Source organism: Carlito syrichta, unplaced genomic scaffold (assembly GCF_000164805.1).
Source record: "Carlito syrichta isolate Samal-C Ts95f unplaced genomic scaffold, Tarsius_syrichta-2.0.1 Scaffold309639, whole genome shotgun sequence".
Taxonomy (NCBI): domain Eukaryota; kingdom Metazoa; phylum Chordata; class Mammalia; order Primates; family Tarsiidae; genus Carlito; species Carlito syrichta.
The window spans coordinates 179,147-251,235 of record NW_007253735.1 but is presented as its reverse complement, the minus strand read 5'-3'; the positions used below and the strand labels follow the sequence as shown (position 1 = coordinate 251,235).

Genomic DNA, 72,089 nt, shown 5'->3' with positions numbered 1-72,089 from the left:
TTATTTCTTAGTGTCTCTCCCTCTTTTTATTCTTTATCATAAAAAATAGAGTTTTTTTTACCTTCTTTCAGCCCCCAAATTATCTCTTGACTGTGTATTTAAAATTATGCAGTTTTAGCTGGGCTTGGTGGCTCAGCCTGTATAATCACGTGCTTTGGGAGGCTGAGGTGAGTGGATTGCCTGAGCCCACAGGTTGCAGACCCGCCTGGGCAACTTGGCAAGACCTCATCTCTACAATAAATCAAAAACTAGCCGGGTGTGGTAGCACGCCCCTGTAGTTCCAGCTACTTGGAAGGCTGAGGCCGAAGGATCGCCGGAGCCCAGCAGGTCGCGTCTGCGGTGGCCGGGAGGGGCCACTGCACTCCAGTCTGAGCAACAGAGTGAGACTCCGACTCAAAAAAATAAAATAAAATAAAATAAAATAATGCATTTTTGATCAGATCATTAAAACAAATTTTCATTGTAATAGTGTTTTTGTTTAACATTTTCAGTTTACTCCATGGTTTGGAAATCAAAGGAGTCCTAAAGCATATTAGCTTGACAAACTTTGAGCAGTAATTGGGCCTGGTAATATGCTGGACTAGGCAATAGAAAGAAAAATGAGACTTTGCCCTCGTCTTTAATGACCTTGCAGTTTAAGGGGAAGATGCATTGATTAGTGGAGCTCTGTCAAACATGTGCATGGTGTACAGATTTTCTGTGATAAAACACACTTAAAACTACTGCTTTTTCCTACTTGATTTAATCCTGTAAGAAATTCAGAGAGACTTAAGTATCAGTTTGCTGAACCCTGGTCTAGTGTCTTCTGACTTTGATTCATCTCTATTTCCGGATAACATTATATCACCTTTTAAAAGGAAGTAAGAAATTCAATCTCTATATTTATTACTTGTTTCACTCGGGTCCCTTTTTCATATACCAGCTTTCTCCCTAGAAAATCTTGGTATTCAGCTGTTTAACCTAAATTTGGTTCTCTTGATTAAAGGGACAGAAAAGGCTAATGGTAAGAAAAAATAAGTCAAATTTGAAGAAAGTTTATATAACCATAGTGTATAAGAATTAGGCTAACCATTTGTTGTATTTTTAGTCAATAAATTACACATTTGAGATTATATTTCACATGCACGTGTTCATATACTCTCTAATTTATTTGAATAAATATATTATGCGAGGAACCTGGTAACATTGGATATAATTTTTCTGATTTGCAAGTTAGGACATTTATGGTGTCTGCTGATAAGGATACAATGAAATTGTCAGACTAGGTTAAAATGGAACAAGACTTGTTTTCTGTGTAGTATGTCCTCCTTTTATCCTTTGAATTTCAGAACTTAAATTTCAGTAACAGATACTTTTTAAAACTTGGGATTTAGCTGTTGATGAATCAGATTAGCCAATACTTGAGTAGTTTTAGAGGTTCAGATGATTTATAGAAGAAAAGTTTTACTCTTTTCTGGTCTATGGAATTCAATTTTTGGTATGTTTTGCTAAAATTAAAATGGTAATAAACTTTAGATAACTCCTTGCTATTTCCTTTTTGAGCGTCATGGATAGTGAGGGTGAAGATGTAGTAATTAAAATTCTGAGTTGAAACAGTTATAGCCTTTTGGAGAAGGCTTCAGTTGTACAAGAATGAAATCGTGAGTGATCAGGATCCTAGAGTAATTAATATGGTAATGAAAACATTGAATCGTTTTAAAAGGTTTAGGAAACTTGTGTAGTCTCTCAAAAATTAAGCAATAATTTTTTGTGATTTCAAAGTTATAATGATTAACAGTTGCCTTGTATTGCTTATTTTGGGACATTGGTAATATAATTTCTATTAAAATTATGAGCTTTTAAAAATATATGAAACAAAAAGGGATAGCTGTTCTTTGTAACAGGAGCAGATTTTGTTTTATACTGTAGCTTCTATCTGCCTAGGTATCTTTTGTAACATAAAAGAGTCTTCATTGTATTAAGTTTACTTGTGATGGGGGAAGACAACAGCAAATAACTTTGTACTATTCAGAGCTATTGTGTGGTATCTTTATGATAAAGACTCAAGGCATATTGACTTGAATGTGGGTAATAGGTATAGGAGCATTCTTTATACTATTCTCACTATTATGTAAGATAGAATTTTTTCCAAATTAAAAACATGGGAATACTTAAAAATATATATATATATGTTGACTGTAGCACTAAGCTCTTCACTGTTTCTAATTTATAAAGTGCAAGTTATTTATTTGTGAAGACCATTTTTTGCCTTTTTAGAAATAGATTTTGAATTAGTTTTAACAAATTAGGGTCTTTTTTAAGGCTCATTAAATTTTCGTTATGAACATTGTAAAATATACAAAGTAGAAAAAATAGTACAATGAAACCCCAGTATTTATTACTTAGATTCAATAGTTATTGAAATTTTACCATACTTGGTTCATTTGTCCTTCTCCCTTTTTTGATAGAAGTATTTTAAACACATCCCAAATGTACATTTGTGTAAAACAAGGACATTTTCTTTATATAAAACCATTTAATATAACAGCAGTATTTTCTTTGTATTAATATATTTTTACAGTTAAAAACAACTTTTTAAAATGATATTCTAGGTCTGTGTTGTCAGTTATGGTAGCCACTTGTGGCTGTTTAAATTTGACTTTCAAGCAATATTAAAAATTTAGTTCCTTAGTTACACTAGCTATTTCAAGTGCTTAGTAGCCACTTGTGATTACCATATTGGACTGTGCAGATGGGGAATAGTTTCCCTCACTGTTGAAAGTTCTGTTGGACAGTACTGCTATAGATGCTTTCTATATCACTCTGGAGGTGAACCTGAAAAACATAGATTTTTGTATTTTCAGAAATATATACAGGATTATTCATTTAAGTGTGATTCTTATTTCTTTCAGATGTGGAGAAAAAGTAACGACTGATAAAGGTAAGACTTGGTCATTCTTACCTCATGTGTGCTTTTCCTGAATATCATATAACTTTATAGAAACCCTCAGCATTCAAATTAATTCCCATTTGAGTGACTTTTATTCAGTAAAAAAATGGCTGGAATTTGTGGAATCACTGTAGATGACAGCAGGTTTGGACAATAGACTATATTGGCATCATTTGGAAATCTAATAATGGAGAATCGGATTGTTTGATGGCAGTTTGTGGTAATTTTTAAACTTTTGAAAAAAATGAAGTAATGAAGAGAGGAATGACATATGACACACAGAGTGACGTGTCGGCAGACTCTTGGTGCTGCTTAAGACCTTGTAATTGCAGTTGGAAGAAGACTGAAAGTATTCTAAGACTCCAACCGGATGAGTAGTGGGATGAGGTCATCAAGTCACTTCTCTTTAGAATTTTGGAAAACCGAATATATGTATTGAGTGTCGTTTTCTGCTTTTCTGGATTATGAAGGGAAGCAAATTCTTTTTTCAACACTTTAAAAATGACTTTATTCTGGCTTTGCAGATTGGGTCATTAAAATTAATCTCATCCTGTTGAACCAATTGCTCATTCGTTTTTTTCCTAGTTGTCAGCTCTGTTCCTTGATGCTAAATTCAATGCATAGCATCATCCTTAAAACTGGAACACAGATACACCATTAGACCTTTTTTAATTGTGTATGATCTTGACCCAATCCTGACACAGTCAGTTTCCAGCTCCTGGAATCACATAATAGCTGAGAGTTCACCAGTTAGTTTTTAAGGTTTACTTTTAACCTTGCTGCTGTTTCTAAAAAAGAATATATATGTGTGTTTATGTGTATAATACTTATACGCGTGTGTGTATATATGCATTTTATACATCTTTATGTGTATAGCATATACATTAAATCTTTTTATTTTCCTGGTCAAGTTAATCTAATTGATAAATAAAATTTTAAGGAGATTTTTCTGTTTCATAAAGAATGCTTTGAGAATATGTAAGGCAAGTTCAAACCTGGATTTTATGTCGCTTGGAAGAATAACAGTATAATTAGGAATCAATAACTTGAACTTGAATTGGTGGTGACTGATCTATAAATAATTAGGTATCAATGTTTAGCTTTTTTGCTTCTCTGAATTTTGGAATCTGAAGCTAATATTTTATAGTAAACCAGGCAGAAGTATTTTATGTCTGGCAAGTCTTTTTTATAGAAAACGTTGCTTTCATGATTATTTTATCTAGCAATTTTTTTTTGTTGCTATAGTTGTTACTTAGAAAATAGATTGTATGCCAAGAATGGAACGTCTTATATTTCTTATTGAGGGATCATTTTGGAGATTTTATGATGTGGCAAAAGTGTAGAGATAGGTGACAGGTCTAGAGCAGTTCTGATGAAAACAAAACACAAATTTCCTTTATCAGAGCTAAAATTACCTTATGTGTCTAAAGAGATTACTCTGGGTTGCGTTAAGGAGAACTTGGAGAATGTGGTAGAAATTTTGAGCCAACCCTGTTGGAAACAAATGAAATGCTTTTTATATAGATAGCTTAAAACAAGTTGTCCTGTTATGTGGTTTTGCAGTTGTAGAGAGATTAAAACTGCATTCTGGTTAATTTAGTCTCAAAATCATTCTCACGTAATCCACTAGTTAAATGTTCTGAATCTAGATATTCTCAAACTCCTGTCTCCGTCTTTTCATTAGTTTACCTGTTAGAGTAGCTGTTCAACTCTATGAAGAATATGTAGGTACATAAAAACTATAACAGATAGTTTTAGTTCTTATACAACAAGATCAGTGCATTAAAAAGGAGGCTAAAGTAGTCACTTTTTCCTGTACCCTTTGATTGTTAAAATTCACCTTAGTTCTTTCTTATTTTCTTATCATTTAATTTCTCAAAAAGTTATTCTGTTACTCTGGAATAGTCCTCATGTTCAGTCTGCTGAATTTTAACTGAAGTAACTCTTGGTCATATCAGAAGTTAAGACTTTCCCAAAACTTTAAATAATTTTTATTTTCTGAAAGTGTAACTATCTCTCTATTGAAAAGATGTCTTCAGGATTATTTTTATTCTTATTTATTGCAAACAACTAGAAATTGTATGCTTTTCCTGAATTGAAGATAAGATTTTCTTTGAAATGTTTCAACAAATAAACATAAAAAAAGATTTTCCATAATTTTAAAATTATTATTATCATTTTTTGAGTGGGGAGGGTCTCACTCTGTCACCCAGGCTTAGATCCTTGAATCCATCTTGCTAGTTCTCACATCCAGACCTCCTATGGTTCTTCCTCTCTGTTATAATTTCTTGGAAGTAAAGATGCATGTAGTTTATTATATATGTGGATTATGATACAGGCTTTAAACAAAGCCTTTATTATCTGCTCATTTCAGTTATGAGATGTCTTATCAATCGGGTAAATGAGTTTTTATAACAATTTGCCCATCAGAATTCAACTTATAAAAGAACCATCTCTGATACAGTTAGAGGTTCTTTCTGTTATATATAGTTACTCTTTTATATTGAGATTTCTCTTCCTGCCACTTGAGTATTATAGCAGAAGATATAAAATCCTAAGTGGGAAAACCCATATAAAGCAAGTAACAATCCAAAATCTTTTTTCTTTTTTGATTCAAAATCTCACTCTTGTTGCCCAGGCTGGAGTGCAGTGACACAATCACAGCTACAGCAGTCTAGACCTGCTGGGCTCAGGCGATCCTTCCACCTCAGCCTTTTTTTTTTTTTTTTTGAGAAAGCAGGATTTATTGAGAAGACAGAAAAGGGGGGACCTGAGGGGGTTGAAATAGCACCTCAGCCTTCTAAATAGCAGCGACTACAGACCCCTGCCTCCATGCCCAACTAATATTTTTCTTATTGTAGAGACGAAGTCTTGCCAGGTTGCCCAGGCTGATCTCGAACCCCTGGACTCAGGCAGTCCTCTTGCCTTGCCTTGGCCTCCCAAACTGCTGGGATTTCAGGTGTGAGCCACTGTGCCCGACAGAATTCAAAACCTTTAAGAGAGACTTATTTCTGCATGAGGGTATAACTTATCCTTTTATTGAGATGATCCTCAGTGGACAAGAATCTCTGACAAAAAGGAATTTGCTCTGATTTAATGCTCGCTAACCCTTTATGTCCAAGAAGGGACAAGCTCCTCCAAATTAAAACTAGCTAGATTAACTACATGGGGCACAGGCCCCTTTAGCTTTATTACAAAATCATCTTTAAACGTTGTGGCTTAAAACAACAATTTATTATTTATTGGTTGGGCTGTTCCCCATCCTCGTTGGTCTTTCAAGTCAGACTTTTTCATGTTATGGTAGTTTTAGGGCGGTTTTTCTTTTTTTTTTTTAATTTGAGTTGGAGTCTCACTCTGTTGCCCAGGCTGGAGTGCATTGGCATGCTTCCAGCCACTGCAGCCTCGACCTACTGGGCTCTGGCGATCCTTCCGCCTCAGCCTTCCAAGTAGCTGGAACTACAGGTGCCCGCTACCATGCCTGGCTAATTTTTGATTTATTGTAGAGATGAAGTCTCACCAAGTTGCCCAGGCGGGTCTCGAACACACGAGCTCAGGCAGTTCACTCACCTCAGCCTCCCAAAGTGCTGAGATTACAGGCTGAGCCACTGAGCCCGGCCTAGGGCAGTTTTTCAAAGTGCTGAAGACAGTAACTGCAAGGGATCTTGAAGCTACCCTACAGTAGTATACAAGATCAACATAAAAAATTATTTGTACGAGGGGGACCCCCCCTACAAATGGAGTTTGTTTATTAAAATTGTGTATGTATTCTTACATGCTTAAACTTCAGACACCTTCAAAGTACTGTCCATTTGATGAAATACACCTGTTGAGTTGCTTTTTCCATTGCTCATAACAGTTTTCGAACTCATCAATTTGGATGCCTGAGTGCTTCTGCCGTTTTTTGTTTCACCTTTTCCACATTGACAAAATATTTCCCTTAGGGGATTTTTTTCATCAAAAAAAGTCTCTCAGGGAGAGATCCAGTGAATAGGGAGAGTGGGGCATGGAGGTCATGTGTGTTTGAACAAAAACTGCTGAACACTCAGCACTGTGTGGGCTGTGCTCTGGTAAACCACCCATCATGAAATGAGCAAACACGTTGAAAGAATCTCTCCCCCCAAAATTCTCTGAAGCTGAATGCAGCCTCTCACAACAACACTAACTGGTACACTGATGCCAGTGGGTTCCTAGAAAACTTAACCTAGTGGCAGAATCCTGTACTACCAGGGGCCTGCCCTTCAAAAGATAATTCCATTTTTGTGGGGGGGTTCTCCGTCGTATATATATGGAATCTAAATAGTCAGTCTCAGAAATATAGTAGAAATCTTCCCAGAAGCTGCAGGGAAGGGGGAAGGATGAGGAAAGGGAGATGTTGATGAAAGAATACAAAGATTCAGTTAGTCTGGAGGAGTAAATTGTATGTATTGCACTGCAGGGTGATCACAGTTAGTGTAAATTTCAAAATTGCTTTAAAAAATTTTTAACGTTCTCACCACACACACTAAAATATACACTGGTGAGGTGATATACCCTATTCTGAATGAAACTTTGAGTTCCTTCATCAAAGCTGAGAGCATCTGTCCCCAGCAACCACCTGAGGAGCCTCAGACAAAAGAGAACCAACAGGTGATCCATCTGTATGAGTGTCTTCAGGAGACCTGGCCCTCAAGGGTCAGATTGCAGGCACAACTTCAGTGATAAAACCATAGTGTGAAAGTTTGAGAGATTTTAGTACTTACAGACCTTGGGGTGAGAGGGTACTCAGTACACTTGGAGGCCATACACACACAGTTCAGGGGAGAGAGAAGGGAGCATATATGACAATGGGACAGTGGTCCCATAAGGATATAATACCATATTTTTGTCTGTATATTTTAAAAATATGTTTCATTTCACACATACTTACTATTATGTTACTGTTGCCTGCAGTATTCAGTATGGTAATATGCTGTATGGGTTTGTAGCCTAGGAGCAATAGGCTGTACCATATCCTCTAGGTATGTAGTAGACTATATTATCTAGGTTTGTCTAAGTACACTCTGATCACACAACAACAAAAAAATTGCCTAGTGACACGTTTCTTAGAGTGTATCCCTGTTGTTAAGCAGCAAATGACTGATCTTGACTGATGCAGCATAAAAGATAAAAAATGATACACTTGTATAGGACAGTTACCATGAGTGGAGCTTGCAGGGCTGGAAGATTCTCGGGGTGAATTAGTGAGTGGTGAGTGAGTGCGAAGGTGTAGGGCATTACTCTATACTGCTGTAGACCTTATCAACACTGTACACTTAGGCTGTACTAAATTAATGCAAAACTATTTTTCTTCAGTAACTTTAAGCTTACTGTAACTTTTTTACTTTAAGAGCTTAATTTTTTAACTTTTTGACTTTTTATTACACACTTAGCGTAAAACACGTATTGTGCAGCTGTGCAAAATATTATTCTATAAGTTTTTTCTATTTAAATTTTTTTTCTTTTTAAACTTTTTTGTTAAAAACTGAGACACACATCAACCTAGGCCTACACCGGGTCAGGATCATCAATATTACTATTTGCTGCCTTCATGTCTTATCCTACTGGAAGGTCTTCAGAGGCAGTTATGTGCACGTAGCTGTCATCTCCTATAATAACAATACCTTCTTCTGGAATACCTCCTAAAGGACTTGCCTGAGGCTATTTTACAGTTAGCTTTTTAAAAAAAGGTAGTAGTAGTACACTTTAAAATAACAAGCATAGTGTGGGGACATGTACCTCTTGAATCTAAACAAAAAATGTTCAAAGTATAAAAGTATTAACACATAGAATTTTGTGCAGTACATGACAGTTGATAATAAGCAACTTGCTGATTTATATTATATACTGTACACAGTTTTATGTGCTGTACTTTTATATAACTGGTAGTCCAGTAGGTTTGTTTGTAACAGCATCACTGCAAACATGTAAGTAATGCATTGTGCTGATATCACTAGGTGCTAAAAGATTTTTAGCTCCATTATAATCTTACAGAATGACCATCATATAGGCAATCTTTCCTTGACCAAAGCATCATGCTTGTACATGGAAGACATTGGGAACCTTAACAACAGCTATTTTAGTGGAATAATAGAGGCAGAAGACAAGCAATCCACGAGACCTCTTTCTTCCTTATCTCTGTGTCTTACCATAGTCAAGGTGCCCATTTTATCCTTACCTCAACCTGTCAACCTTATTTTCATTAAAATTTTTCGGTAAAAACCCTTATTAGCCGGGCTCAGCTCAGCCTGTAATCCCGTGCCTTTGGGAGGCTGAGGTGAGTGGATTGCCTGAGCCCGCGGGTTCGAGACCCACCTGGGCAGCGAGACCTCATCTCTACAATAAATAAAAAAATCAACCGGGCGTGGTAGCGCATGCCTGTAATTCTGGCTACTTGGAAGGCTGAGGCAGAAGGATAGCTGGAGCCCAGCAGGTCGAGGCTGCGGTGGCCAGGAGCAGCCACTGCACCCCAGTCTGGGTGACAGAGTGAGACTCCAACTCACAAACAAACAAACAAACAAACAAACAAACAAAAAACCCTTATTAACCTTAGATCTGTACTATTACAGTTACATTCCAACTGGTCTCCTTAATTTGCATTTCTTCTACCACCTCCTCTTTCTTATCAGAGATTCTGTGCTACCTAACTTCAGATTTCTTAGGTTTTCATCTAAGGCCTCTACAATGTAGATGAATTATACTTTTCTAACGTTATTGCTCACAAATCTTAGATGAATCCCCAAATTACTTGCTGTAATATTTCCTAACCCCCAAATCTCTGAATTTGTTTTTGCAGTCCTATTGTGCTCATTCCTTTTCTTCAATATTGTTATTATTGAGTATATATATTTTTGCCCTGTGTAGTGACCTGAGCAGAGCAAGATTGTGCTATAGTTGTTTTTAATATATTTTGCAATACAAAAATAGTGTTGGAAGAGAGAAATTCGTGAATAAGACAGATGTTGAGCCTAGCCAAAAATGACGCATTTTATAAGTAATGAAAATGATCCATTTTATGTAGACCAAGCTAAATCTAGACCATAATAGTTTCTTTTTATGTGCTGGCAATTCCCAATTTTATGTATGTAGCCTAGATCTCCTCTTCTGAACCTCAGACCCATTTATATTTTACTCAGCAGACATCTCAAACTTACCAAAGTGGAATACATGTTTTCTCAAACAAACAACAAGAAAAACCCGAACTTTTGCTGTATTTCTATCATCTGTCCATTTGTCAAGTCAGAAATCTAGAAACCAAAATCCCTGGCATCTCTCTCTGTCTCATTTGTTAAATAATTTGCCAGTCCTGTTTGGTCTGTCTCCTACATATTTCTCATATCACTGATTCTTTCCATCTCCAGTGTTTATCCTTTTCAAAGCTATTATTATTTGTTTACTGCTAAGGCTTTTTGCTGGCCACCTGGCGTCTAGTCTGTCTGACACTTTCCTCCCTAGGTCATTGTCTCTAGCCTGCAACCAGAGGGAACTTAAAAAATACAAGTCTGATTATGCTACCTTATTACTTAAATTCTTTCTGTGACTGTTAGAATCAAAAATCCTGGAAAGACCTTCTTAATTAGACTTTTCCTGCCTTAGTAACATTTTAAATAATGACACCTTCTGTCATGTTTTCTCTGCTCCAGTCATACTGGTCTTCATTCTTTCATTTCTTACTTCAGGACATTTACGTGCACTCTTCTTTCTCTTTCCCCTTCTCTATCATCTAGCTGTCACTTGTTTATCCTTCAGAATTCAGTCATACTTATTTAAACATAAATGAACCAGTTGTTAGCTATTGAGACCATTACATTAGGGAACACTCGTTTTAAGAGCTATGGTTTCAAAGAGAAAGCATCCTTTTACCTTCTCAAACCTATATCTAAGCAAAGTCTTCTAATGTTTTTAAGAAGCAGAACTAAGGCTGGGAGTGGTGGCTCATGCCTATACTCCCAGCTCTTTGAGAGGCCGAGGCCAGAGGATTGCCTGAGTCCAAGAGTTCAAGACCAGCCCGGGCAACACGGCGAGACCTCGTCTCTTCAGTAAATTTAAAAAAAAATTAGCTTGGCATGGTGGCTTATGCCTATAGTCCCAGCTACTTGGAAGGCTGAGGCAGAATGATCGCCTGAGCCCAGCAAGTCAAGGCTGTGGTAGGAGCAGTCATGCCACTGCACTCTAGCCTGGGGAACAGAGTGATACTCTTGACTCAAAAAAGAAAAAAAAAAAAACAAAAAAAGCAGATATAATTCACTTAATGCCTATATTTTTAAAGTTAATTGCACTACTTTTTTTTTTTGCTCTAAACTTTTAATATTCTCAGAAATTTTGTGAAAGTTTAATTTTCTTTGTCTTCTACTTCCTTTCTGTCAGTGCTCTGTGGCCCTGAAATAGGTAAGAAAGAAAGTAAAAATGTACATAGATAAATACTGAGAGATGACTAGAACAAGAAATAACAATCTAATTTATATATTAATACATACACAATATTATTAATATTGTTTATTAATACATACACAATATTATTGATTTGAAAATTAATAAACTGGGTCGGCATGTAAAAATTATTTAATTTCTTAAGTGAAGTTTGAAAACATTTCAGCTTTGTTTTAATCACACGCAAAATTTCTCCAGTTCTCGGTTTTGAAACATAAGAACATACCACATTTGGCTTTAGATTAAAAATTCACTATCATAGAATAATTCTTATGTTTCTTTCAGGTCACTGTATGATATAAATGGGCTATCTTTTGACACTTGTACCCAAGGCTGGGTGGAAATGAGCGGAATCTGAATTGGGCCCTTGACTGGTGTGCTTCCTTTTCTCTTTTGTGTGGTTAGGTATGGTGTAGTAGAAAGAATATAGACTTTGGACTTAGACATACCCGGTTCAGTTTCCAGCTCCATTAATATATGAGTTTGGGAATGTCAATTACTTGGTTTTCTCATCTGTAAAGATGAGAATAATAATTGTTTGACAGGGTTATAAAAACTAAATTTAGAGAGATTTTCTTCCATAGTATTGACAATCCTTTCCATGGAGTATCGTGTGTAATGAATGAGCCTTCAGTATCCTTATGACCCCCTAATCTAGAGGCTGAATTAGAGACGTTGCATTTAGTGGTCAAGTAGGCCACTTTGACACCTTTTGGTGTTAAACTCGTAGGGTTCTAGGTGGTCAGAGGCATTGTCCAATATCAAAAGAACTTTATTAATTTATTTATTTTTTTGAGTTGGAGGCTCACTCTGTCACCCAGACTGGGGTGCAATGGCCACTCCCGGCCACCACAGCCTCGACCTGCTGGACTCCGGCGATCCTTCCGCCTCAGCCTTCCAAGTAGCCGGAATTACAGGCATGCGCTACCACGCCCGGCTGATTTTTTGATTTATTGTAGAGATGAGGTCTCGCTGCCCAGGCGGGTCTTGAACCCGCGGGCTCAGGCAATCCACTCACCTCAGCCTCCCAAAGGCGCGGGATTACAGGCTGAGCCACCGAGCCCAGCTTCAAAAGAACTCTAAAAATCAATCCTTTACTAGCAGAGTCCATTCTGACTTCAGAGATAAAGCATTGATGAAACCAATCTGGAGAATGGGTTCTTGTTATTCAAGCTTTCTTGTACAACCTGAAGAGTAGCGACTAGTGTTTATCTTTTCTCTTCAAGGCTCTGGAGTTAGTAGCTTTATAAATAAGGGCAGATCATATACCCAACTGTATTTGCGCAAAACAGTAGAGATAGCCTGTCTCTTTTTGCCTTAAATCCTGGTGATCACTTTTTCTCTTTATAATAAATGTACTTTGTGGCATTTCCCCCCCAGAATAGGGTACTTTGCATTAAAAACCTGTTCAGATAGATATCCCCTCCTCAGTGGTTTTCTTACTGGCATCTGCTTTCTCTTGGTCAGCAGAAGCTGCTTCTGCTGCTGTCTTGGCATTTTTAAGCCAAAGCTCTTTGTGAAATTCTCAAACCATTCTTTTCTGACTTTATATTCTCCAGCTTTAGATTCTTCACTTTTTTTTGGTTTAAGTTGTCATATAATGACCACTTTTTCTCGAATATGTTAGAGTCTGTAGGTATGCTTTTCTTAAAGCAATCCTGTACCCACATAAAAACTGCCTTTTTAATATGAGATGAAAAGGTTTCGGTTTCATTGACTTTGTTGGTTTTCCATTCTTTTATCTCTACTCTATTTCCTTCTTAGCTTTTTGAATTTACTTTTTTTTTTTTTCCTTCATCCTTCGGGGCGTGATGTTAAGTTATTAAGTACGTGATTTTTTTTTTCTGTTTTAATACAGATTTCTCTCTAAGCACTGCTTTAGCTGCAGGCTCTAAGTTTTGGTATATTTTGTTTTTGTTTTTATTTATCTGTTCAGTATTTTGTAATTTCTCTTGTAATTTCTTTTGATTCATTGGTTGTTTTCAGTGTGTTGTTTAATTTTTACATATCTGAATTTTTTAGTATTCTGATAATTTCTCATTTCATTTTACAGTATTATGATTGAAGTTCATACTTTACATGATTGCAGTCTTAAGTGTATTGAGACTTGTTTTGTGGCTTTAATATATGCTCTGTTCTGGAGAATCTAGATGTACACTTGAGAAGATTGTGTATTCTGTTGTGTGGAGCATTCTGTATATGTTAGGTCTAATTTTTTTATTGTGTTGCTTGATTCCTGTATTCCTGTTGAACTTTTCTAACTGGTTATTCTATCTATTACTGAAGGTGGAGTCTTAATGTCTCCAGCTGCTATTTCATTGTGAACTATTTCTCCCTTCAGTTCTATTGATCTTTGCTTCATCTATATTGGGGTTCTTTTAACTATGTACAGGTTATATTAATTATAACTACTGAATTGATTGACCTTCTTATCAGTATAGGAAGAGGGACCCCCCAAAATCTGGAATTTATTAATAAAAAGTATGCATTTATTCTTTTTTTTTTTTCTTTCATTGCTACTTTCTTTTTTTTGCATTTATTCTTATGTGTTTAAACTTCGGTCATCTTCAAAGTTCTCTTCATTTGATTCAATACACCTATTGAGATGCTTTTTCCACTGCTCAAAACAGTTTTTGAACTTGTCAGTTTTGATGCCTTTTTAGTGCTTCTGCTGTTTTTTGTTTCACTTCATACACATGGGCAAAACGTTTCCTCTGAGGACTCTTCATTTGGGGAAACAAAATTTGTTTGGGGTGAGGTCAGATGAATAGGGTGGGGCAGGGGGTCATGCTGTTTTTCGTCAAAAACAGTCAGCACCGTGTCAGCAGGTACACTTGTAAATCATCCATCACGAAAGGGACAAATGCCTTGAGAGAGCACCAAAAAAAAAAAAAAAATTCACTGAAGCTCAATGCAGTCTTTTACAACAATGCTAGCTGGTACACTGATGCTCATGGGTTCCTAGAACATTTACCTAGCAGGGAATCCTGTACTATAAGGGGCCCACCCTCCAAAAAATAATACCAGGTTTTTTTGGGTCCCTTCCTGTACAGTGCCTTTTGTGTCTTGTACTAGTTTTTGAACTGAAGTTTATTTTGCCTAACGTTAGTAGGGCCATCTTTATTGAGTTGAATTGCTTCCCCTAAAAGATGTTGATCTCCTCACTCAGGTACCTGTAAATGTAACATTTGGAAATAGAATCTTTACAGATAAATAGGCCTTTGTGACAGTTTGTTTTGATAGCCCTATAAAGCTAACAGGTTTTGGTATTGGAAATGGTGTGTAACAAAATACCTAAAAATATGGATGTCGTTTTGGGATTGGGTAATGGATATTGGCTGGGAGTGTTCTGAAGTATTTGATCAAAAAAACAACCTAGATTACCCTGAAGATGGACAGAAATAGAGAGTTAAAGGCAATCTGGGGAGGCCTTAGAAAGAAATGATGAACATAAATATTGGACGGTGGTAAAAAAGTGATTTTTTTTTTTTAGAAAGTTGCAGAGCACTTATGAATTGTGTTCTTTCATTGGGTAAGCATTGAAGTTGGATCCTTAGCTGAGAAGATTTCCAAGCAAAGTGTTTAAGGTGCAGATTTATTTCATCTCCTACATATATTAAAATGTAAGAGGAAAGAGATAAGTCGAGAAATGAATTGTTTAGCAAAAAGGAACCAGCACTTGATGATTTGGAAATTTCCCAGTCTATCCAGATAGTTTATTCTGGTAAAGGAACCAAGGGTATGACTGGACAACTGCTTTTCTAAAGAGACTAGATATGTAACTTGTGGACCCAGTCAACTATCAGTACTTCTCAGAATAGAAATGAGCAATTATATCCAGGAAAGCTACCTCATTTGGTGGCTTGAACCATGTGAATCACATAAGAGACTGACAAGGTTTTTTGAGACTTTTCTGACAACAGAAACACTGCCAGATGGAACTGAAAGGGATAGAGACAGGATGAAATGAAAGAAGAATGGCACTGAGCATAGAGCCACAAATACATAGGCCTGGCCACAAATATTAACGCAAGACCTCCTGGGATCAGAGGACAGGGCTGTTTCCCCATTGAGCCCAGAGTGCACATCATTGATCCACGGAGGATTGTTCTTAGATCTCAAAATCTAATAGAATTTGCTTTGCTGGGTTTTAGACCTGCCAGGGTCACATGACCCTTCTTTTTTCTTCTAGTTGCTCCTTTTTGATAGGGAAATAGCCATTCTATACCTATCCCACTATTGTATTTTGGAATCAGATAACTTGTTTTTTGATTTCAGAGATCCGCAGATGGAGAGGAATTTTGCTCCAGAATGGACCATACTCCAAGTCTTACTCATAATTGATTTAAATGACTTTAGATAACAAGATTTGGTTTTGAGTTAGTGGTATTTAGATGAGATTTTGGATTTAAGAGTTGATGCTGGACTGAGTTAAGACTCTGGGATGTTAGGATTAGGTGAATATATTTTGTATATTGGAAGGACATTAATTTTAGGGGGCCATAAGGTACAGACTATTATGGGTTCAATTTCGTCCCAGCAAAAGATGTGTTGAGGTCCTAGCCCTTAGTTCCTATGAACATGAACTTATTAGTGTCTTTGCAGATGTAATCAAGTTAAGATAGAGATGGATGTGCTATTCAATAAGGGCATTTTCTTTTCATTAGGATGAACAATTTATATCAGATTGGCATCATTTATCCAGTGGATAAAATCCACAATATGGGAAGTTATGGATGTATCAGTAAGCCCTTCATCATGAAGAAGAAAAGGGCTTTATTGAGTACAGGAGGTTATGGAGTGGGTTCAGAGTCCATCTTGGTACAGTTGGGTTGAGAAAAAGATTATTTTCCCTATTATTAAATGCTATAATACTTAATAGAAGGTGTTGGATTATTCTCTTTGAATAAATTATTTTAAAATAGTCATGACCTAGATGTAAAGATCCTTGACTATTAACCTCAAAATATAGTTTCTAGATCTAGGTGTACTTATCTAACTTTGTGATCCTGAACAAGTTGTTTTCTTTGGCTTCCCAGTTACTTTATGGTTAAAACTTACTGGATTGTACTTAAACTAGATGATCTTTAAGGCATTTTACCGTTAACGTTTTATTTATTTATTTATTTTATTGAAATAGCCTAGATACAAGAAGGGTGAGGCAATAATGAGTGGAAAAGATGATGGAAAGGAAATGCACAAACTGATTGAATAATTATGCTGGGTGTTTAGATTCCCATTGCTGTTCACCTCTGCATTTTAAACTAATTTTATTCTATTATTTCATAGAACTTTCAAACAGAATAGTTAAAGCGAAAATAGCCCACAGTCATCACATTGCTTCATAGTGGAGGAGGAAACTATTTTTTCAGACCTTAAATGTTAAGCAAAAATGTTACTATACTGTATATAGTTTGTGTCTTTTTTTATACATTTAACAATATTTTTGCCAGTAATTCCATGTCATTGTTTACAGATACCTCTGTATAGTATTCCATTGTAGTGTGTCACCATTTTTGTAAACACTTTCTCATTGATGGAGGGTTAGGTTGTTTCGATTTTTTGCTATTAAGCATGCTATAGTGAACCTCAGTGTACCAGTTTATTTTCCTAGGGTGGAGCTACTTAGAGGTGAAATTGCTGGATATGTTTTTGGAACTTTCTTGGAGGTCCTAGTATTTATCAATTTCTTGTGTATCCTTCCATATGGGTTGTTATCATATGTTAGATATAGATGATCTTACCTGTATTTATATATATGCACACACATAATTTATAAAACAAATCCTCTTATAGCATTAGTGCTGTAATGACTAACATACATAGTCATTTTGTAAGTGTTATAATTTTGTATGATAAATTTCTAGTCGTTGAACTTCATGTGGAAAGGTTTATATATGTATTTATAATTTTGGTGTATATTGCCAGATTGGCTTCCATTGAAGTTTTGCTAATAGCTACACTACTGTCTCTGTATCAGAGTGTCTGTTTCCTACAGCCTTGACAATTCTGTATGTTATTTGTTATGAGTGAGTTGAACTTTTTTTATCGTTTGTCCATATGTTTGAAACCCATGTCTTTACCTAGGTGCCATTTTTCTAATTGGGTTGTTAGACTTTGCTTATGGTTATTTTGTCATGCAGAAAATTGTTTTTATGTTTATGCAGTCAGATGTATTCGTCTTATGACCTGAAATTTTGTTTTATTGTAAAGGCATTTCCCATTTTGAGATTATTAAAAGAATCTCTCATTGTCAAAATGGGATTATTTCTAATATATTGCTTTTATATAGACTACCTTAGTATACTACATCTGACTAAGTAATAAGCTATCCCAGGTGTGAAAGTCAATTTCTGATATTAACTTTTACTTATTACTCAGGAGAGGAGGACCTACTGCACCTTATTCACACTTAAAACATGAGGAAGTTTAGGGTAGCAATAACAGATTTTGTGTGTGTACTTATTCACATTATCTCATAAGACAGCTGAAAACAGAACAACACTGGAGGGGGCTTTGCCATGGAATTGCTCTATTGTTCTAAGCAAAACTATTGATTAGAGTCAAGGGAAGTTATTTCTGTTGATGGAGTTTCTTTTCAGTAATTTCTTATAGGACTGTGGTTGTTAAACCATCTAGATCTGCAGTCTTTTTTTGGTGCCTGTGTAGTTCTGGTCGTCTTTCTGGGACCACTTAATATCATTTCTTTTAACTTAAATCTAAAGGTTAGAATTTCATGAATTGGATTACTTAAGTATATTTAGCATTGTATTTTATAGTAGTTAAGGCAGTATAAAATTACTTTGCAACATGAAGTAATTTTTTTAGCATGATGACTTTAAGGATACTTTTTATGTAATTTTCTTCGCTAATCTTGTTTTTTCTGTTTCAGTAAAAATCTACTTTTTTATTTGGAAAACAATTTATTCTCTTCAATGACTGAATTTTCAATTAGTAGATACGCAGCAATGACTTTTAGTTAACTGAAAACGTAAAAAGAATGGCATATGTTTTTATCTAGATCCTAAGGAAGAGAAAGAAGACGATTCTGTCCTCCCTCAGGACGTTTCCATCGCTGCAACTAGACCTAGCCGAGGCTGGCGCAGTAGTAGCAGGACATCTGTCTCTCGCCATCGTGACACAGAGAACACCCGGAGCTCTCGGTCTAAAACTGGTTCATTGCAGCTCATCTGCAAGTCAGAACCAAATACAGATCAGCTTGATTATGGTACGGTGAAAGTAGAGTATGGTTGCTTAACAATCAGTTGCTTTTTTATTTTAAATGTAATGTTGAACATTTATCTAAACAGCTTAACTTTCAGGGACAGATTTGGTAGGGTTTCTTTTGAAAAGATTGTTGCTATTCTTCTTCTGTATAATTACCCCATGCAGTAAATTGATATCAGTCTCTTGGCTACAGCGAGAAAATTTCTTACCTTACATCTAAAGTTTTGTTTTGACTTTATTTTTCCAGATGTGGGAGAAGAGCATCAGTCTCCAGGTGGCATTAGGTAAAAAAAAAAATTTCATATTTTATTCTAACCTTTGGGGAGAGAGTACAATGACATTAGATGATTCAGAAGTTGTTTCTTTGAAAGGATTTTAAGCTATAAGACAGATTAACTTCAGTTTTGTTATAGACTTAGATTCTACATTAATCTTGATTAGAAGTTTAACTACGTAATCTTTAGCTATGTAGTTCAGAAACCATGTCTTGAGTGCCTTCTGTGTTTGGGTTTATTCCATGCTAGGCACTAATGTGAGATGTGGGTGTTTTGACCAGGACTTTGAGATTGTATCAGTATCTTCTGTTGCAAGCCATGATTTTATCTATTGGTACAGCAGATCACTAGACATAATATTACAAAGTCAATTGTTTTTTAACTCTTAGTGCCATTGAGCAGTCATCACCGTAACCTTTATTGAATAAAGAGGTAGCATATCTAGGATTTATGAATTTTTAGATGCAATTATTATTTTTTAGGATAAAGCCAGCTAGATTGCAGTCCACCTAGAGCATCAGCATGAAAATCCTAGATATGTTAATGTGAATTTTTGGCTACCCATAAAGAAATTACCAAATAAAATCCAGTCACACATGATCCTTACAACCAGAATTTATTGCTGTTTACTTATTTTTAGTAGTGAGGAGGAAGAGGAGGAAGAAGAGATGTTAATCAGTGAAGAGGAGATACCGTTCAAAGATGACCCACGAGATGAGACCTACAAACCCCACTTAGAAAGGCATGTCTCAAGTTTTACTGCAGGCATATCAGTGAAAACTTTTGAATGCTTTTATTTTGTCTTGTTGTCAAACTAATGTGTATAGAATTAATTTTAAGTGAGTAACTATGTACTTGTTTTACAAATCTTCCATCTTATCACACCCCCCATACAATCCTCTTTTCCATTTTTGTGGAACTTTATTTTAATTATATCCAGATTTTTATGATGTCTGCATGTTTTATCTTAACAAGCCATCATTAATTGCCTCAATACTTAGAATTCCTTTTCACTTATTGTTCATTTCTCTTTACAAGTATAGTGAGATTTGATTATCAGCCATCTTTAGCCTGGTGGAGTCATTCCATAGGCATTTTTTAAGTAAATATATATTTCTCGATACTGTACATATGAGAAATGGTGGGAAATCACATTTCATGAGCTTAGTATTATAATTTTATAATAAATCTATGATAACCCTTAGCTTTGATTTGCCACCATATTTTCCTTGAAAAGATTCTTTGTGGGATACCAGTGTTAAAATGCATTTTTGTGTTCAGGGAAACCCCAAAGCCACGGAGAAAATCAGGGAAGGTGAAAGAAGAGAAAGAGAAGAAGGAAATTAAAGTGGAAGTGGAGGTAGAAGTGAAAGAAGAAGAGAATGAAATTAGGGAGGATGAGGAACCGCCTAGGAAGTGAGTAAACAATTACTACAAATAATGGAAATCCAACAGATTTGAAACTCCTTGTGGCAAAAAGAGTGGGAGTGGGAGGAGGGATACTGACATACACATGTTTTAAAATTTTTTTTAACTTAAAAAAAATTAGTGTCAAGCAGCTGACAGTTTTATCGGAGATACTCTTATATAGGCCTTCTGGTTCTGTTAATAGAGAATACAGTTTATATTTTCATAGTTTTTAGATAATACTGTTTTATTCTGCGTTTTAAATTGACTAAATTTAGGTGATAGACTGTAACAGCTCTTCAAGTAATACATTGAGATTTATCTAAATCTTTTATAGTAATGCATAGATATGGAAGGCATACATTTAATCTGTGATGCAGACTGATTAGAAAGTGAAATTCAGAGTAAAATCTTGCATGATTTGCCAGATATGTATTTGGTTTTCTGTATTATTGGTTATCCTTTGAGCCTGCCACCTGCTCTTTGTCCTTGAGTATATATGTATATGTGTGTCTTCAGCTATCCTTTACTCCATAAGTTTCAACCCAGAATATGTGGACAGTTACTCTGTCTTTAATTATAGGAGAGGAAGGAGACGAAAAGATGACAAAAGTCCACGTTTACCCAAAAGGAGGTGAGGAATTTCTACTCCTACTGTTTTACATATTATTTACATATTATTTTGCACTTTACTCACACATTTGGACATCTTAATAATCATACAGAAATGGCTGTTTAAAAATTACACAAAAGCAACTTCATTCATGCCCTTGTGCACAAATGCTATTTTTATTTTCATAGCAGTATCTTGGAATTTCTAAAGATCTTAAAATTTTACCTTTTGGAGGTTATTGGTTTATTTGTGCTATTTTAAAACTCTATCAAACATTTGGCAATTTCTGGTTACTGCTAACATAATTTCAGTGCAAGCTATATATTAATAAAGGAATTTTAATTCTTTATACTATAAGAGAGCTGTTCTCTTATAGGATAGTTTGAGAATAGCTGTGCAGAATGCCACTTTTCTGTTGCTAACTTTTCTCCTACATTTGGATAATAGAAAAAAGCCTCCTATCCAATATGTTCGTTGTGAGATGGAAGGATGTGGAACTGTTCTTGCTCACCCTCGCTATTTGCAGGTTAGTGAAGCTGTTAATAAGACAGGCTTTCAGATTATCTTCCATTTTTTTTTCTCATACCTCATGAGACTTCATAATTTGTTGACTTGTATAAGCTTTATCATTGACATGTATTGTCAAGAAGTATCTCTCTGTAAACATAAAATCACTTTTATCATTCTGTCTTTGTGCTGCTATAGCAGGATACCTGGGACTGGATAATTTATAAAGAACAGCTCATGGTTCTGGAGGCTGGGAAGTCCCAAGTGCATGGCACTGGCGTCTGGCAAGGGCTTTCTTACTGTGTCAGCTCATGGTGGAAGGGCAAGAGAAAAGGACAGTGAGACAGGGCAAGAGAGGGCTGAACTTGCTTTTATAACAAACCCACTCTCATGATAACATTAATCCATTTATGAGGGTGGAGACCTCTTGACCTAAGCACCTTTCATTAAAGCTCAGCTCCCAGCATTATTGCATTGAGGATTAGATTTCTAACACATAAATTTTGGTGGACACATTCAAACCATAGCATATTCTGTTTTTGTTTTTGTTTTTAAATGTGGCTGAGAACCTGAGCCCAAATAGTATAGTACTTTTCAATGTGGTACAAATATTTCTGCTATAAGAAATGATTAATGCACCAGAACTCAGACTGACAGATTTATTGTAATATATATTAGAAAAACATGTGAAATTGAAAGCTTAAGCCAATGAGTTCCTGGATTCTGTGTAGAGTGAATAAAAGACTTTCAGTTTGGGTTGGCTTTTATTTTTCTTAAGTGAGTCCATTTTTTTTAGCAAGTAAAGGTATAGCTTATATGTAGGTCTGACAGAAAACATGGAAGTGGAATACTGCTTAGAAAGTGACAGAAAACATGGAAGTGGAATACTGCTTAGAAAGTGCCTATTTGATCTATAGTAGCAAGTATAACATGAGACCAAAGCCTTACTTTTGGATTGTGGTTCAGTTCAATAGTAATAACTATGATTCTTTTGTTACATTCATTTGCTGCACTAAGCACTATACACTATATGATTTCTTTATTCCCACAACCACACTATGAGATATTTTTATTGTTTTTCTCCATTTTACAAATGAGAACTGGAGCTTGAAATATTTAAGTACATCCCCTAAGACTATGCTGCTGGCGAATGACAGACCCAGACTGGAACTCAGGTCATATATTTCCATAGTGTGTGCTCTTAGCCATTTTATTATACTCCCTCACTATTCAAAGTATTTGGTTTTCCTTTTAGCACTTTTGACTTATCAAAGAGCTTTCTGGAAGCTTTAATTTTTATCTGTTTTCCCTTTGTTTTACTGTTTTAGCACCACATTAAATATCAACATTTGCTGAAGAAGAAATATGTATGTCCTCATCCCTCCTGTGGACGACTCTTCAGGCTCCAGAAGCAACTTCTGCGACATGCCAAACATCATACAGGTGCTTTTTAAAATATAATGTTTATCAAGTAGCTAATTGCACTGTACTTTAAGTGTGCAGATTGGTAATGATTTTTCTAACATAAATTTTAAAAGAGTCTATTGTTAAGTGTGAGAGAAAGTTATGAAAATAAAATATAATAAGAAGACATACATTTTATAAGGGATGAAGAAACTGGGGCTTTTTAACTTTTGTCCTATGACTTGGAGAACTTTTATGACCAGGATAATGGTCTTTTATTGAACATTTATTCTGTATCAACGGTGGACTAAACATTTTATTTAGGTGTTACTGATCTATCTATTCAGCACAACTAAGTTTATTTGTATTAGCCTTGTTTTACAGCGGAGAAACTAGCAGCTTAGCAGCAATAAATAAGTTGCCCATGGTCACATAGCTAGTTTTTAGCAGAAACAGAATTTTAAAATTCTGGTTCAGATAGATTCTTGTGATAACTGTTTTGGACTAAAAGTGGAGAATCTTGGAGAAAGCCTAAACAGTAAAACTGAGACTTGACTATAGTTTATGGTTAACCATGAAATAGCTCTTGGGACTTCTGCTGCTTTTGAAATCACAAAAGGATAGCTATTGAATTTACATGCAAACTCCTGTGGGAACTGTTGACTCAGAAAGAGACATTGCTGGGCTTGGTGGCTCAGCCTGTAATCCCACGCTTTGGGAGGGCGAGGTGAGTGACTTGCCTGAACCCGCAGGTTTGAGACCCGCCTGGGCAACTTGGTGAGACCTCATCTCTACAATAAATAAATTAAAAAATTAACTGGGTGTGGTAGCGCACGCCTGTAGTTCCAGCTACTTGTAAAGCTGAGGTGGAAGGATCGCCGGAGCCCAGCAGGTCGAGGCTGCAGTGGCCGGGAGCGGCTACTGTACTCCAGTCTGGGCGACTGAGTGAGACTCCAACTTTAAAAAAAAAGAGAGAGACATTTAGTGTCTTTGTAATACATGCTATAGAATAGACTCATATTCCTTTTATTTATAACCACTGACAGTCACAGCACAGGGCACCTAATAGGGGCAAATTGGGCTAGGTACCACTGAGTATGTGCCAGGCACTTGTTTATTATTACATATATCATCTTTTCAACAGTCTTGGAGAGTAAATCTAGGAGCTCCAGTTGCAGAAATACTATGTTGCCTGCCCAAGGTCATACTGATATGTGTACTTTCTCTTTCGTTTACTATTAGGCAAGTTACTTCTCACCTTTTCTTCTCTGTAAATTAAGGATACCAATATGACAGAGTCACTGTAAGGATGAAATGAGATAACATAAAGTGCTATTTGCAGTGCATAGCCTGTCACATGGTAGACTTTTTCAAAATACCAGGATTGAACTTGTATCTTAATCACTCCAAAGTCTATGGTCTTTTTCTGTACCATGTTTCTTGAGAGAGAATACCATCTCTACTATGTTTTTGCTTTGTTTTTTTAAGAGCCAGGTCTTGCTCTGTCACCCAGGCTTAAGTGCAGTGGTACAATCATAGCTCACTGTAGCCTTGAACTCCTGGGCTCAAGCCATTCCCTTGCCTCCCAAAAAGCTGAGACTTACAGGCATGTACCACCGTTCCTGGCTAATTATTTTTTGTAGAGATGGAGTCTCAATATGCTGCTCAGGCTGTACTCTGTTTTGATGGGTACTGTAATTTTTCTATTCTTGTTAATACTGTTTTATGCCATAGAAAAGTCATTTCTGACAACCACCTTAGATTATTTTAGTTAAATATCAAAAGCTTACTATGAGAAACTTTCATAGACTCAGTCCATCTTAAATATTTATTTTTGGTTAATACAGTTTTATGGTGTTCTTTTTGCAAAGTAGTTTATATGGATTCCCTTTGCAAATATAATTTATTTAGCAAATGGATGCCTCATTCAGGTTTGCCATGTTTCTGTGGAACTGGAAATGTGAACAAGACCTATGCTAAGAGTTGTCTATGGGTTAGAGAGCTGTGCATTTTCAGACCTTGCTATACAAAGTGTGGAACACAGACCAACCATCATTGGCATCACTTGGGTTCTTGTTAGAGATACTATAGAATATGAGTTCCTACTTCAGACCTAGTGAATCAGCATATGCATTTAATATGATATGATATGTGATTCCTGAAAGGAGTAGAAGATATGTCGCAGTCATTCATTCAACAAATACATGTTGAACACCTCTTTTGTTCATGGATCCCCAACCAAGTCATAAAGAATAAAAGTAAGTTTAGTGTTCCTTTGCCCTATAGATTCCACACATTATGTTACCCCATCCATCAAAAATCCTGAGTGATCAGGTGGGGGGTGTTGTGAAGTGGTAGAGGGAGAAAGTTGAATGGTACAGATGATGTGGGGTAGGAGAATAAAGAAACACAGGTAGTGGTAACTTGTATTTGATAGCAGCACTTGAGTCTTTTTAGAAGTTTACTTGGGTAACGTTTTTTAAGCCTGAACCAGTGACTATGACAACCATTATAGGTTTAGATCTGTTTTCTTCTGTGGAGTGCCAAATTCTTTTTTTGTTGTTGCTTTGCTTTCTTTTGTTTGAATGCCACATTTTTTCTTTGTAAGCATTCAGCTTTCATGATCTGCGAAAAGACTGTTTTAAAGAGTAAAACCCATGGACAATGTAGTTGTTTATTCACTAAACAGTTTATCCAGTTCCTGGATTAGTGGTAACATCGAGATTAAGGTTTCAGTTCTCGTATTTCTATCTAGTTTTTTGTTTGATTTTTAAATAGGTTTTTACGCTACTGGATGTATAGATTTAAAAAACAAAAAGATCAAATCAATATATTTCTTTTCAAAATTTTGTTCACTCAAGGTGTTTATATGTTGAAAACAGCATTGCATTTACTCTAAATTGACCTACCTGATCATTTGCTACTTATTGTGAGCTAAGGAAAATACTAAGAGGGTGTCTAAATGGAACACTAACCATGTTATTTTTGTACTTAGATCAAAGGGATTATATCTGTGAATATTGTGCTCGGGCCTTCAAGAGTTCCCACAATCTGGCAGTGCACCGGATGATTCACACTGGCGAGAAGCCATTACAGTGAGTATTTATTTACTGGTGAACATCTGGGTGAGAAGTATATATCCTCCTTAAAGGTTTGCACTTTTACAAACATTTCAGTTACTGTTGCTATTAATTTTTATCAAATCAAAGAGTAGGTATTGATTGGGGGAGCTACTTAGTGACTGCTTTCTTTATTTTCCTCTGTTTTTCAAGCAAACAGAAGAAGAAATCAGATTAGTTTTCCATCTAGTAATGTTTTCTATTCTTTCACAAGAAGTATATTTTAATGATTATTATGTGTGTGTATGTGTGTGAGCTCAAAATTCTCACCTTGACCCTGAGTAAGAGCTTTATTTCTCTGTTTAATCAACCATTTCCTCTTTCACTCTCCTTAGATGTGAGATCTGTGGATTTACTTGTCGACAAAAGGCATCCCTTAATTGGCACATGAAGAAGCATGATGCAGACTCCTTCTATCAGTTTTCTTGCAATATCTGTGGCAAAAAATTTGAGAAGAAGGACAGTGTAGTGGCACACAAAGCAAAAAGCCACCCTGAGGTGCTGATTGCAGAAGCTCTGGCTGCCAATGCAGGCGCCCTCATCACCAGCACAGATATCTTGGGCACTAACCCAGAGTCCCTGACACAGCCTGCAGATGGTCAGGGTCTTCCCCTTCTTCCTGAGCCCTTGGGAAACTCAACCTCTGGAGAGTGCCTACTGTTAGAAGCTGAAGGGATGTCAAAGTCATACTGCAGTGGGACGGAACGGGTGAGCCTGATGGCTGATGGGAAGATCTTTGTGGGAAGCGGCAGCAGTGGGGGCACTGAAGGGCTGGTCATGAACTCGGATATACTCGGTGCTACCACAGAGGTTCTGATTGAAGATTCAGACTCTACTGGACCCTAGTGGAAGGGAAGACTTGGGGCACTGGGACAGCTCAGATTTGTATTTAAAAGTTAAAAAGGACAAAAAAAAGTTTAAAGCATTTAAAATCTAGTAAATAACTGAAGGGCCTGCTCTTTCCATTGTGGATCCCAGCACACACATACACACACACCCATCCCCATTCCCTATTCTCCCTTCATTGTTCCTCCTATAAAATTGATGCTGTCTTTACCAGAAAGGTAGACAAAAAAGAAGCAGCAGCAGCTCTTAAAGTGCGTTATCCTCATATTCAGTTCCAGCCATCAGCAAACTTCCTGCTTATCAGCAGATCCCCTTTTCAACCTGTAACTCTGATGTGCTCTGGATCAGCTTTTAACTCTTAATAGTATATTACTGTCTTCTAAATCCCTTCTCCTCTACTGCTGCCCTATGGTTCTGGCTTCTATCCACTGTAGCACACTTATCCTCAAATGTCTTATAATTCTAATCCCCAGAGGCTGGCAGCTTAACTTGGCACTTTAGGGCCCCTTAGCAGGGTGAGCTGTTAAAACAGCACACATCTCTTACCCCTCTTCCTCCATTCCCCACTGGGTTCTGGAAAGGAAGGATACATGGGGACCACCTCCCTCCTCTTTGATCCCAGCATCTCAGTCCCCCTCCCAACCCTCCATATGGCTCTCAATGGTGCTCACTTGCTTGGAAGCAGGCTCCCAAGAGGGAGGGGGCTGCCCACTACACAGTCTCTTTGACTGTAAGACAGGGCTCTGTATCAATGAGATGGTGAGAAAAGTCCCAGGCTAATGGCAGAAATTTGCACTTTGAACATGTGTGTTTTTGTGTTGTGGAACCTGAGATTCCTTATTTATTAACAGAAAGTTTGATTTTTTTTTTTTTCCTTTTTTCTTTTTGGTCTTTTTGCTATATTTTGTGGGGCTGGAAGAGATTAGGTTATTCTGACATAGGATCCTTTCCATAAGAGGTACTTTGAAGGCATGACATAGGGTTGTAGAAGCACAGCCAGCCTCTAAAATCTTAGCTCTCCAGTGGCCTTTAAAGAAAGCTGGTCCTCAGCACTAACAAAATCACTACAATAGCCTAGTGCTTTTTTGGAAGCCTTTTTAGGGAAGGATATTAAGTTTGTGGAAACTAGTGTGCTCTTTAAGATTTTTTAGAGCATTGGGATTTAGGAACTTTGAGAGGATGAAGAGAATTGTTCAGGATCTGAATTACAGTTAAAGAATTTTTTCTTGTGAATTTATTTTCTGGGTTTTTTTTGTTTTGTTTGGTTTTGGTCCCCATTTCCTTAGATACACTTCCCTATTGGCCCAAAATGGCTCCTTGCTTCATTTTTGTTTCTTGCTTTGCTTTATCATTGGTTCATTCCAGCTCCCTATTAGTGAAGGACACTGCCGTTAGTGAAGGAACAAAGTCTATGAGTCCTAAAGTTTTAAGTCAAAGAAAACTGCTCTGTTTCGCTTTTAGTAACACTTCAGAAGAGGAAGGGCTTCAATAGACAAAGTTAATAATCTGTATAATAATGGCTTTGGCTTTCACCTGAAATTCTGGGAATCACTACTTTCTTTGGGATAGGGATTTTAATGGTGTGTGGATTGATTATTACTGTCCATGGGAGAGACAGTGTTTTTGTTCATAACTCCTAGAAGCCTAAAGACCTATTTGTCTCATTTTTAGAGAATTGGAAGAGCAATTCGTATCCTTCTGTGTACCTCAGAAGCTGGAATTGAAGGCTTACTCTATTCATTGTTTATTGTCAGAAATGTATGATAGCTGTTGGAAAGAATGAAGTTTTGCTGAAAACAAAATAAGGAACAGCTTGTTTTTCACAAACACTAAAACTGCAAAGTTTATCAATCCTCTCATTCCCCCCAAAGAGAGGTGACAAAATGTCATCTCTGAAAGAGGCTTACTTTACACCCACTAGTGTCAGTGGTTGGGATGCCAGAGAATTGGGAGTGAAACACCTACAGTGAACAATCTTAGATGCACTATTGTTTCTTTTCAGAATATTGCAGATTTGCTGTCCCTACAATGTGGGGGAAGAAAATGGAAAAGGAAAGAAGGGATGTAGAATATGCTTTCCCGCCCACAGTAAGGGTTTAGATGTGACTTTGGTATGTTGAGTCGATCTGCAATATTGTAAGATTGATTGACTGGGTCTGCAACAAAATTGTTCTACTCCATTTTATACTATTTTGCCATCTAACATCTGTATGTCACACTTAGCTTTTGTTTTTGTCACACGTATCCTTTGTTTTCATAAATTTCGTTTGCAGTTGGTTAGTCATCAGATGTTTTAGCTACCTACACATACGCAAACTGCATTTTTAAAAATCTTATTTTTCTGAGATGAGGGAAAATATGTTCTTCCCTAGACCAGTCTCCCCTTCCCTGCAAAAGCCATCTAGTTAGTTCTACTAATTAGAAACTTTCTGTTCTTTTCTTTCTTTCCTTTTCTGGGGGCCAGGGGGTTCCTCTTCATAGCCACCATTTGCCTACAATAAATTACTGTAGCAGTTTGCAATACATTCTGAAATACTTTTCGTAGACATTATATTTTTCCTTTTGAGAAAGGAGTGCTAACATTGTGGAGAGTTGGTATAAGTAAACTATCCAAGCCCTTTTCCCATTTTCCTTTCTATTCCGCATGCTTTTTATTTCATCATCCTTCCAAGGAGCTCTTTGAGTCTTAAAATTCTGTATTTCATACTTAGTCAGATTATTACCTTTTCAGTAATTTCTATCTTGAATTGACAATTCTAAATTCTGAAAATGTAGGTAAGATAAAACTATTTGATATTTCTGGAAGATGTGCTTCCCTCTTGTTTGTGGTTGCCCAGAGTTATTTTGCATAATTGAAGCTGCTTAATATGCTTCAGAGAGTTTAGACAAACTGGCCATGGGAGTACTCAGAGTAAAATAAAATTAAGGTATAGAAAAGCATCCACATAGAGCACTTGAACCTCCTTTGTACTTGTTTGGGGAGAAAATATAGAATATACTACCAACCTAACTAAGGTTATTGCAGTCTGGTGATTTGAAATACCATTTTTTCATTCTTTTGTCTTTTTCCCACTTTTCAATGTACTCAAGAAAATTGAAAAAATGTAATGGATCGATTTAAAATATTTTATTTCCTAAAAGCCTTTTTTGCCTGTTGTAATGTGCAGGACCCTTCTCCTTTGATGGGAGAGACAGGTAGTTACCTGAATCTAGGTTGAAAAGGTTATGTAAAAAGAAATTATAATAAAAGGGATACTTTGCTTTTCAAATTCTTGTTTTCTCTTAATCTAGGTAAGGCATATTCAAAATAAATATGTAAAGAAGAAAAATAAAAGTCTTCACGGAAGCAGCTTGTCTTCCTTGGTTGTACTGAGTTACAGATATCCTAGAGGTAAAACAGTTGATGCTGCTGAACAAACCAGGTGCCCCTGGAGAGGTTTTATGTGGGCTATACTATTGTTTTCTCCCATGAAGAATCTGGTAGTTAATTTTTAATTCAGTTTATTCTTTATTTCTAACACTAAAATCTCATTTGGTTCTGTGATCAGCAAACTTGGAAATCTTTTTGATGTTTTGAAATTCTTCTATAGGAAAAGGCACATTAATCTAGCAGGTGGAGCATGTGATATGACTGGGATAAGGAAGAGAAATGAAGAGCATGTTGTCACTTGAGGGAGACTGCCTTAGAAATGTTACCAAGTTAGGGTTGGGTGTTTCCTATCTTTTGGAAGAACGGGCCTAAACAACAACTTTCTCCTCATCTTGTAGCTACCAGGAAGGCACTATGATTGAGATTAGAGATGCTCCTTTGGTTGGTTTTTCATTAAGTGTAAATTAAACTAACTTTTACAAAATAGTTATCAAAAGGAGAGGAGTGAAACAATGCCATATTTGTAATATTTGTAAAGGACTTATTTCACATAGCCTTTGTGTCTTGAAAAAAATGAAATTGGAAAGTCAGAGAAACAACTAGAATCAAAAGCCTATATTTGAATTTGAGCTTGGTTATTGGATTTTGTGAACATTAATATTTACCTCAGAATTATTTTAAAGATCAAATGAGGTTGCTTTAAAATCTTTGGCATGGTGTCTGACCCATGGTACATGCTTAATAAATGGCAGCTATATTAATAATAATGAATATATGATTGAATACTTTGGCTACACACAAAAAAAGGGAGCATAAGGGAGGGTGATAATAAAATAGATAACATTAGGCAGGGGTGTCATGAGGATTAGTGTGACTTGTTGCTAAGTGCAAAAGCAAAACAATAACATAAAAACAAGCTTGCTAAGTACTGAGTGGAGGAGAGAGATGGGGGCAGACGCTGCAGGGAAAAAAAAAAGCTGATTTAAAAAGGCCCTTTGATTCCACAGGCACAAAAAATCCACAGCCAGGAATTTGCTGCCACCTCTGAGTCAGGCAGGGGTTGGGGGTGGGGTGCACAATCCCATTAGTAGAGAATGCCCAGTGGATTTAGTCTGTGAGAGTCACATTTCTTATTTGGACCAGTGTAGACAGAGACAAACCCAGCTCACTTGTTTCCTGGGACAGTTAAGTTAGGGAATGGCTTTCGCAGAGCATTCATCATTGACCCCTCGCCGCCGGGACCTTTGTGGCCGCTCTATCTGGCTAGCAAGGAAGATTCGTTCAGACCTGACTGCTCTAATGGAATCTTATGTAAGTTGCCTCTTTTATTGTTGTCTATTTTCTCTTCATCACCTGATTCATTCCCTTCCCATCATGCTCTAGCCCCATTACCGATATAAAGCCCTAATCATATGGCCATTCATAATTTGGGCACCAACTGATGTAACCCCTTCCTTTGAGGAAACTCCTGTGACCTTATTTCTTCCTCCAGGCTGCTTTGGAGACATCTTGTTCCTTGAATGAGAAAATGTATATGGGGTTCTAGGTTGTGTTGGCTATATGTCTTAGAGGCTATTGCAAATCTGCTTGTATTATGAATTCTACCAGGATAGATTAACTACGGGCTCTCAAAGTTTGGGTTCTTTGTAGACATTGTTCTGAATTTTTTTGAGTTATGTAAATGAAAGACAAGTTTATAAGAATGAGAAGAAGAGCACTATGAACATGGGAGAAATTTATAAATCCTACAAATTTCTCCAATATATTAGCCACCCACTTTTTAGTATTATACATCACAAGTATACCTGTGTCTACATAGAAAGATCACCTAATCTGTCAAAGAGATCCCCTGCAAAACTCACTGGGGACTCGTGGAAGTGTCATATGTTTAAGGAGGTAACACCATGGAGTTCCAGATTGGTTTTCTGATAGTGGGGGATCCCCACCAGTCTACACCTGAGATGCTGTGGAAATACTCCAAGCCCCTGTGAAGAGTTTTGAATTTAGGTTTTCTGAATTGGTTTATCACCACTTCTTTTTTAAACTAACTTTTGCATGTTCTAAGGGATTGACTTCATCATTGAGTGTGTGTAGCGGAGTTAGAGAAATTCTACAATAGCTACATTCCAGGGCTTCCTAGGTGTGTCCAGTGTCTTCAAGTATGTTTAAAAACACTTAAGCCAGGCTTGGTGGCTCAGCCTGTAATCCTGTGCTTTGGGAGGCTGAGGTGAGTGGCTTGCCTGAGCCTGTGGGTTCGAGACCCGCCTGGGCAACTTGGCGAGGCCTCATCTCTACAGTAAATCAAAAATCAGCTGGGCGTGGTAGTGTGCACCTGTTGTTCTAGCTACTTGGAAGGCTGAGGCGGAAGGATTCGCCGGAGCCCAGCCTGTCGAGGCTGCAGTGGCCGGGGAGTGGCCACTGCACTCCAGTCTGGGCGACAGAGTGACTCCCAACTCAAAAAAAAAAAAAAAAAAAAAGCCACTTAAACATTAGTGTGATTAAAATATTTCAGTTTCCAGAAGAGAGTTTGAAGTGGGAAGGAAGATTTCTAAATCAGGGGCTTTCAAACTTTAGAACTTAATGAGAGCCAAACATTCTCCACAGGCAGGTACTCAATTTCAGGGAGTATCAGGTCTTCCTATAGTTCAGCTGTGGATCCCAAATGAATAGCCCCTGCTCTAGACATTTTATTTTCTAATATCACTTGGATCCTTAAGCGGTGAGGTGAAGTTTTTCATAAGACTTAAGGATGATTTAAGGATATTGGGATGATTACAGAAGGCATGATGTTTTCTGTATCCTTGGCCAGGTGAAGCATCAGGGCCTGAACAAGGACATCAACCTGGACTCTGTGGATGGTGTTCCAATGGCAAGCACTGATCGGTGGAGTGAGCTGACCGAGGCAGAGCGGCTCCAAGAGAACCTCCAAGCTTATCGTACCTTCCATGTTATGTTGACCAGGCTTCTAGAAGACCAGCAGGTGCATTTTACCCCAACTGAGGGTGACTTTCACCAAGCTATCCATACCCTTCTACTCCAAGTTGCTGCCTTTGCTTACCAACTGGAGGAGTTAATGGCCCTTCTGGAACACAAGATTCCCCCCAATGAGACTGACGGGATACCTATCGTTGTTGGAGATGGTAGTCTCTTTGAGAAGAAGTTGTGGGGCCTAAAGGTGCTACAAGAGCTTTCTCATTGGACAGTGAGGTCCATCCATGACCTTCGTGTCATTTCTTTTCATCAGACTGGGATCCCAGCACATGGGAGCCATTATATCGCTGACGACAAGAAAATGTAGCAGTTTGCCCCTCCTTTTCATCGCATTTTTGATGGATTATGCATAGTTCTCTAAGACTTCACTTTCCCATCTTAAATTTCTGGCAGCCTTTAAGACCACAGGCATTTTCATCAAGTAGGGTTGGAGGCACGGTCAAATGAGCACACAAGTTTAATTTGGGGTGGGTGGCATACCTGTGTGTGTGTTGGGGTATAAAGAAGTGGGAACAGGGACAACATCCTTCCACTTCAGTGCTCTAACCTTTCTAACCTACTAAATAACCTTTATGGGCACTTGACTATAGACAGAGGAGATATATTTTAACTCTAGTTTTGGATGACTTGTCTGAGAAGACTGAGCCAGTAAATTAAAAATCATAGACTCTAGCCAATTTAAACTCTTAGATAATTGAGGCAGTATGCCAAAGGGCTTTATGTAGTTATGTATAACTTTTATAACAACTTTGTGAGTGAGGTGGTGGTGTTCCCATTTGGCAGATGAGAAAATAGAGAAAACAGGCTCTCAGAGACTTGGTTACGTCATGCTGTTAACAAGTGGCATACTGAGTTTTCTCATTGTAAAGATCTTTCTCATTGTAGAGCCATGTGCCTTTGACTTCAGAGGCTTGATTATGAGCCTTCTATCACTCTTTGTCACAGAGGGGTGGAAGATATATCCATGTAATCTATTACTGTCACTGAAAAACAGCCCCCATTAACATGTTCTCTTGAGACAGTAGCAAGTTTTGGCGCTAAAGTCAGTATTTGTTGCTCATTCTTGGCAAAGAAGAGAGCAGCTGGAGATCTTAAGAAGCATTTAGAAAAATGATTATGGCAAACTTTTGAATCTTGGAAGTTGGGGATGTTCAGTAATACAGCCTGCTTTAAAATGTTCACTACTGGATGTTCCTGAATATTGAGTTGGGCACAGCTTGTACCGGTTGCCTCACATTTACTGTAACCAGTGATGCATTAATACAGGCCCTGTAACCCAAGCATTTGTGGACAATGGTGGAATACTACTCAGGTTAAAAAGTCACAGAACTCCTTCACCTCACATTCTCTGGACTTAGTCATGAGGAGAAGGAGGCCCACTCTGTTCCCACTGGAAATGCCAGAGATTCTGAAACAATATACAGCAAAGCCTCTGTGCCGCACTGCAGAGCCAGCAGGTCTCTGTGTTAATTTTGTGAGAACCACACGTGGTATGGTATGAAAGGCTATTATGTGAGCATTAACGGAAAAGGTTGTTTGCAACAAGACCTGTGTACTTGTACAATGTGAATCTGAAAGTTCTCAAGTGGATCATTTATATTTACCAGTTAATTAAAACTCAATACCTTGGATTTGGGGCCTAAGTCAATTTAGTTTATTAATTGAGGCTTCTGTCTTCTTAAATGGACCATGAGTCAGAGGGCTGGTTCTCCAGGGTTGCATGAGGTGAGGGTGGGTGACTTTGCTTATATCCTTTCCCACATGAGTTCATTTACAAAACTCCATAAAGTCAATATTGCTAGAGGATTTTGAGCTAGGTATTGTGACAGTTCAGGGGAAGTAAGGTTACTTTGTAGGATGCATTTGTGGAGATACGCACACACGCACACACGCACACACTCTAGGTTGGATTTGCAAAGCCCAGGTTTGTTAGGGAGTTAAAGGAAGGAGATCATCAAGGGCCTAAAGTAGATTCCTAGAGGAAGCAGGAATTGTGTCTCAGAGGTTGGCTGAGCGTGAAATAGAAATCACGAGGAAAGAAACAGGAAGAATTGCCTGATTTAAAAAAAAAAAAAAAGCCGGACAATAATAAATACTTGGGTCCAGCTACCACTAGAGTCTTATTGTTTGCTTTTATTTCATTGGTAATTTTGGTCCAGATATATAGTTCCTCATTGAATTTACAGAGGCTAATTTCACTCAAGTTTATTCCTTTTAAATTGTTTCTCCTGTTTAACAGTAGCATTTTTAATTGATAGGATAACTGCTTATTAGGCCAGGCGTGGTGGCTCATTCCTGTAATCCAAGCACTTTGGGAGGCTGAGGCAGGCAGATTGCTTGAGTCCAGGAGTTTAAGACTAGCCTGGACAATGTACTAAAACCTTGTCTCTACAAAAATAGAAAAAAAAAAATTAGCCAGGTGTTACGGTGCGTGCCTGTAGTCCTAGCTACTCAGGAGGCTGAGGAGGGGAGATTGCCTGAGCCCAGGAGGTCGAGGCTAAAATGAGCCATGATCATCGTGATCATACCACTTGCACTCTAGCCTAGGTGACACAGTAAGACCCCAACTCAAAAAAAAAAAAATCTGTTAACGTGAAGCTTTTAGGTCTACCTGAATAATACTTTTGTTCAAAGGAGAAAGGTGTACTTAAAATTTCTTAATGGGGAACAGCTGATTATGAATTTGTTGGATATAAAGTGAGTGACTCCATCACTTACAGATTAAAGAGTAAAGTATTAAAGTTTTTAAGTAAGAAATGAAATGTTCTGTCCCCCCCCCCAAAGAAAAATAAAGGGAAAATAATAATATGAGCAATTCCTCTCCAAGTGTTTTTGTATTCAGCAGATTTGTCAGGGCAGACATCTGCAGGAGTTTCACAACTCAGTAGAGCTTGGTTTAAGTTCTGCTGAGTTGCATATGAAGGAATACGTATGTATAAGAGGAGGATTTGAAGTGGCCGAGGGTCCAGAAAAGGGACAGGTACTAACTGTTGAGTGGGAGAAGACAGGAAAATGTGTAAGTAACAATTAGGTCACAGAATCAGCAAGTTTTTACTGAGCTCATTCCCAGCACTGTGAAAAGCTGTGTATTAGTTTGTCTTTCAAGACACTTAACAATATGTCTCAAAAGATGTGTGAGGAAACTACTTAGAGAAAGATAAAGTGAAAATGAGCATTAGCAACGTAACAAAAACAAATGTATGAGATCTGAATGTGTAGACAGTTCAATTATATCATGTTTATTTTAAATGGATAAATTGAATAAGAGTAACAATGGATTAGTGTTTTAGGTGTGTGTCTTAAGGTACAGATGAAATAATGATAACACTATGGAAGTATATATAGTGTTTGGAATATATAACCCAAAAAAGGTTATATTCCCTTGGTTTCTAGATCTGAATATGGCTAGGACCTGTGGGAAATCACATATGGTATAACTAACTATATAGGTAGAGCTACAGCAGTGAATAACGTGCATAAATTTAGTTCCTGGCCCCTAACTCTCATCTTGTAAAAATGATCTCTTCCATTCACTGCCTCCAGAAAAGTCCTCTGTGGAAAAAGATTCGATTTTCCTGAGTTTGTCAAGGAATCGCATGGATGAAAGTTGATAAATTTTTCTTGTATCTATTTAAGAAGGTGATTTTGGAAAAGGCTTGTAGATTAGGACAGACTTGAAAGACATACATGGAATAAAATTAGCTTTAAGTTAATCAGGTTTAAGGGAAGTGAGTTTTAATAAAAATGGAAAGTGTAAAGTCATAGCCTTGGCATTGCTGTTATTTCAGGCTGCTGTGGATTAAAGCCCAATGGATGACTCATTGTTGTGACCACTTGTTGAACAGGGAGAGCACAAATAAATACTTCAGGAAGACATATCTGAAAGTTGTTTAGACTGAATCTTGCTTCTGAATCCTCAGCTCTTCACGTGATACCTGAGCTTTCTCTCCCTCTATTAAGGTTTAAACAGATGCAGGAAGCAGAGAGACCTCCACCAGGATGAGAAAAGGATTGGTGAAGAGGAAAGGAGGGGGAGAGTAGAATCTGGATTTCATTTACATTGATTATGTGCGTGTGTGAGAGAGAGAGAGAGAGATCAGGGCATTCTTTTTAAAAGAATGGTTTGTCCTCCTGCCTCATCCCACCTCCACTTTAAGCATCAGACCCAATAATGAGCTTTCTGAACGTTGATGCGTTCAAAAAGTGAAAAATGCTTAAAAAAACTTCATCTCTGGACTCAAAGCTTCTATAGAGCTCTGAGGACTACAGATAAAGACAGAGTAAAAAATAATTTGTTCTTTTGATAAGTGTGTGGGGTGTGAGATAAGAAAATCCATGTGCTTATGGTTCTTAACATAAAATATCTATTACTTGGATCAGCCTGGTTTTTGGCACATAGAAAATAAAAGATGCAAGAATGGCTAACAATCAAGTTCTCTTCTCAGCAAGACCATGAATTACTCTTTTTATTTCTGTACCTTTGGATGAACAAGGGGAATTTCAAGTGATTTCAGCATTGGATGAAATGTAATCCTCCCAGTCCAGGCCAGATTCAGTCAAGCATGTTGGGTAAATCTCCATGATGCCAGGCCACTGGGCAGAACTCCCAGGGCCAGTCAGCTTGGAAAAGGTAGATCGCTCTTGCATCACCAGGCCAGTGGTGCTTGCTTTGCCCTTTGGCTGTGTAGTACTATTAGCCTGCAGTTGAGAAAGATTTTCTTTTATATGGTTTGATTTCAAGGATTTGACCCCCAGTCTAGCCTTTGACTAAAGAGAAGAACCCTGACTATCCCATATCTAGTCAGGTTAGTCAGGTTGGAAGTAAAAACTAAATTGTGGAAAGTCACATAGGAAGGAATAGGAAAAATTGCTGGGAGATTCTGTATTTCTATTCACATGTTCAAGATAGTATGAAGGAAATAATGTTTACTTATTTACCACGTTGGGCAATCCTACACTAATTGTTTAATCCTGATACGTTATCTGTCTTTCACAGATGAGGAAAATGCGAATGTGGATTAACTTGCCAGGTTCCTCCTCTAGCATATGTCGGGGCTGGAGTTTTATTTCTGGCTCCAAAGCTCACTCCAATACACCCATGCCATGGGACATCTCATAATTGAGGTCATCTTATTTTAAAATCTATTCTCCATCTCTGTAATTCACTTTCCATGGCTAAAGCCTGTACAGGCGTACTCGTACCAAATCTTGCTGTGCAACAAAATCTGTATTAAGATTTCCAAACTTTGGCCGACTCACTTTTTTTCCTGAGGATCTTCATTTATGAAATGGAAGTGATGAAAAGTCACAAGTTGTTACATAGTTTAGACAATTGGAATATCTGAAAGTACTTGTAAATGGCATACCATCACCAAATATCTTTAATGTCTCAAGTGCCTTGGATTCACTTTAGACTGGATAAAAATATCTTAGAGAACACCAGTTGCTTCCCAGGATTGATCTAGTCACAGCCTAGACTTCATCGTGTTGTGCCTGTAGGCCACTAGAGGCCGACCCAGTTTCATAGTCTCCAGGAATCATCCACCTCTCTGGAGAGTTGCTACAAGGCTGTTCACTGCACCCAAAATACAACTCTCTCAGTAGGCGGGGTCAGACACGTTCTGGAGAAGCCTGGCACTCTAGAGGGAGCCAGGGAAACATGCAAACTGAGGAGCCACCCAGGATGTGTTAAAGCATGCACTTTGACTTGGGATCATCTGCATATACCACACCCTCCTCTTGATACAGAAAGGAGTCAAACTCTTAGTTCAATCCTTTCATTAAACACAAAGCACGAAAGAGCCAAAGAGGTTCTGCAGTCTGCCTGGAGGTCTTAGCTAGAAAGTGGAAGGATGAGACCTACAGTTGATAGATTCCCTGCTGTACCTCCCTGCGTCTCCATTAGACCAACTTTATTTTAGAAAACATCTGATAATCTGCCTTGAACACAGTGCCCTCCAGGTTCTGCGCCTCTAGTAATCCCTCAAGATTTAGGAACATCGCCTTATGAGTCACACTTCTTTGGCAATCCCAGCCCCCACCTCTACTATAATCTGATGGTGCTGTCTTCCATTCCTTCCCTGATTTGATGGGGAAAAGATGTGTCCCATTCTAAGGGACACATTCTGAAGTAATGGCCTAATGTTACTCCTTTTAGGAGAAGTCATGTGAGCAAGGCACCCAGGGAAGCTTTTTTAAAAATAATATTCTCACCGGGCTCGGTGACTCAGCCTGTAATCCCACGCCTTTGGGAGGCTGAGGTGAGTGGATTGCCTGAGCCCGCGGGTTCAAGACCCGCCTGGGCAGGCGAGACCTCGTCTCTACAATAAAATTAAAAAATTAGCCGGGCGTGGTAGTGTACGCCTGTAATTCCGGCTACTCAGAAGGCCGAGGAGGAAGGATCGCTGGAGCCCGGCGGATAGAGGCTGCGGTGGCCGGGAGCGGCCACTGCACTCCAGTCTGGGCGACAGAGTGAGACTCCAACTCAAAATAAATAATAATAATAATATTCTGAGTCAGGTGTCCTCGATGACATCAACCCTTACTCCACAACACTTGGTAAAGTGTTAAGACTAGTTTCTTTTAACAATCCCTGACTCCTATCCCCAAAGCTTGGGGTGGAGGGAGGATTGGGGATTACACAAATAACGAGAGGTCACTGGGAAAAAAAAGCCAAGGATTTGACCCCCAGACTAGCCTTCGACTAAAGTGAAGAACTCCGACTAGCCTGAGTTCAATGTTTTAAAGCTCAGACTTAAAGCTTTCCTGCCCCACTCCAACCAAATGCAACAATGGCATGATCATGGCTCACTGCAGCCTTGATCTCCTGGGCTCAGGTGATCCTCTCACCTCAGCCTCCCAAGTGGCTGGGACTATGGATGCACACCACAATGTCTGGCTACCTTTTTTGTTTTTTATAGAGATGAATGTCTCACTATGTTTCCCAGGCTAATCTTGAACTCCTGGATTCAAGCATTCCTCCTACCTTGGCATCCCAGGGTGCTGGGATTACAGAGTTGAGCCATCATGCCCAGCCTTGAAGCACTCAAGGCCTATTGGAAGAGACAACAGGTATACAACCAACTGTGACAAGTCAGGTGTGGATAGTAGTGTGTCATGTGGATAACAAAGAGTGTGGAAGCACAGAAGGATTGGAAAGAAGTATTGGAGAGAGGACTTCTCAAAAGGGGCCCTTTGGGAATTAGCCTTTTAGGAATGGCTAGGATTTTTTTCCTCAGGAAAAAAATAAGAGGAGTCGGAGGTGGGCACGGACATTTTTGCTAAAAGAAGCTGCACTTGCTGAGGCTTGGCTGCTGGAAAGCATGTGACACGTGTGGGACTAGTCAGCATGACAAAGCTCAGGGCTCTCCGAGAGCTGCAGTAGATGAGGCAAGAGGAGTGAGTTGAAAACCCTTGAAAAAAATCCATGAAGGGATTTTGAAGACACAGTGTTCTAGCATCTACTCTATTTAAAAAAAATAATTCAGACATCTATGCATGTATTGGAGGTAAAAGCGGCTTTTGAAGCAGAAGGATCTATTGGGAAGACACTGATGTGCTCAAGGCAAGAGATGTTTTAGTTATTCATGGAAATGCTAGAGGCACCAGGAGAATACAGAGATGGACACCACATAGTCCCTGACCTCTTGAAACTGGCATTCTGGTGGAGGAAAACAGGTGAGGCACAATAGTATAACTTAGTGGGCAATAAGAATGATGTAGGAAATCAACAAGGTGATAGAGAATTACTGAGAGTAGGTGGTCATGAAGGCAGAGGGTAGGAAGCCCAGAGGGACAGTCCTCTGGAGCCCCCTGCATCTGGATCCCCTACGACTGGATCAGGAACTGCTCAGGAACTTCACAGCAACATCCTGGCCAGTCAAGATCCAGAGGAAAGGGAAGTAACTCACTTGATTTCATTTTCTACAGTGTTCTGGTTCATAGAGCCTCAGCTATAGCTATAACCCTGCTTTGTAGCCATATTAATCGGTTTATGCCTGATATTATTACTCCTCACCATTTGCAAGAAAGCTTTGCCATTTTACTCTTCTCTCATTCTCAATCGTTTCCATTTCCCCTGAAATCTGAATAACGAGGAGTGGTCGTAAGTAGACCTGAGTAGTAGAAAGGTATTGTTACGTGCAAAGCCCTGAGGCAGGAATGAATGTCCTGTCTCCACGAAACTGAAGGAAGGCCAGCCAGGTGAGCAGGAGAGCAAAACCAGAGCCAAGGCCCTTCAGCCAAAGACCAGGGGAGACATGTCTACTGTTAAACAGTTGGGTTTATTACTCATTGCAGGGAGGAAGAATGCATACCATGGAGAACTATGGGGTATCCCAGGAACAGGGTGTTAGACCCTGTAATGGTATTTAGGCTTTGGTTGGGTGATTTGGGGGCAGCTCGAAGGAAGCAGAGGTTTGCTCTGCATTAGATGTTGATGGAAAGTGTGGGCAAATCTATGATGGGGAATTTTGTGGGAGGTATAGCGACCTCATTTCTTATATGCTTAAATTATGCTTCATATTATATTTCATAATATGCTTAAATTATGAAGTGACCTTGTTTGTTTCATTTTATCATGATCTCAGGGTGACTGTGTCTGAAGTTGTTATTCTGTATGATTGTTAAGATTATTTAGACTCACTGGGCTTATAATTATATTACAGTCCAGCTTCGAACATCAGATGGATTCTGGACATCAGAGTTTACATTTTTTTCTTTCTCACTAGTGACAAGATTATGCAGAAAGGGATCTGGATATTATTCTAGCTGTTCAGCACAGACAATAGATACAACCAATCCCGACAGAAGTTAGTGTGTGATTAGTATTGCCACTTAGGTAACACACAGCAACTTTTCTTGGATAAAAACAGTCAGGGTACCCACTTGTAGAATTGGCCTTGCTCTTCTGACAGCACCCAATCCAGAACAAAATTTCACTTTGTTGATTCCTTCCCAAAAGTAACTAACCCAAGTCCAAATCCTACAGCAAATCTAACACTTCCTTATTGAGGCATCTTAAAGTCCCAGACCCATATTGTGCTGTCTCCCTCATTGCAGCTAATAAACTCAGCTTTGGCTACGGGCGTCATCCTGATGGTTTTGGCTAAAGGGCATCAACACTGCAGAGAGAAACCACTGGAAAGTTTTAAGCAGGAAAGTGATGTGATGGGGTTTATCTTTTTAAAATGAGCATTCAAGCCGGGCTCGGTGGCTCAGCCTGTAATCCCGCGCCTTTGGGAGGCTGAGGTGAGTCGATTGAGCCTGCAGGTTCGAGACCCGCCTGGGCAACTTGGCAAGACCCCATCTCTACAATAAATCAAAAATTAGCCGGGTGTGGTAGCGTGTGCCTGTAGTTCCAGCTACTCAGAAGGCTGAGGCGGAAGGATCGCTGGAGCCCAGCAGGTTGAGGCTGCACTCCAGTCTGGGCGACAGAGTGAGACTCCAACTCAAAAAAATATAAAATGAGCATTCAAGTGGCTATGGGCAGATGGGTTTATGGGGGTAAGAGTGTAGAAGCAAAGAATCCAGATGATGAGAATCTGAATTAAAACAGCGTGAGGAAGAGGGAAAGGGAACAGCTCTGAAAAACATGACAGAAAATTGGGCTTGGGAAGTTGGGGAGAAAGATGGTGGGTTTTAGAAAGAAGGAAAATCCAAAGAGCAACACTCCTAGTAAGGAGAATAGTGGAATACATTAAGCAGGAAACAAGAAAAAGGGAATAGATATCAGGGGTGGCATAGGAAATTGCACATCTGCTTTTTAAATATGCTAAGTTGAATATGGAGTATAAGAAGCATGGGAGAAGGAAGGGGAGGTGAGTGACTGGGAAGGAAGCCGGATAAGAAGATTGGGGCTCTACCTGGAAGGGTCGTGAACACCATGCTAAGGAATTTAGATTTTATTCTGTGGATATAGACCAGTAACCCTATTAAAGTCACCATTAAAGAGCCCAGGACAGGAAGAAAGCAAAGGAAATATAAGGAAAAATTACCAGGGGTCTGGTCGTTTCTTCTGTCTTAGTCCTGAAGGGAATCCAGGTGGAGAGGCCTCTCTGATTCTGAAGGTCACCAGAGGTTTAGTAGTCTTAAAGCACATCAGGATACCACTCACTTTACATCTCCTATCTTGAATAAATTTACATCTCCCAAGAAGGGTTTTATGTTATTTTATTCTATCTATAGCCTCATCTCCTCCACATGACTGATTCCTGTTCATGTTTCAAGATCTGAATCACATGTCACCTTCTTTTTGAAAACATCCCTGATCAATACCCCTATATCACTACTCTCTCCTTGCTACCACTGCTACAGACAGTAATAAGAATATTGAGCTCTACAACCACTGGGGAGAGGAGAGCCTATTTAGTAAATGGTGCTGGGAAAACAGACTGATCAAATGCAGAAGACTGAAAGAGGACCCATACCTATCACCATACACAAAAATCAGTTCTAAATGGGTCAATGTAAAACCTCAAACTGTAAGAACTTTAGAAAATGCAGGAGACACCCGTATGGAAGTTGGAGCTGGCAACCAGTTCCTGATCAAAACCCCAAGTGCCCATGCCATAAGAGACAAGACAGACAAGTGGGACCTCATCAAACTGAAAAGCTTCTGCAAAGCAAAAGAAACCATCAAGAGAGTGGGGAACCAGCCCACAGAATGAGAAAAAATATTTGCCAACTGCATATCTGACAAAGGCCTAATATCCAGGATCTACAAGAAACTCAAACAAAAAGAAAAAAAACAAAACAAAAAAGCCCCATTAAAAAGTGGGCAAAAGACATGAACAGACACATCTCAAAAGAAGGTAGATCCACAGGCAGCCAACAGACACATGAAAAAGTCCTCAGCCTCACTAATCATCAGAAATACTAATCAAAACCACACTGAGATACCACCTAACTTCAGTAAGAATGGCCATCATTAATAAAACAACAACAGATGCTGGGGAGGATATGGAGCAAAAGAAATGTTTCTACACTGCTGGTAGGAATGCAAACTAGTGCAACCTATTTGGAAGACAGTGTGATGATTTCTGAAACAACTAGAAATTGACCTTCCAAATGATCCCACAATCCCCCTACTGGGAATATACCCAGAGAAACTCGAATCATTCTACAAAAAAGATAACTGCATATGCATGTTTACTGCAGCAGTAAATAGCAAAATATTCACAATTGTAAAAACATGGAACCAGCTGCACTGCCCATAGCAACTGGATTGGATTTAAAAAAATGCGGTACATATGCACAATGGAATATTATGCAACCATAAAGAAGGACAAACATGGACTTTACAACAACTTGAATGGATTTAGAGTCTATCATACTCAGTGATCTATCAGAGAAACCAAGAACAGAATATCATATATTCTCACTCATAAGCCAACCTTGAACAATTATAATACTGTAAGAAAGGGATTGGCAGTAGTGGGAAACTGCTGGGGGCGGGGATGGTGGTATTGGCAACAGTGGGAAACTGCCAGGGGTGACCTCATCAACAAGGGGAACCTGCATAATGAACATTTGTATACTTAACCCTAAATTGTGCCCCACATCTTTTTTTTTTTAAACATTTTTAAAAATAAAATTGTGGGGTATAGTTAAGGGTTAGGTATACAGATGTGCATCGTTCAGGCATCCTTGTTAATAAGGGGTGTCTCCCCATCGTGCCCCACATCTTTAAAATAAAAAATTTAAAAACATACTGTTTTTGGCAGAAAGAAAAGAATATTGAACTCTGATATTGTTCAAGGTACTTTGTACGTGGCAGCTCCTTTTTTTTTAGATTAGAGAATATAGTTTATTTAGAAAGTAAATTAGAGAAAGAGAAGATTTGCTTCCCCAAGGTAGGAGAGGGAGCCAAAACTTAAGAAAACATGACCTGGCCATAGCTCAAAGAGCACGTGGCCACACTGTAGCTCAGCAAGGCAATGGCGGTGACAATGACCTGGCAATGGGCCTGGCAACTTTTAATCCTCACAACAGCCAGCTGCTCTTGATGTTATTATTCTCACTTTATAGATGAGTGAACTGAAGCTCAAAAAGGTTAAATGACTTGCTCAACTTGCATGATTGGTAACTGGCAGAAATTGGGACTCAAGTTGAGGTATTTAGGTATACAAGCCACACTTTTTGAACTATTGTATCACATAGCACATTGCATGTGAAATGTGTGTGCACATGCCTCTTTTCTGCTGAAGTGGGGGCTCTTTGAAGTCAGAGGCTGTGTCTTCTCTGACATGATAGATGCTCACCAGATGTTGCCTAAGAGGAGGAAGGCAGGTAGAAACAGAGATGAAGGGAATGTAAAGCTGTGGAATGGAAGATTTGCTTTTTTATACCAATGTTTATCAACTTTTTTCAAAGAAACAGTGAAGTTTGTATGACACCCTAGGGTAAATTGGAGAGATCTGGACTCGGAGGAAGCATGTATGTCTGACAGCCTCAGTACCTTCTTGGGTTACTGTAATACTGAAGGGATCAGTAGACCTTTGGCATCTGTTGGGCAATCTGTGCTCTATCAGGGTGTATTCGTCTGCTTTGTATTGCTATAAAAGAATATTTGAGTCTGGGCAATTTATAAAGAAAAGAGGTTTATTTGGCTTATAGTTCTACAGGTTGTAAAAAAAGCATGGCGCCAGCAGGTGCTCAGCTTCTGTTGAGGACTCGGGAAGCTTTCGCTCATGGCAGCAGGAAGGAGGAGCCAGCATGTTACATGGCAAGAAAGGAAGCAGGAGAGAGAGAGAGAGAGAGAGAGAGAGAGAGAGAGAGAGAGAGAGAGAGAGGGAGAGAGAGAGAGAGAGAGAGAGCGCCACACTCTTAAACAACCAACTCTAACGTGAACTAATAGAGCAAAACTCAGTCATTACTGTGGGGTCGGCACCAAGCCATTCATGAGGGATCCACCCACCTGACCCAAACACTCACTAGGCCCCACAGGAGATGTGGGGGAGTCAAATATCCAAACTACATCAGAGGGTTTAGGAAACTATTTTTAAAACAGGCATCTGGCCCACGGACCATGTTTGCTGACTTCAGTTTTATGTGAATTGTTTGCCTCTGGGTTCTTTTCTCAACCTCATTTTTAAATTTTGATGAAGTTCAATTTAATAATTTTTTCATTTATAGATTGTGCTTTTGGTGTCATGTCTAAAAATCCTTGCCTAACCCAAAGTTATAGGACTTTTTTTCCCTGAATTTTTCCCCTTTCGTGCTTTTTATTTTCATCACTTAGTAAAATATCATTCTTCTTAAAAGAGTGAATGGATTCTTCTTAAGAATGAATGAATAATTGAAATGAAAGGAAGAAAGATCTCTCTCTCTCTCACTCTCTCTTCTCTCCTAAATCCAGACTCCCCACACCATGAAACTCAGCGGAGATTTCTTAAACTCAGTCTGATTTTTGAGCTCCCAACCTTGCTGATTTGTTTACCTATAACCTAGTGATTCCAAACTGTTCAATGCTGCAGCATATTCTTTTTACAATATACACACCCTACTTTTACTCACACTCCCACCTCACTACCTGCTTTTTAAAAAATTACCCTCAACATAGTATTTTTTGTTTGTTTTTTGAGTTAGGGTCTTTCTCTGTCACCCAGGCTGGAGTACAGTGGCATGATCATGGCTCACCACAGTCTCAACTTCCTGGGTTCAGGTGATCCTCAGGTAATCCCAGTAGTTTGGGAGGCTGAGGTGGGAGGATTGCTTGAGCCCAGGAGTTCAAGACCACCCTAGGCAACATAGCAAAACCTGGTATCTTAAAAAAAAAGGAAAAGAAAAAATATAGCTGTACATTGTGTCATGCACCTGTAGTCGCAACTACTTGAGAGGCTGAGGAGGGAAGTTTGCTTGAGTCCAGGAGTTCAAGACTACAGTCAGCTATGATTGCGCCACTGCACTCCAGCCTGGTGATAGAGTGAGATCCTGTCTCTAAAAAAATAAAATAAGAAAGAAAGAGGGGAAAGTAATTCAAAAGGATTTGATAGCTGGGGTCTTATGAGATCTCTTCTTTCATTCATTTAGCAAACTTTAGAGCACCTACCTCTAAACGTTTAGAGTGCCTGCCTCAGTGTTCTTCCTGATGCTGAACTCTGGCAGTAACTAGAATAAACACACTATCCCTCTCCACACTGAAAGAGCTCACAGTCAATTCAGGTAAAGAACTCATGCAAACTGACATGCTCATAGTAACATGCTGCTAAAGAGGTTAAGAGAGGAGTAAGAGGTGAATTCTTCCTGGAAGATTAAAGAAGTACGGGTCTGTAGAGAGGGAGGTGACGTTTGAACCCAATCTTGATTAATGAGTAAGGTTTCATCAGGTGAAGGCACAGCCAGGGCATGCCGTTGTATGTTGGGGGATCAGAGTGTGGAGCACAGTAGTCATGTGTCATGGGGAGACAGGACCCAGAGGGTAGCTGGAGATAAGGGCGACAAAGAAGGTCAGGGTCCAGGGGCAAACAATCACGTGTTAAGGAAGACTGGAATACATCCCAGTTCCATCCAGATTCTACAAGGAACTCAAACGTGTCCAAAGGAAAAAAACAAACTACATCAGACATATGAATAGAACTGGCTCAAGCTTGTAATCTCAGCACTTTGGGAGGCCAAGTCGAGAGGACTGCCCAAGCTCAGGGGTTCAAGACCAGCCTGGGCAACTTGGTGAGACCTCGTCTCTACAATAAATCAAAAAATAAGCTAGACATGGTAGCGCATGCCTGTAGTTCCAGCTACTTGGAAGGCTGAGGCAGAAGGATGGCCTGAGCCCAGCAAGTTGAGGCTGTGGTGGCCGTGAGCGTGCCACTGCACACCAGTCTGGGTGACAGAGTGAGACTCCAACTAAAAAGTAAGTAAATAAATAAATAAATAAAAGACACGAATAGACACTTTTCAAAAGAAGACACACAGGCAGCCAACAGACACATGAAAGTACTCAGCTACTCTTAAGTCCCATGTACTTATTAATAGCTTTCCCTTTTAGCCTGAACCAGAGTTCAGATTTGGAGGATAAGTTATATGGACACACTACTTATAGGATGATCCATTCCCGCTCCTTTCCCCCCCTTCTTTTTTAATCCCAGGACAAAACCTTCTTCCCTGGCCCCTTCCTCACCTTTCTCAGTGGAGGAGCTCAGTTTTTGGAACCTGGAGGACTTTTCTAGGAAAAGAATTGAGACCATCGGGAAGGAGCATTTAGTTGCTGTTGAATTGAAAAAAATCTGAACATGTTCCTGGCTGAGGCCAGAAAGAGTCTGGGGTCCTCCTCCCCACCCTGGTTCAAACGCTGACTCTTTCTGGGAAAGCCCTCTTTTTTCTCTCATGTCTGATCTTTCTTCAAGGCAAAGCTGAAATCCTACTCCCCTCCCAGATGCTTTATCAGATCCTTCCCAGAATGTGTGTTCCTTAATCATTTTTTTTCACAGAGTCATGCTTGGAGTTGTACCACATTTTCACAATGAGTAATTTATATTTTGTGTGTACCTGCCCCACTTAGCTGTGAGTCCTGGTGAGATATTATTGTGTTCCTCATGGTACCTCGAGCTTAGCTACTCGCCTCCTCACATCACTGTCACTGATCACCATGGTCTCCCCCAAATTACGACAACTCAAGATGACAGGCCAGGCACGGTGGTGACTTCCTTGCAGCATCTTGTTAAATCATCACAATGATTTTATGACATCAGCCTTATTACTATCCCTACTTTATTGCTGAGATTAATGCTCAAAGAGACGAGACCATTTGCACATGGTCACAGACCTAGTGAGCAGCTCTGCTGGGGCTGAGCCCAGGTCTGTCTGATATGACAATAAGGTGCCACGCTTGTTTTTGTTTGTTTCTTTGTTTTTGTTTTTTGAGAATAAAAGAAAGACTTTATTTTTATGCACAATGTTTTATAGTTTTGAAATCATTTCTGCCTCTATTGTCCCTTTTATTATTTTATTATTTTTTCCCCTTTAATTTTTTTAAAAATTTATTTTAAAGATGTGAGCTACAATTCAGGATTAGGTATATAAGTGGTCATTGTACAGGTGAAGTTTGGGCCTCCCTGTGGTCCCCACTTTGCCTAGTTTGAGATCAGGTACCCTCATTGATGTGATGTGCTCCCCCCTCCTCCCTCTCGGCAGTATCCTGCTACTGCCAATCCCCTTCTTATAGTCTTATAGTAAATGTTTGGGGTCTGCTTATGAGTGAGAACATGTGGTACTCAGTTCTTTGTTTCTGTGATAGATCACTGAGTATTATATGTAAAAACCTCAAACTATAAGAATCTTAGAAAACGCAGGAGACATCCTTGTGGAAATTGTAGTAGGCAACCAATTCTTGATTGAAACCCCAGATGTCCATGCCGTAAGAGATAAGATAGACAAATGGGACCTCATTAAACTGAAAAGCTTCTGCAAAGCAAAAGAAACCATCAAGAGAGTGGGGAGAAAACCCACAGAATGGTAAAAAATATTTGCCAACTGCATGTTTGGCAAAGGCCTAACATCCAGGATCTGCAAGGAACTCAAATGTGTCGAAAGGAAAAAAACAAACAGCCCCATTAAAAAGTAGGCAAAAGCCGGGCTCGGTGGCTCAGCCTGTAATCCTGCGCCTTTGGGAGGCTGAGGTGAGTGGATTGCCTGAGCCCGTGGGTTCGAGACCCGCCTGGGCAGCGAGACCTCATCTCTACAATAAATCAAAAAATCAGCCAGGCGTGGTGGCACATGCCTGTAATTCTGGCTACTTGGAAGGCTGAGGCAGAAGGATAGCCCGAGCCCAGCAGGTCGAGGCTGCGGTGGCCGGGAGCGGCCACTGCACTCCAGTCTGGGCGACAGAGTGAGACTCCAACTCAAAAAAAAAAAAAAAATGTAGACAAAAGACATGAATAGATACTTGTCAAAAGAAGACATACAGGCAGCCAGCAGACACATGAAAGAGTGCTCAGCCACTCTTTTATTTTATTTTATTTTTTACGCTGCAAACATTTTAAGATTATTGTTGAGCATACTACATTTTGGAAATTTTTTACTTCAAACTGCAAGAAGTTAAATAAATGTTTATAATATACAAAGAAAATACAACCAAAAGTAAAACTTGCTTTAAGTGTGCCTTGTACCCAGACCAGTGTTTTTCCCCACTCAATATATCTTTCTTTTTCAGCTGCACAAACACACTTAAGAATTTGATCTTTATAATATGGCATTTAGGAAATAAAAATATACTCCCACCTCAAAAAAATAAAAGGGTTGTGCATGATTATATGCCAAACAAAAGAGAACACTAGAATACTCTGATAGTGCAGGCATCATTAAAAAGGAAAAGAAAAAGTTTGAGATGCTCTTTAACTCTAATAGAGAAAGGCTTTCATCTCAACTGAGCTTTGAATTGCAGTGGGAGATACCAGAGATTTTTAAAATACTAGTGAAGCCTCTTGTGTTTGTGTGCAGAGAAGTTATATGACCATCCTCGCTAATGACACTTGCCTTTGTTTCCACCATTAAGGCTTTAAGAACATGTGGAGTAAGTTCATTAGCTGCTAATGACAAAACAACTCCTTTAACTACCCAGCCAGCGAGTATATAGCACAGAACACTGTGTTGCTTTACAAGGGCTCATGTGACTGGAATAAGGTGGTCCTACTTGACTGTTCCAAAGAGCAGCTTCTCAGATCTTCCGTGTTCACTGGTAAATTTCTAACTGTATTTGTGTAAAGTTTGTCATTTCATATTCCATACACTACAGTTACCATCAGCCACTCTTAAAGCAGTGGCAAATGGTCATAAATTTGAACTTTCAATTCAGAAAAGCCAGGCACTGTTCCAATGGGCTGTGCATCCATTAGCTCATTTAGTCTTCTCAAGTAACCTAGGAATGTGACATGCTAACTTCATTTTAAAAAGGACTAAAGCGAAGCACAAAAAAATTTTCTGGAGATCCATATCTGACCCAGACCAGGCCCATCGTTTTACTGCTGGACTAAGTTACAGAATCCTGTGAAAGTCACTTTACTTCTCTGAGCTTCAGTTTCCTCCCTGGTAAAATAGGGATCTTCTCAGTGCCTAACATCATTTTTCAAATAATTAAATGAAATAATCTTGCAAAGGCAAATCCTAAATACTTAGTACTAGCCAAAATTCTTCTTCTTTTTTTTTTTGGAATTGGAGTCTCATTCCATCGCCTAGGGCTGAAGTGCGGTGGCTCGCTCACAGCCACCCCTGCGTCAACCTGATGGGCTACAGCGATCCTTCCGCCACAGCCTTCCAAGTAGCTGGAACTACAGGTGCGTGTTACCACGCCCAGCTAATCTTTTGATATATTGTAGAGATGAGGTCTTACCAAGTTGCCCGGGCTGGTCTCTAACCCACGGGCTTAGGTAATCAACTTGCCTTAGCCTCCCAAAGTCCTGGGATTACAGGCTGAGCCACCGAGCCCGGCCCAAAATTATTTTTAATATTTGAGTCAGACAAATTTCAGTGTATGATGTGACTTTGGCCCAGTTAGTTAACCACACTGAGCTTTGGTTTCTTCATCCATAAATGAGAATTACTTAACTGCCCTAGGGCTTGTGAAGATTAAGTGAAAAGCTATTAGAAATGTATGTTTCACATAGGTGAAGTGTCTATAAGTGGTAGTAACCTGCTTCAGGAATAGAAATTGAGAAGTTGAGAAGACAAGAGGGCTACCAGTCAGTCAGTCCTTAGCTGACAGTCGGTTCCGGTGTGCTCGCATTAGACCAGTGGGAGAAATTATTCCAAACATCCCAGCGTTATTTGGACTTCATTAGTCTCCTGTCAAGATTCAGAACTTCCACCAGTATCATGTCACTGGTATCCTGAGGAAATGTCTCTGACGTATTTCACTTGATAGCTAGAACAATTGAAACACCAAGAAGTGAAATGACATGTTTGGGGTTACCCAGAAAGGTAGGGTCTCATCAAAATTCTTAGCCAATGGTCTCTCCATGTGCCTCCAGAATTGGCTCTAAACAGTCACACCTCCTGGAGCCCATTAGGAATAGATCCTACATGCCCTGTGGCTTCAAGGTTAGGGTTTTATGGGATACTTTCAGTTTGTTCTTGTGATGACTACAGACCCACATTGTGGGGTTAAATTGTAATGAAACCTGTGTCCCCAGAGCATTACTAAATAGAGCCATTTCCCTAGACGATTCCTGTCTGGGATTAGAGAAGGCAATTTACTCTGGTTTACTTGAGCTAAACAGGACCTTCAGGGGAAATAGCTCCTGTGCATGGGTGAAGGTGAGACAGACAGACGGGGGGCAATCATAGCCAAGCTTTCCAAAGTTAAATATCAGGGAGCATCTACCAAAAGCAGTGACTTTCAAATGTTTTTCCTGTGACTACAGTGTGAAATATGATTTACTTTATGAACCAGTATTTTCACACATATGTATTAGCTTACGCCATGTAGAACTACCATTTTTTGGAGGTCAAAAATAATTGGAAGTGTAACCCACTTAACATATAACCAAATCAGAATTTCACAAAACAACCCTTTGTTTATTTTGTTTAATGCACTGTGTTTTCTTTTCTATGTCATTTTAAAAAATGCTGATCACAACCCAATTCATTTCTTGATCCATGAATAGGTCAAGCCCTGTTTAAAAAATAACTCTGAAGCTGGGTGCAGTGGTTTATACTGGTAATCCCAGCACACTGGGAGGCGGAGGTGAGAGGATTGTCTGAGGGGTTCAAGACCAGCCTGGGCAACCTGGTAAGACCCCGTCTCTACAAAAAATAAAAAATTAGCCAGGTGTGATGTTGCACCTATAGTTCCAGCTACTTGGAAGGCTGAGGCAGAAGGATCTCCTGCCTCAGCAAGTCAAGGCTGCAGTGGCTGTAAGCATACACTGTACTCCAGCCTGGGTGACAGAGTGAGACTCCAATTCAAAACAGACAAACAAATATAACTCTGATTTAGATGAAGCATAAGAGGGAACTTCTGAATCTTTGGGTATAAGGCCTGATTCTGGGAAACAGGTTGATAGCATAAGTTTTATAATAATTATCTCCCAAAAGTTATAACTTCAACACTATTGTGTGTCCTGGGGTCAGCTGTATTTTATCTTCCCAACCCTCATCTCTATGTTTGAACAAAGTTGAGTTTATTGGCTCCTTTGCAACAAAGTGGCAGCACAACCCAGGAACACATTCTACAGGGGAACCATGGGACTTCTCAGCAAGAGGGTGCTAGGCTAGGGGATTTTTCTTTCTTTCTTTCTTTCTTTTTTTTTGAGTTGGAGTCTCACTCTGTTGCCCAGACTGGAGTGCAGTGGTCGCTCCCGGGCACCGCAGCCTCGAGCTGCTGGGCTCCGGCGATCCTTCCGCCTCAGCCTTCCAAGTAGCCAGAATTACAGGCGTGCACTACCACACCCGGCTGATTTTTTAAAAATTTATTGTAGAGATGAGGTCTCGCTGCCCGGGCTCAGGCAATCCACTCACCTCAGCCTCCCAAAGGCACGGGATTACAGGCTGAGTCACCGAGCCTGGCTAGGCTAGGGGATTTTTAAGGACTTGAGTTTATATTAAGTAATTTAGAGGTGGGTCTGAGGAAGTATGGTAAACCGAGCCAATTCTGTGGTTGGGTGTCTTACTTTTTATCTAGGTGTCAGAAGGAACAGAATGGGCTGCAGCTTTAATTAGTAATGAGGCAGCAGTCACTTTGGGTTGTTTTTAAGGTTTGGACAGAATTCCTTTTTTTTTTGAGTTGGAATCTCACTCTGTCGCTCAGGCTGGAGTGTCGTGGCATGCTCACAGTCACTGCAGCCTCGACCTGCTGGGGTCACCTCAGTCCACCTCAGTCTTCCAAGTAACTGGAACTACAGGCACGCACCGCCATTCTTGTCAATGTCTGTGCACTCAGACCAATCCAGGCTCTGTGGTCATTTCAATGACCCATGGGTCCCCTGATTCTCTGTCAAAGTGTCCCTCTGCAGCATCCTATAGCCCCCTTCTTATAGCACCTGAAGCAATACATTACCCCCTAGAGCAAGAGCTCCCACGGCCACTATGGTGTCCATCCAGTTGCCAGCAATGACCCCGCAGTTGGGCCTGGAGCTAGCTTGGCTAAAGAGCTTGTCAACAGGATGGGTCTTTGATGTTAGCTTTACACCAGTGGCCACAGCCTTGTAGCCTCACCCAGAGCCTCTGACCGTTGGAGTCCACCAGGACACACAGCCTGTGGAAACTGCTGCTGAGCAAGGGTGGCTGAGAAAGAAAGTGGGGTCGGGGGAGACATCCAGACACCTGTTTGTTGCTGATCAAAGAGTGCCTCAGCCCTGAGGTAGTAGAACTCTGGCAGCCATTACTGAGGTCAGCCTGATGCCGGCTGTATCTAGCTGGACACTTCAGAGGGCGATCCGTGGGATTGTAATTGCAAAATACCTTCTTCAGGAGCCCAGGACACTGTTCCATCAGGAGTCCAGCCAAGGAATTGCCCACCTGGCAGATGAAACCCCCCAAAGAGGACTGCTTGGGCTGCACCCAGCTCTAAGTCATTGCTGACACACACCTTGAGGATGCCACAGAATGCCACACAAGTAGGAAGGGTAGAACTGGGCTCTAGTGAGCAGGTTGGTACTGCTAGGACCATAGAGGATCCCAAAGAGAGAAGGTGCAGGCTGGGAGGCCTGCAAGGACACCCATGAGGGGGCAGCCAAGCGCACCATGCTGCAAAACTCGTGGGTGGCAGGCACAGCCGGGCATCATAGGATGATGCGTCAACCCTTAGGCAGCTACTGCTGGCACTCAGGGCAGGGCTCGCTGGACAGTTTCAACATGCTATGCAGGGTGCTGGCTCTGTCTCTGACCTGGCAGGAGGCCTTGTCAGTGAGTGGGTTTGGGGTGGGATAGGCTGGGCAGAGGTACTTGGTGTCCTGTATGAAGATGGCCTAGTCCTCCTACAAGATGCCCCTGAGGCTGAAGTTAGCTTGGCTGCCACTTTCACCTTAGCTGTGGTCCACTGTGGCCTGAGGGTGGAAGGTGGGTGTGTGCTCAGCCCCTCCAGAAGCCCAGTTGCACAAAACCCCACAGGAGCAGTGATGGGGCCGAATGACCGCCACACGCTACACTGTGGACGCTAGGAGTTCAGGCAGGGCCTTGGCTCCAGCTTGCTAGGGCAAGGGCAGTCCCATCTGCTAACGGCCAACATCCGGTTGCCGATGCCGTCCTGCCACTTCCATAGAGTGATGCCCGGGTATAGGACCTGCCGTGTGGTGGTGCGTCCTGGAGGACACCAAGTTCTGCATGTAGTCCTGGAGGCGCTGGCTTTGTGCTTGCCTGGTGTTGATGGTGTGGAAGAACATAGCCAAGGTGGTTGCTGCCACATCATTCTTCTCTCAGGCCTGTCTCTTCGCCAGCTTGCACCTCATCTGGTCCTCCTGCACCTACCTCCACGTGAGTGAGCACCATACCTAAGCACAAGCATCTCTGCCAGGTACTCAGCCTTGTGGGTCTGGTTATCCAAGTGGTTCCCGAAGGATTGCAGATGCTACCGAAAGGCGGGCTGGAAGTCGGAAGTCTCCAGGGACTTCAGAGTCGAGGCTGTGGAGGACTTGCACCCTGGCTGTAACTGTCTAGTATCCAGGTTGTACACCTTGACATTCTGGTAGTAGGCTGAGAGCTTACCATTGAGGCTGGGGAAGAAAGAGAGCTTGGCGCTGATGGGAGCCATCCAGGTGTTGGCGTGGTTGAGCCAGTGGTCAGCCAGTGAGCCCCACAGGGTCTCTGCAGCACTCTCCCTCCAGGGTACCACGTGCTGGTGGTCTGAGATCGGTCCTCGCCATCCTTCCCGGTGAGTAATAGTCGCACTGCTGTACCAGTCCCAGCTGGGCGTTATGAAGGTTGTCCTAGCCTCAGCCCTGTAGTGCCACTAGCACTGACAGTTCAGTTCCGACTTGTGGCCTTGGAATCCTAGCATCCCTGTATCCTCCATTCTTCAGTGCCTGGATGAGGGCAGGACCAGCAGGGGCACAAGGCTGGAGGGGAGCTTTGCTTTGTCTTATTTTACTATTCCTCAGCTCCTTCATGGCTGGAGTCCCATTCCCAGGCCTGGGAGCTGAAATAGGCACAAGGTAGTGATTCAGCCCGATGCAGACCCCTTGTCAATGGGCAGTCCCCTGCCAGGCTGCTCTTCCTGATGTCCTCAGAAAAAAGAATAACACGGACATCTTTTATCAGAAGCACACGAGGAAGTGAAACCAAGACAGGTTCCAGGCTTTGGGTTGGGCTAGGGAGGGATGAATTAGGCTGGTGAAGGGTATACTGACCGAAGATCTTCCAAACTCATGAAGAAAATCAGACATTCATGTTTGTTGAGTATCTACTATGTATGTCTCTCTCTTGATCCTTGCCTTAGGCTTCTGGTAGGGTCCTGTTATTGCAATTTGTAAAGAAAAGGCTCAGACTGGCTTTGGAACTGGCCCAGGGGTACAGCCAGGCTGACTTCCCAGGCCTGTTGAGTTGGAAACCTGTCCTCCCCTGGCCAGCCAGCCCTGTGGTATGGTGGTTGGGATGTCACACTCACTCCAGGCTGATTTCCTTGTGGTCCTTTAGCATACCCAGAAAGGAGCCCCTTTCTGTACTGGTGCAGGTTCTGTACTGGTGCAGTCCTAAGAAGCGAGGAATGGCTGTGTCAGTGCTCAGAGCCCTGCTGCATGGATGCACAAGGCAGAGCGCCTCAGAGGGAGTGACTTAGTACATCTCACAGTCTCAGGCCCAAGGATTTTCCTTGTCCTATTTCCCCTTTCCTTGAGACTAGCAACTACTGTAAATGAGCCTCTGGGCCAGGTGCCTTATAATCCTTTTTTAACCTCTTACTGTTCTTTTATACATTAGGAGACTGAGACCCATAGATGGCAGGTAAAGTGCCCAGGGTCACAGTTAGTCACCACAGATGGTATTTGAATCCAGGTTCATTTGATGCCAAAGCACAGTTTTCATTCACTGACCTGTCTTTGGTGTTTCTCCTTCCTTGATTTACAAGGGGGAGGGGGCAAAAAAAATCCCATAATTAATTTATAAAGAATTGTCTATTCATTCTTACCTGTTTAAGCATCAGTCACCTTTAGCCTTTTTGCTTGATGCAATACACCTATCAAGACTTTTTTTTGCATTGCTCAAAACAGTTTTTGAGCTTATCAATTTGGATGCCTTTTAGCACTTCTGGCATTTTGTTTGTTTGTTTGTTTCACCTCTTCCATATGGGCAAAATATTTCCCTTTGAGAACTTTTTTTCATTGGGGGAAACAAAAAAAGTCACTCGGAGCAGGATGGGGTGAATAGGGAAGGTAGGACACAAGGGTCATGTCGCCTTTGATAAAAAACTGCTGAACACTCAGCGCAGTGTGGGCAGGTGCATCCATAAATCACATATCGTGAGAAGGACATACATATTTAAATAATCTTCCTCCCCAAAAAATTCACTGAAGCTGAACACAACCTCTCCAAGCAATGCTAGCTGGTACACTGATGTCGATTGATTCCTAGAACATTTACCTAGCTGGGGAAGCCTGTACTATAAGGAGCCTGATCTCCAAAATATAATTTTTGGGGGTGGGGAGAGGTTCTTCCCTTATATATTCCTCCTACGGCATTTGCAGTTACAGAAGTCTCATGGAAAGGGATATAGGCTTGCTCTTGATCCAAGCTGGTTGCAGCAGTATGATTGGAACAGAGGCCTTTTCTCCCCACCATGGATGGAAGAGGCAGCACTGGTCAGAGGAATGAGTGCTGTCCACCCTTGATGCCTCACTGGAATCTGGGCTGTCATTTCATCAGCTGAAACTTCCCACTTGCATGACTTTCTTCCCTGAGTACCATTTCCCTCATCTGTTATATGATGAGAGCAATACAGACCTCTTCAGACCTGAGCTGTTTGATATAAAATACCCAACAGAGTGCCTGACACACAAAAAAAGGTGTTCTTTCAGTTAACTGTGTTAAGTGACTTGTTCGAGTTCTGGATTTGCATCCAGGTTTGTCTGAATCCCAAGCCCGGTGCTCTTTCAGTCCAGTACTTTCTTCTAACCTCTGTGTTTACATTCTTTTATGAAAAAGTGTGATTGATTTGTCATAATGTAATCTGCTACTTTTCTCTGGGAAAACAACAATTTTTATTTTTCCCGTTTCCCCTCTTGTTTCTTCTTAGGACAGGGACAACTAACTATGCGGCTCAGTCCCTTAGCCTCATGTCCTAGGAACAAATACTTCATGGCATGTAATTCTCTAGGAGTCTGGAAATTCAGTGTGTTTGGTTATAGGTCTTTCCCAGGACCCAGGGAAAGTCTGTGGGCATTTCATAGCAAGAGAAAAATAAACGTGGTTTGGCTGAATGGTGGCAAAACATTTGCTGACAGGGATGAGATACCAGCAGAAGGGGGGCAAGAAAAACTCTGTGAGGATGTTTTGCTACCAGCCCTGGGCAGCATTTGCTGCACCAGGAGATGAGGAGGGGTCACTTGGTGCCCAGCACACACATCCCTCAATTGTTCAGAGGCGGCATAAGGACTGTGCAAGTAGGACAGCCAGATGCCAAGGCCCCTTGTGGCCTCGGATAAGAAATGTGGCTTCCTGTAAAACAGGAACAAACAGGACTTTTAAGCTTTTATCTTAAGAAAAAAATCACAACACATGCTTGCTATGAAAAATTAAGAGTAAAGAGTTTCTATAGAACGAAAAAGAACTTCTACACCCACTTGTGCACCCTAAAGATGATCACGGTGAACAGGTGGGTATTCATCCTTCCACCCGTTTCTGTGATGCATACATGCACCTGGACACATAGACAAACACTATTTTCTTTTTCAAAAATAGTACCAGGCCCATGGAGAAATAGTACACTTTTGCCCATGGAGAAGCTGATTCCCAGAGAAAGGAAGTGAGGTGTACAAGGTCACACAGAGACAGATTGGAGGAGGGCTGGCCCTGTTCCTGGGTCTCCAGACCACAGTTTCAGGCTCAAGCAGCCTCCCACGCTGCCTTCCTCTCTTGGGCTACGTGCATTCTAATCAAGAACCCTAGTGGACACAAATGCAGACAGTTATTCTGGCACATAGGCAGGGGAAACGTTCAAAATACTTAACACCCTGCAAGTTTCAGGTCCAGCCAATCAGAACTAACACTGGCTGCAAATGACCTTTCTGAAGTGACTGGCTAAATGTTGGCCTTGCTTGCAGGGATCTTATTTCACACCCTATGCGTCTCAGTGCATGACTGGCTGGGAAGGAATCCATGAATGAATGAATGAGGGTGCAAAGTGATCTTAATACCACAAAGGAAGAAAGAAACTTCCTTTTTTTTTTTTGAGTTGAAGTCTCACTGTGTTGCCCAGTCTGGAGTGCAGTGGCATGCTCCTGACCACCTCAGCCTTGATCTGCTGGGCTCCAGCAATCCTTCTGCCTCAGCCTTCTAAGGAGCTGGAACTACAGGCGTGCGCTACCATACCAGGCTAATTTTTGGTTTATTGTAGAGTCAAAGTCTCGCCGACAAGTTGCCCCGGTGGGTCTCTAACCCACAGGCTCAGGCAATCCACTCACCTCAGCCTCCCAAAGGGCTGGGATTACAGGCTGAGCCACCAAGCCCGGCCAGAAACTTCTTTCAATGGAAGCGCTATGTTATTGACTATCCCAATATCTGTCTATATAGTTTAAAAATAGAGAAAAAGAAAAACCTTGTGGTATTTAGAACATAGTTCATTCTTTAAGTGTAGGAGCGTGTAACTTAACCTTTGCCTGGCACGGACTTGGGTGCTGTTTATAATTTAGTACCTTGTTGTCATAAAGAATCTGTTCTGTCAGTCTTATGATCTCTATGTGAGCATCAATGCCAGTCAGTTGTAGTGTCTAAACTGCAAAAGGGAAAGGGCATATTGAGGCATGTCTGACTTATTGTGCCCTCAGGTTGAGAACTCAGCTTTTAAGATTTCTCTGGGGTCTCCTTGGCAAGAGGGGCCTTTGGATTTTAGTTTTAGTTTTTAGTTCCCTATGGTATCTTGAGGGCTTTCTTATCCTTAATTCAATCTGAGAGGAGTTAGACCTCCAAATAACTCCTTTCCCTCTGTGTACACCCCCACCCCACCATATACACAAAAACATCACCTGACCAAGGAGCCTGAAGGCTTAAAGAAACTACCAGATCACTCCCTCCTTCTTCCCAATACACCTGGCAATCCCTGCTTCCTGCAGTCTCCCTGCCTTTCTTGTGATAATTTTCCATAAGGATTTCTCATGGGTCTGCCCCACCTGGTAATGAACTTACATATTCTCGGTACTTTAGCTCTGAGATGACTCAAAATGAATGACCGAAAAGAGATGAAGAAAGCTGGGGAGGGAGAGACAGAGATAGAGAAAAGCACTGGCAAGCCTCGCTGAATTAACTTGTGTCTTCAGAACTCTCTGGACGATTGCTGTAACTTTCCGATGCGTTCCTTCTTTCCAAAAGACAGCTGGGATCTTGGCAGTCTCTTAGACAAAAACCTGCGGTGTCTCATTGTTCATAGCATTGGTCCCCAATTAAACCTGTTAAACATGGAAGTTCTTGGGTTTCACTGAATCAGAACTTTGGAAGATAAGTTCTGAGATTCCACAGAGTTGACTATCTTCATTTACATGACATTACTATGCCAGTGTCTTCATCAGCATAACTTTACTATGCTGAGAGACTTGCTCAGACAAATGGTTTTATTATTCATCATAGAAATTTTCCAAAATATCCATCAACTCTTCAATAAAAAGTATCAACAGTTTTTAAGCTAAGATTATGTGCATCCCTTGCCTTACCTTATTTTTCCCACCAACCTTATCTACTGTTGTGTTGTGATATTGACCCAATCTCAATCAAGACCTTCCCCCTCTCTCCACTGAGGGACTACCTTAAACCCAAATTCCAGTTCTTGATTAATTCTAATCTTGCCATCTGAGACCCTGTCACATTTCTGCTGAGTTGGTATTCTCTTTGTCTCATCAACAGTTGGTATTGGTGATATTTAGGGAAATGGCATTTGCCAGTTCCTAGGAGATTCTGTGGCACAAAAAGATCTAACAACTACTGAATAAAATTAAGCCCATGTTGCTGAGCCTAGCATGCTAACGTTCAGTCTGACTACAACCTCACTTTCAAGCCAACTGTCCACCTATCCTCTTCTCCTTCTCTCCATTATACTTTAGACTAGACCACACTTTAAACTACACTTAGAAATCCTATACTTTAAACTGGACCATTGTCTTACATTTTATCAGCTTTGTGATTTTATTCATGCGTTACACTCTTGCTCTTCCTTCTCCTACATCATCTACATCTCAGCTTCTTTTTTCTTTCCTGTGTTATAACTAGTCTCCAAAGACAGTCCCCAATTAACCACCCCTCTCAAGATTCATACCCCCACAGTGAATCTGCGCTGGTCCTGTGACTCATTTAATTCAATATGGCAGACATGAAACTGTGTCTGTACCTTCCCAAGACCGGAGAGTTGCACTACTGGGAATCTGAGCCAACCAGCTATGCTGCTAGAGAGACTACACAGAAAGGGAGAAACCATAAGACTCTCTGGAGAGAAAGAGGATCCCAGCTCTGCCAGTGTCTTGGCTTACCTTGGACTTTGTGCTATCTTCAATAGGTGCTAGGATATAACTGAGCCTTTTTGGACATTTGGGCCCAGCTATGCTCTTGGCCAATATATACTATGGAACGTAAATGATGTCTCGCTGAGCCTAGTCAAGCCACAGAATGGTGAAGCCTAGTTAGACCACCATGTTTTATGGTGGTTTGTAAGTAGCAGTAGATAACCAAACACTCACCTTCAAGGTCTTTCTCCAAAGCTGCTCTTTTAGGAACCTTGTTGCATGGTCCCACTATCTTTTCATTCCATAACTAGTTCCCTACTGCAGTCAAACAGAAGACATTCAACTTCCTGAATGGAACCTTCCATCTTTTCCTGGCATCCCTGAAATGTATTACATGAATTCAGTATGTTTTACAGCCAATGGGCCTTTTATAGAAAGAACCAGAAATTTAGGAAAAACAAGTCTTTTTGTCAAGGCCCAGAAAAATTTGTGATGCACAGTTACCCCAAGCAAGTATAATGTGCTGCCTACAGAGATAAAACTACTATCCAGGGAGGGGATCACAGCTTTCAATCTTTAACGTTACCTACTTTATGGTTTGTCTAGTGGAGGTGGGAATAACTATTGTAGTAAGGACATACAGAGGCATACACCACAGGAGCAAGAATAAGGGGTGAAAAGTGGAGGGGCGCATTCAGTCTTCTTGGTTTATGGGTCAAGCATTTGACTAAATTGTTACCCAGGACTATGCTTTCTGTCTGCTTTAGAAGCCAGTAGTGCCAAGAAAATAAAAGGCTTCCTTAGCGGTGAGGGGTTGATTTTATTCTGGAGGCCAGGAATGCCTCAGGATGCCTGCACCACTGACCAGCAGAGGGCAGTACAGATGCAAGTATTACCTGCCTGAGAACCTCCTTCAGAGTTTTAAGTGGCACAAGGGGACATGGCTTTGCCCGCTGTTTTGTGAGACTGAAGGACTAATTCTGACTTTGATACAATAGGCACAGGGGATAAGACTCCTCATCCTGGCATGGCACGCCAGATGTATTTGTAGGTGGGGCATGAGGGGGTCTTCCTCCACCTCCTGCCTACGCTAGCTGTATGTACCTTAAGTGTTTACTGTGCAGCCTGGTTCTCCTTGTGTGGGGTTGGTACTTGAAGGGTGGGGGCAGGAGCAGAAAAACCGACACATTCATGGGGCAAAGTCCCTGTGAAGGGCAGTCTGGCTACACAAAAACCATGACTTTGTGCATGCTACCTTTTCACTGTTTCCATGTCTGGGAATACATGTAAAAGGAATGATTCGAGGGAAAAAGAAAAGTTTACATTCAAAACATTTTGAGTGGCATATGTTGTGGTGAAGTGCACACATCTCTCTGCAGGAGAGAAATGTTATGAGAAGTGTCGTTAGCTGGCAGACCGCAGAGGCTGCCCACCTGGGACCTGCTACAGCATAGGGGCCAAGCCTGTACTCTCCCCAGGCTACTTCTAGGAAATTGAGGGTGCCTTTCTTAGAAAGGGAACTTTCAGCTAAGATTTAAATTTTTTTTTTTTTTTGAGTTGGAGTCCACTCTGTCGCCCAGACTGGAGTGCAGTGGCCGCTCCCGGCCACCACAGCCTTGACCTGCTGGGCTCCCGCAATCCTTCTGCCTCAGCCTTCCGAGTAGCTGGAATTACAGGCATGCGCTACCACGCCCGGCTGATTTTTTGATTTATTGTAGAGATGAGGTCTCGCTGCCCAGGTGGGTCTCGAACCTGTGGGCTCAGGCAATCCACTCACCTCAGCCTCCCAAAGGCACGGGATTACAGGCTGAGCCGCCGAGCTCGGCTAAGATTTAAATTTATGCAGACTAGAATTAAGTAGCATAATGTTTCAGCAGAGGCATTATTCATAAACCAGACTAGGAGCAGAATGTCACTCCCCCTCTTTGGTTACCAAATCTTGTGCTCCCACCAGGCAAGTCTCTTTCTCATAAATGGCCCCAAACATGTCCTCACCTTGAATCTGAAAATATTGCTTCCAGTTGATGGCTTCTGGTAAGCCAAAACCTTTTTGTAATTCCCCTGGGTTCTTGTAATATACTTGTTGAGAGTTGTTGTAGTGATCAAAGTCATCTGTCATCTCTTGGATGAATTGGAGACCAAAAAAAGAAAAAAACAAAGAAAAAAGATGGCCTTTGAACACTGGGAGCTCTGTGCAAACAAAACCTATGCCTCTCAGCTTTACCATAAATATGACAGGGGAATGAGTTCAGGACCCAAAAGAGAACAGTCACTCCTACTTGCTCTTGCAGCTGGATGATGGCTGTGTTAAAAATTAAGCTGTCCTCCAGCACCTGGAGTTAGAATGGGCTTCTCTGGTTTACATGGAGGATTGTACAATAATCCTGTAGCAGCCCAAAGACCAGGGAGAGTCAGAACACTGGGAGAAGGCATGAGATCACTGTGTGGTTGTGGATAAATCTTGAAATAAATTCATACTTTTAGAACTGCCAGGGTTGGCGTCTGTGTATATCATGTTCACCAAGTAGCATCTGCTTGAATAGCTTAAGTTACAGGGAACTCACTACCTTCAAACGTGATCCAATGTGTCTTTGATCTGCTCTGACTAGTAGAAAGGTTTGTTTTCTGCTTAGTAGCAATTGGTCTTTCTGATGATCTTACGTTTCAACCTCAGTGTTGGAGCCTTGGTGAAAAATTTTATCTTTCATTTTCACCTGACCAAGCTTCAAGTGGGTGAGGAATATTCAACCCCATAAGTAATAATAATTATGATTGCGATGATAACAATCATTATTATCATGAAACCAGACCCTATTCTATGTCAAATACTATGTTAAACATTTAAGACATTATTCAATATAATCTTTAAAATCACTTGTTGAGATAGGTCTTACTATTCTCATTTTAGAGTTGATGAAACTGAGCCTTAGAGACAACAAGTAACTTGCTAGAAAGTCGTAGAGTTGGGGATCCATCTAGATTTGTGCAACTTTGAACCTTGTACTCTCTTTCCTCTCTCAAGCTCTGTGTGACTAGGAAGATTAAAGATGGGGAAAATGGGGAGGAGTGAAAGAGAAAGATTGATGAAAGGAATGGACACACCTTCAGGTGTTCTATGTGTTGAAGAGGATGTGATGTTTAAAAAAAGGATTGTGTTATGTTTGTAGCTGAACTTGACTTCCTTTAGGTCTAGGATGGGGAAGACATTGGATATGAGGGTGGGTGGGTAGGTGGCCGAAGTAGTGATATTGCCATGCAAAATCTAGCCTCCTAACCATTCTGCAGGTAACACAGTGGTTGCCAGTACAGCCCTTTAGTCAGACTGTGGGGTTTGAATCCTGGCTTTGCCACTTACTTATTAGCTGTGTGAGTCCTTGGGCAGCTCACTTTACTTTCTTTTGCTTCAGTTTTCTGGTCTGTAAAATGAGGAAGATAATAGTACCTCCTGTTGTAAGCATTAAATGAAATAATATTAATATATTCGAAGTGATATCTGGCACAGGATAAGCACACCATAAATGTTAGCTATCATCCTTGCCCCCTCCCAAAGTTAGTGACAGAGTCAAGTGGGATTGGGAACCCTACTTTAGTGCTTCTTTGGGGTAGGTAAATAGATCTACTGCACAAAGTATTGTTTATTTTTAAAAACTTTTAAACATAAAATTTACCATCTTAATCACTTTTAAGTGTACAGTTTGGTAGTGTAAAGTACATGGTACAAACAATCTCCAGAACACTTTTCATTCCACAAATCTGAAACCCTATACCCTTTCACAACTCCCTATCGCCCACAGTCCCTGGCAAGCACCATTCTACTTCCTGTCTCTATGAATTTGACCACTCTAGGCGGTACCTCACTTAAGTGGAACCATACAGCATTTGTCTTTTTGTGATTGGCTTATTTCAGTTAGGATAATGTCCTTAAGGTTCATCCATGTTGTAGTCTATGTCAGAATTTCCTTCCATGTTAGGGCTGAATAATATTCCATTGTGGATATATTGTATTTTGGTTAGCCATGTATCCATCAATGAACAGTTGGGTTGCTTCTACCTTTTGGCTATTGTGAATAAAGCTGCCACAAACATGGTTGGACAAATACCTCTTTGAGACCCTGCTTTCAATTCTTTGGAGTAGATACTCAGGCATGGAATTGCTGGATCATATAGTAGTTCCATTTTTAATTTTTGAGGAACCATTATATTGTTTTCCATGGTGGTCACATCATTTTACATTCCTACCAACAGTGTCCGAGGGCTCCAATGACCCTGCATCTCCACCAATACTTGTTATGTGACTTGCAAATATTTTCTCCCATTCTGTGGGTTTCCTTTTCACAGACACAGATTGTGTCTGTTGATGCATAGAACTTTTAAATATTGTTGCAGTCCAAATTTTATTTATTTTTAAATTTTTGTTACTTGTGCTTTTGGTGTCATATCCAAGAATTCACCAAATCCAATGTCATGAACAGAATCCATTGTTTTTATCTTCAGTCATTGGAGTAGGTTTGTCCTCAGGTAAGAGAAACAACAATTTTAGAAATTTTTGGCATGTTGTTAAATGCTTTTATGCACATTGGATTATTTAAGTGTCAGAGCAACAGTAAGTTCATGGCTGATGAAATAGAGATGCAAGGTACCTGAGTGAGTAACTAAAAAATACCAGCAGAAGAATATTGAGCAAAGTTAGTGTCTGGACTTATTAAAGAACGGTGGGTCTGAAGGCCAATATTCAAAGGTGTCTCAATATGATAGAAAAGTTTTGAGCGCCTCTTAAATCTGCAAAAACAAAACCTTTTTTTTTTTTTAAAGTCGAGGTCTCACTCTGTGACCCACACTGGAGCGTAGTGGCATGATCACAGCTCACTACAGCCTCAGCCTCCTGGGCTCAGATGGTTTTTCTGCCTCAGTCTCACGAGTAGCTGGGGCTGTAGATGCTCACCACCATGTCCATCTAATTTTTTATTTTAAATTTTTTGTAGGGATGAGTTCTCGCTATGTTGCCCAGGCTGGTCTCGAACTCCTGGACTCGGTATTTCTCCTGCCTTGGCCTCCCTAATTGCTAAGATTATAGGCATGAGTCACCATGCCTGGCCATATATCTGCAACTTAATATTCAAGCTAAACAGGTCCAAAAATACAGACCCATCCCCCCCACACACATTCACAGTAACTTCAGATTGCAATCCAGGTCGAATCATAAGGTTTTCAATTCCTGAGTCTTCTCCAGGACTGGCAGCACCTGGGAGCTGGGGCAATCAGCAGCACAGCTGATCCTCAACCAAGAGGAGACCCAGAAAGAGCAAGGAACATATTGGACATCTGATGTTTGCAGAACTCAAAAGAGATTGCTGTATGGTCATAGGCTGTGGAGAGGAGAGATAATTCCTACGTATTGACTTATTTCTTGGTGATTTTCAGTATGTAAAAGAAGGGTTTGGATTTCGCTTCCTGATACCAGATATAGAATCTTATCAGATTATTTAGTAGTGGAGTAAATACGCTTAAAGAAAAGAGATTTCCACTTCGATAGGATCCTCACAGAAGCCTGTGCCTGATTTTTAGGAGAAGAAGGTCTTATAAAAGTGTCTTAACAAATGTACCAATACACGAAGTTAGATGATAGGACACCTGTCGGGCACTCTCTTCATGTGAGTAGGTTAGCAAACTGTCCTGGGAGTTCAGCTTGTGGTGTGTCCCTTTGGAGGGATAGGCTGACTCTATTTATTTTAATAAATAAAACATAGAGAGTCAGCTTCTTTGTTTACTGTATGATTTGCCTTTCTTTGCAGGCCTAGTTGCCTGGGATAGGACCTGAAGTTTCAAAGAACTGCGAACAGGATGGTACACATAAACCTCCCTGCCCTTCAAAACAACCCAGCAGATGCAGGTAGAGAGATAGTAACTCAGCAGAGCCACAGTCCCAGAGTATCTGCCTCTGATCTCGCCAGAGTGCAGGAAGCTGCCATGACATGTTGAAAATGAGCCAAGGTAAAAGGACTGCCAGGCTTCTCACTGAGGTACATGCTCCAGGATAACCCTCTGGGCTTGTCTCTGGGAAGGGTACCGTCATGCAGTTTCCCATCAGGGTCAGGCTCAGAGTATGTGACTCCACCCTGGACTGCCTCTCCTGGTCAGTGGCATTGTGATTTGTCATCTTTTGCCTGAGATCCAGCTACTGGACCAGCACTGGACAGCATGTGTTGTTGGCAAAAGGGTTGCAAGTAGCTTTTTCCAACTGACCAAATATGCTGTCTATAGATCACATCGTGTTGTGCGCAGGGGGTGGGAGAATGTGTGCTAACGATCCACCATAGTCTTATACATATTCCGAAATAAGGGTTCTTTGATGATCCATGTTTAAGTAGGCTGGGAAGTTTGGTGTAGACATCTATACTCCGAGATAGCAGGGTATAAGCAGGAGCCTCTCTCCATCTCTCTCTTTTTCTCTCCCCCTACCAAATCTTTCTATAATGTGAACTCTGTACTCTTCACACTTCTTTATATTTATATTCTGCCAACCATTGTAGAGCTCAGTAACAAAAGGGGCTAGAAAAAACCCAACAATCAAGAGAGCACAAGAGAATAGTTACAAAAGATAGAGAAGGCTTAAAACTAGAAACTGATGTAAAAGAAAAAAGAAAAAAAAATAGGGAAACAAATTAAGTAGATAACATTTAAAGCAGAAGTCACTTGCATCCAAATACAGGAAGAGAAAAACTTTTTTATGACAGCATAGTTTTAAAAATTCACTGGTGGTAAGATAATTTGAATAAAATGTGAAATAAAAACAATAAAAATATTTATTAATAACAATAATTATAATTATCCAAAAATGTTTGAATCATTGTATGTGAGGTACTGTCTAAGCCCTTTACAGATATCATGCACTCTTCATAAGAATTATGAGAAGAGCAATTCTTTTCCCCACTGAATGGATAATTAAATGGAGGTCTGACAGATAAAGCAACTTTTTCAAGGTCATTTTGGGTAGAGATGGGATTCTAACCCAGGAAGTCTGACTCCAAAGCCCACACTCAAAGTTGAATGAGAAAGTGTATCAAAATTAAGTGGAATATTTTGCCACAGAACTCAGAAAAGCTGTTTTATTTGTGGTTATGGTTTATTAAAATGATATAGATTAAAATTGGCAAAGGAAAAATGCACATAGGGTGGAGTCCAGGTGAAACAAGGCATGAACTTCCAGTTGTCCTCGCCCAGTGGAGCAGCTGGGACAGAACTTAATTCTCCTACCAATGATGTGTGGCAACACACTTGAATATATGGATGGACCTTGACTTTTGATGGTGCAATGTCTTGATAAACGCCAACTTCATCTTACGTTAAAAGTGTTGTAAGTTGAAAATGCATTTAATATACCTAACCTACCAATGCTACACATCATAGTTACATCTTAGCTACACCTAAGCTATGTCATACTTTAGTCTATCCTACCTTACTCGTGCTCAGAACACTTACATTAGCCTACAGTTAGGCAAAATTACTCAACCCAAAGCCTATTTTATAGTTAAGTATTGAATATCTCAGGAAATTTATCGAATACTGTACTGAAAGTGACAAACAAAATGGTTGCCTAGGTACTTGAAGTATATTTTCTACTGAACGTCTATCACTTTCAGAGCATCATAAAGTCAAAAAAATCGTAAGTTGAACCATTGTGAGTTGGGGACCATCTGTGTTACTAACAAGAGATATCTGAGTCTTGGTGCCTTGAGTTTTTATTGGAAGGCACTTATGTGGGCCTGGAGAACCCACATGACTGACCTTAACTACAAGCTTCCAACTCCACCTAGATGTTAGACTGATACAGTGTAGCCCAAGGCCCCAGGTGAATGAAACAGACATTAACTATAAATCACATTGTTAGCATAAACGATCTGTTGTGGACCAAGTTCTCAGATACACGGAGACATTCTAATCAGGCAGGATATTCCCAGGACTCAGGGGTTATCTGCCAAGAGCTACTGGTCATGGGCCAGTGTTTTTTTGGGGAATGTGCAGGGTCTGAACAGCCCAGGACTACCGAGTTACTGCTTTACTGCCTAGGTATGTTTAAGAGTGGAGTCCAGGTGAAATAAGGCATGAGTAAAAGATATGCAATGAAAAAGCAAAAGTGTAAGGCCCTAAATAGTAAAAAAATAAAAAGAAAGAAATTAAAACCAGTTATTAGTCAGACTTGAAGTCTGTGAGGAATTCCCTGAGAAATTCCTCAGAGAAGGGTTTCCTGCTGAGGCAGCAGGTCATTGTTCTTCCTGAGACAGGGCTTGGCAGAGAGTCATGAGCTACCCTCCAGTCTGCCAGGTTCTTCATCTTGTGCTCTGATTACGTGTTCTTTTCTGTCTAGGGGGCAGGACCCCCCAAACGGCTGCAGGTTGCCCCAGCAGTGTCTACCGAGCAGGTCCTACACGCTGTAGGTGAGGTTGCTGGGGCATCTGCAGCATGAGAATCCACATTTCTGAGTCAAACCACTTTAGAGGGGATAGGTCAACTGGAGAGTCCGCCAGATGGAAGACGTGTCTGAGCAATGAGAGGGAAATGGACTAAGGAGCAGGTTGGGACCTAGATTCTCAACTGGACAGAGGTGGAAGGCGGAGTCAAGTCCTCAGACAAGGTATAGATGACAGATGAGCATGCAAGATTCTAACCAGGGGAGGGCTGTTACTTGAATCCTCATGCTACCCTGGTGTTTCATCAGATCATTCATCAGATAGTCAGATCTGTCTGAATGACATCTTGTTATCACATAGGGAGGCAGACAAGGAGTGGGGGGTGTCTCTCGCGATCACCTTTGTTTAATATGAGATTGAATTTTTTAAAAAAATACACTGTGACTAATGCCTGAAGAATCTACGTGAAGAATAACACCACCAGAAAGTTTGGTGGACTGAGAACAGATATTTAACTTAAGAATTACTCTGATGCTTTGAAAGAAGTTTGGCAGAAGAAAGATAGAAGTGTGCAGATAGAGATGTCCCTCTGTGTGACTGACATCTGATTATTTCCTGCTGCACATTCTGAGTTCTAAAACTATCCTCAAATTATCCAGATTTGTTACCTGCAAAAGGCCAAAAACATCAGGCTTCCTTGGATGCCTCTTCTACAAGAGGTAGGCCTGGTACAGTGACTCATGCCTGTAATTCCAGCACTTTGGGAGGCTGAGGCGGGAGGATTACATGAGGCCAGGAGCTAGAGGCCAGCCTGGGTAACATAGCCAGATCTCGTCTCTTCAAGAAAAAAAAATCATAAACATTAGCCCCTGGTTTGGTGGTGTGTGCTTATAGTCCCAGCTACTCTGAAGTCTGAGGCAGAAGGATCACCTGAACCTGGGAAGTTGAGGCTGTGGTGAGCAGTGATCATGTCACTGCACTCCAGCGTGGGCAACAGAGTGAAACCCCTGATTCAAAAGTAAAAAAGAAATAAAGGAAACCATCTGCAAGATTTCGAGGGGAAGGGATGCTATATAAAAATATTACAAGGAACCAAGATGCTATTTGTGTGTGGTGTCTGCGGGAAGAACTCCCAGCTGCATACATTCAGGAAGTGTATCACTTTGTCACCCTAATTGAACAGTTGAGTAATGATATGCTCCAGTGAAATGAAAAGTGAATCAAAATAAAGAAACTAAGAATTGGTAAACCCCAGTAAAGAGATAAGTGTTGAAACAAATAAAAGATGGAATTAAGCCTAATTAAGTGTTTTAGATACAATAGTGAAATAGAATGAATGACACAAGTAATTCTTGACTAAGACGATAATGTAAAATTATAATAATAATCTAGGTTCAAAATCTCATGCTTTCAATTATAGAAAAAAATGACCAACATTAAATTGGCATAGATTGTGCTTGCTTTCTTGTCTCCCATATGGGAGTGTTCATATGTGGACACAAAAAAATTTACGTTAATAATTGGAGAAATATAGTCTTAAGTATATTGTTAAAAAATTAACAGTAAGGGCTATTTCTTCTTAATATTTTATTTTTAAGTCCTGGGCTCAAGAAATCCTCTTGCCTCAGCCTCCCAAAGTGCTGGGATTTACAGACATGAACCATTGCACCTGGCCAGTGTTAATTAAATTCAAAATAAAATCTACAACTTTCAAATAGCTATGAAAACAAAAATCTAGTGAGAAATTGCATTAGGGGTTTTTCACCTCCTTCTATGGATAAATTTTTTTCTTGTTGAAATTTTGTGTAATTAAAAGCTTGTCATCACTAACCCACTGAAACCCTTTTTATCTAAAGCACACTCACAGCCACCTCTGTGTCGACCTGCTGGGCTCTGGCGATCCTTCCACCTCAGGCTTCCAAGTAGCGGGAACTACAGGTGTGCACTACCATGCCCGGCTAGTTTTTGATTTATTGTAGA

The 72,089-nt window shown here is 40.2% G+C and overlaps 2 protein-coding genes across 2 annotated transcripts; both read left to right on the top strand.

Moving 5' to 3' along the window:
• Window positions 1-14,879: 14,879 nt before the first annotated feature.
• Window positions 14,880-30,118, top strand: ZFP91 (ZFP91 zinc finger protein). The gene is made up of 10 exons (XM_008067470.2): window positions 14,880-14,906; window positions 18,396-18,602; window positions 18,849-18,885; window positions 19,517-19,618; window positions 20,158-20,292; window positions 20,867-20,917; window positions 21,344-21,422; window positions 22,732-22,846; window positions 25,803-25,902; window positions 26,262-30,118. Exons 1-10 carry the CDS (start codon window positions 14,885-14,887, stop codon window positions 26,770-26,772), a joined length of 1,359 nt encoding a protein of 452 aa, XP_008065661.1. The 5' UTR covers window positions 14,880-14,884; the 3' UTR covers window positions 26,773-30,118.
• A 223-nt stretch (window positions 30,119-30,341) lies between these two features.
• Window positions 30,342-34,758, top strand: CNTF (ciliary neurotrophic factor). Its single transcript, XM_008067469.2, has 2 exons — window positions 30,342-31,453; window positions 32,952-34,758. Exons 1-2 carry the CDS (start codon window positions 31,340-31,342, stop codon window positions 33,438-33,440), a joined length of 603 nt encoding a protein of 200 aa, XP_008065660.1. The 5' UTR covers window positions 30,342-31,339; the 3' UTR covers window positions 33,441-34,758.
• Window positions 34,759-72,089: the final 37,331 nt, after the last annotated feature.

What these genes read in the sequence shown, in the direction of transcription:
- ZFP91 (XM_008067470.2), top strand. Translation starts at nt 14,885, where the DNA reads ATGAATTGTGTTCTTTCATTGG. An exon ending in GAATTGTGTTCTTTCATTGG is followed by an intron (nt 14,907 to 18,395) that starts GTAAGCATTGAA and finishes GTTTTTATCTAG; the next exon opens with ATCCTAAGGAAGAGAAAGAA. An exon ending in ACTGGCGAGAAGCCATTACA is followed by an intron (nt 25,903 to 26,261) that starts GTGAGTATTTAT and finishes CACTCTCCTTAG; the next exon opens with ATGTGAGATCTGTGGATTTA.
- CNTF (XM_008067469.2), top strand. Translation starts at nt 31,340, where the DNA reads ATGGCTTTCGCAGAGCATTCATCATTGACCCCTCGCCGCCGGGACCTT. An exon ending in CTGCTCTAATGGAATCTTAT is followed by an intron (nt 31,454 to 32,951) that starts GTAAGTTGCCTC and finishes ATCCTTGGCCAG; the next exon opens with GTGAAGCATCAGGGCCTGAA.